Here is a 72,089-nt window from a genome sequence, read left to right as displayed (position 1 = left end):
TGGCGTTGTAGCTAAATTCATTGGTGCAATTGATGTTTTTAAAAGTGGTGAATTAGTTTGCAACACTAAATTTTGAGGTAATGAGTTCGATTTCATTGGAACAACTTCCATTTTTGGTTTTTGATACCCCATTAAACCTGATGGTGGTAAACTATTTGTTTTTGTAGTAGCTGTATTTATAGGAGAATTAGTTTTTGTTGGCTGTAAACTGTAAGAACTTGCTGAGGAGTTTGTTGGAGAAGAAGTTGAAGAACTATTATTATTTTTTAAAAGCTGTGCAAGTGTACTATTCAACATTGGCTCACTATTTGCATTTTGCAATGCCTCTGCTGAATCCATAATCTGCATATATGTATTTGCTAGATTCTGTTGCATTGAATTACTACGATTACGAGATCTTACAACTCCCCCTGGGGTTGCTGTACAAGTTTTAGGCACTAAAAAATTTTCTTCTCTCGTTTCTAATTGTTTTATAGAAGCATTTAGAGGTAGACTATTTGAACGGAAAGGCTCCTTCGGTGAATTGACTTGTTGCTGAACTTTTTTATTTATCATGAGCCCAGACTGTATATATCGATTAGAATTAAGTTTAGTTATTTCATTTTCATTTTGTACTTGCATTGGTGTAATCACTTGATTTGTAAATTGTAATGCTGGACAATTATTTTGCATTTGTTCTTGTGCTAAGGGAACAATATCTATTGAGTTGTTTTGCTGAAAATTTAGTATTGACAGCAAGTCAGACTGATTCACTTGCAACTTTGTTGAACATGGAGACGCATTATCAACTGCAATAACTTGAGGCACCGAGATATTTTTATTTATAGCAGATATGCTTTCACTATTTATTAATGGCACATTAATATCGGAATCTAATGAATAATTGTTTTGTTGAGGCACTAAAAAAAAAAATAATAAAATAAATTATGTTCGTTATCCACAAAATCCTTACCATTTGAAATTTGATATTGTGATGGCATAGGCTGATCAGCACTCATATGAAACACAGTTTGCGGTTGTTGCTGACGCTGCTGTTGCTGTGCTGTTGCTATGTCCTGCATATTAGTTAATTCAGCTACAATTTGTTGATATATGCTAGTTTGATGAGAAGTTGGTTGAGCTTTATCATAATTATGGGGTTCCCGTTTCCTAAACAGTCTTCCAACATTTGGTTTATTAATCCTACCATGTTTAACTTTATTTGATGGAAAATTACCATACTGATTTTGATTCTGAGCATTTATAAGAGGAAATGTTTTCATTAATAAATCTTCTTTTTGACTTGAAATATTATTTGGAATTTGAACTTGGTCTGAAAATTGAGTTGTTGGGTTTGTTACATTCGACTGAATATTAGGTATGTCGAAAAGATCCTGTTCCATTTTAGGATCTACTATTGAATCTGTTAGTAAAGGTGCAGCTGGATTTAAAGAATTTAATTGTTCTAAATCGTCTTCTACGTTACCAATAATTGCAGAAAAATCTTGGTAATCGTTATCAACACTTTTTAATAAATCTTCAGCACCTTCTTCAGGCACTGGAGGTAAAGCTCGTGCGTTTTGTAAAAGTTCTTGATAATGCAAATCTATGTCATCTAAATTAGGTTGAAGTGCTCCTAAATTTGGTTGTAAAAGATCAGCATTACTTGCATTTTTTGCAATTTCTCTGCGATCAGGAAAAGGAAAGGGTTCATTAATTGTAGAAAATAATATGTCACTCATATAAAAATCTTCAGTGAAAAAATAACGATCATCCGTCATGGAAAATTCCATCAAATCAAAATCACTTAAAGTATCGCTACAAGGCAAAACACCTTTAGCATTTGATATGAAATTTCGCCTCCATTTTCTATATTCAGCTTTGATAACATCTAAATGACGCTTCCAATATTTACCTATGATAAAAATTAATTAAAGATAAATAATTTTTAATGCAAATAACAAATCTTGTTATTTATTTTAAAATCAAACACTTGTTATATTTTCAATACTTTTTTATCAGATTAATTTGAAAAAAAAAGCAAACATATCTGATATTTAAAATAATTCGTATTTCAAAATTTTAAAGCATATTTACCTTCTAAGACAACACTTTGTGGATTGTTATGTATATCAACATCCAATGGTGAGGCAAATTGGCAAACTGGAGTCCTTCTTTTAAGTATGAATTGCATATGCCAACAACGCCAAATAACATTATTTAAGCGAATTTTATCTTTCCAACGTAATCGAACTCCTTTAAAATGATTCCATTTCGGTGAAGTTAATTTTTGCGAATAAGTCAAATTCATACATTTAAATAATTTGGTTAGAGATGTTTCAATTTCTAATGTTGAATTTGTTGTTTGTGCTCCACCAGCATAATTCAAGGCCTTTCTAGGAACATATAATTGTATATCACGGCATGTGTTTACTTGAACCTCTTGTGAACCTACAGTATTTGGATCATCCGGATCTGGCATTTTAACATCTGCAGGTTCGTCATCAACAACCTCTTCAGCTTCCTCAAAATGTGATACCATAAACTGACCAGAATGAATTGATTCTCTAGTAGTTTTTCGAATTGAAGATGGCCGTTCTGTAATCTGAAACGTCCTGCCTACGTTGTAAATATTATCGAATTCACTAGCCATTTTAAAAATCCCTTATTTTTTTTAATTTTCGTTTAAGGAGTCTTTTTTTTTTAATTTTTTTAATCCTAACCGTAGTATTATGCTAGACCCGTATTATTGAATTAAATTATTTTTTTTAGCTCTTCTTGATACCACGACCTCGACGGATGACATTTTCCTTTCTTTGATAATATTTTTGAAATGTTTTATTATTTTCATTTTTCATCAGCTGTTCTCAGAAGCCACTATAAAAGAAATTTCTAAACACTTCCCATACGTTATTTGAAATTAATACGTCAACTACACAACGAAACGCAATAAAATTTCTAATAATACAAAAATTCTATTATAGTTAATTTTATTTTCTTAATTAATTAAAAAATTTGTTAAAAATTTCTGTCTTAAATTGTTATTAAGAATGAATGAATATTTAACAAGAAATATCACATTTAAATTTCCATATGTTAAGACAAGTTCAGAAAATATGCAATAAAAAATTGTAAGTGTCTCTTAAAGTGAAATGTCAACTTTGATAACAATTTTCAATATTTCAAAATTCCGCGAAAAAAAGAAACTTCAGTGTTCAACAGCTGATTTATCTTATTTTATAAACATCAACTACTGGGACTTGCATATATTTGTACTTGGAAATTAATTTTGTTTTAAATTACACAAGTTTTCTTCAGAATGTGGCCACTTATTTTAACTTTTCTTAGAAGTAATGCCGTGTATATTACATTACCGGTAGCTGGGGTTATAGGTTTCATTGGATATAACTTGGAAAATCTTTTATCTAGCAAATATACACCTTATAGCAGTAAGTTGACTGAAATTGAATACTTTCAGCGAATATTCATATTATATAAAGCAAATATTTCTTTTATAATCAATAAGTAATAAAAATATTAATAAATGTATTCTATTTTAGAGTCCATACAAGAAAACCGGAATGAAAGACTAATGGAAGAAATAACCTCAGATCCACTTAAACATGAACGTTTAAAACTAAAGGAAAATGTATTAGGAAGAAATTTGTCACCTTCATTGCAAGAGAAATAAAAATGAAAAAAACGAAGAAAATGAAGCCTTTTTTGTGTAAATTCCAAGTGCTTTTAGTGTAAAATATTTGCACTTAAGTAGTTATTTAAATTTGAATATTTAAAATTTTTGTTAATAAAATAATATGTTAAAGTAGAAAAACGAACAAAACAAATTAATCTTGTAAAATATTGTGACTGAAATTGAAAAAAAAAAGTTGTTAATGAAATGAGTAAATTTTCAATTTATTAAAATTTTATAAAAATATAAATAGAAACTGCGAATGTGGGAAAAATATTAGAAAAGCGAATATAAAAAACTATGAAGGAAATCAGATAAGGTGTTAGACGGTTGCGTTTCATAGCCCCAGTGGCCTAATGGATAAGGCATCGGCCTCCTAAGCCGGGGATTGTGGGTTCGAGTCCCATCTGGGGTAAAGTAAAAATAATTTTTTTTTACAAACTCAAAAAAAAAAAATTATTTAGGAAGACTTTTCAAGAATGTGTTTTTTTTTCGTAATTAATTTAAAAAAAGCAAAATACTTATTTATTATAAGAAATACTAATTTATTAGAAATATACATATTTATTATAAGATGAATTCGTAATTATTGTTAAATTAGATTTAACTAACAAAAAAAATTCTTTATGCATCCCTTGCGGGGATCGAACCCGCGACCTTTGGATTAGAAGTCCAACGCGCTATCCTCTGCGCCAAAGGGACATATACAAACACATGGGTAAAGACGCATTTTCAATATGGGCTCTTTCTTGATCGTAAATATCGTAAAATATTTTTTAAAAAATTTACCTTGCATTCTATTAAAATCGAAATAAAGTTGTGTATTAGACATTAGAATATCTAAAAAATATATATGATTAACTCAATAACATTACAAATAAATATTTACTTTACATAAAACGTAGAAAGAAAGAAATTTGTCTCACCTTAACAGAAGATTAGAATTAACAATTATGTGTTAGAACTTAATTATGTAAAGCAATTAGTAAGAACATACGCATTGGCAATATTGCTCGTACCCTAAAAGTTTTTATTTATTTCGTTTTTTCTAAATACCTTCTAAATGTTATGTGTTCATATTATGATAAAAAATTTATGACTAATTTAAAACTTATTAAATTTATGATTGAATAATAACTTATTTCTAAACTGTAGCTTATTAAAAACCGTATTACTGCAATATGGAACCAAAAAAATATGGAGGTGTATGCAGAAACCAAAACAACATAAGAATTCTTTGAAGAATTTAATCATGTAACACAATTTGCGAATTTTTGAGAATTATGAAAATAAAATGAACAAAATTACTGAACCTATGTAAGTAAAAGTTGAATAACTTGTGGTTTTCACCATAAAACTCTTCATAAAATGTTATTTTATTAGACACAAACTTAAGTGTGCTGTAGTTAATGCTCTTTATTCAGCATTTAATTAATATTACTAAATAAAAGGTATTGATGACCGTTTCATCTACCATGAACTAAATTTACCATGTTTTACTAATTCCATTTTGTCATTAACGAAGATGTGTATTTCAAGTTCTAAAATTTAAAGTTCAAATTATACAACTAAGTTCACAAATAAAAGCGAATTAGAAAAATGTTGTCTGAATGTCTATATTGTACTTATTCGTAGTAGAATTTATAGCCTCGGTAGCGCAGTAGGTAGCGCGTAAGTCTCATAATCTTAAGGTCGTGAGTTCGATCCTCACCCGGGGCAAATTTTTTTTTTTTAATATTTTTTATAAAAATCAGTTTATTTCAATTATTCCTTGTTGATAATACGAAATTGATTTAGAAGGAATAAATAATTAATAACTATTTGAAATTCACAATTTTGAATATAATTTTGAAAATTTTAAATTTACTACCTTTGAATGAATTTTAATGAATCTGTTGATGGGCATTTTTTAGCAAATATGTACATAGTTTCCGTGTTTAATTAAGTAGGAACATTTTAAATGCAAGAAATCCTAGAGTTTGTTTGAATTACTGTAAACTGTCCATACTATATTTCCAAAGCACAGTGATGTGTTTAAAACGGCTCAATTGAAATTTTTCTAAAGGTAATAAAATTTGGTATGTTCTTAATATATAAACATTATTTATATTCTAATAATTTCTAGATTATATTTTGGGTTATTAGGTAATTGATTTATATTATATCTATTTTAGATTCTTACTGCTCTTCAAATTAGCATTTGAAGAATTTTATAAAAAAAAAAAAATAAGAAAAATTTTTAAAAAAAATTTGCCCCGGGTGAGGATCGAACTCACGACCTTAAGATTATGAGACTTACGCGCTACCTACTGCGCTACCGAGGCTATATATTCAAAACTCCATTTGTTTGTTTTGTTTATCCTTTTAATAATTTCTGTTGTACAAACTACAAAATCATTATAATGTCATTAAATCACTATTCCTTAATAGTACATACAATTTTAAACCTACAGTTTACCGATAATCTATAATTATATAGTCTATTAAATAATTTTTTTCACGTACAATGTATCATACATAATTATAATCCATGCATAATTTATAAAATATGAAACCAGGCTAAAATTTTTCAAAAATTTTTAATAAATAAAATAATAAGTTCATTTACCTTCCCTGTTTTTCATTAAAGTTATTTAAAATGTACAAGTAAGTATAATATTCAAGAATTTCAAAGGAATTGAAGCGGAAGTTAGTAATTACTTAAAATAAAATATTTCAAATTACATTCTAAGAATAAAAGCTTAAACAAAAATGTGGGTAATTTAATTATGAACTTTTACACATGTATATATATATGTATATACAAACATTTACATTTATTTAACATAATATGCAACATACCTCAACATTATTGTTTTAAATTCACATACCCACCACATATTATCAGGTATGTCCGAATAAAATAATATTTTTATTTATTTTTAAAAAATCAGCAATATTTTATCATATTATTAAAATTTATATGAAATGTCTAATGAACCTTCTTAATATTTTTTTTTTTGATTTCAGCATAAAATATTGAAGGTGTATTATTATTCCTTATACATAATTATTTTAAATGAATCATGCAGGGCTAATAAGAACGTATGTAAGACAAAAAATATTTAACTAAAAAAAATGAATTGTTTTGAATATTCGTCAGACAGATTTTTTTCAATCCAATTTTTATTTCCCCCGCAAAGTACTTCTAGATCTGAAATGAAGTTTTAAGAATTATATTAAAATTAAATCTATTTTATTTCTGTTCTTAAGCAAACAATAAAATTTATTAACAAACAGTTTGGCTTTGATTTTCTATATTTCGTAAATTTCTAACAATTTTGGAATTACAGTAGAAATCGGTTATTGGGTACACTCAAGGGACCAAAAAAAATGAACGTTATAAACGATTTTTACTATATTTAGAAATTAGGGCAAACTACGTACAGGTATACCACTTTTTTCGGATGCAATAACGAAAAATATTTGGCAGCTTTCGGTATATATTGGAATAGTCTATATAGAAATGTAAGATTTAAGTGATGCTAATTAATTATGTATCTAGTCCAATAAACTAGAAGTAGTTTTTACTTTAATAATTTTATGTTTCTTAACAATTAAAATGATTACTCAGCTTTTACAAGCCAATAATTATATTCAAAAAAATATCGCCAAAATATCGCCATTATTTAGAGTCCTTTGTATACAATTAAAGTAAATAAAGGGGTATAGCAAACTTCGTACATAGGTACATAATAAAAACGAAAATAAAAAAGCTTTTTCTTTTGCACTTTGGCCACAATTTTGTAAAAATGGAAAAACGTGTTGGCGGATGTTATTGTATTTTTTTTTTTTTTGTTTTGACATTTTTAAATGGGGTGTGTGACGGCAACGTTCTTTCTATTTTTATTATTTTTATTTGTTTATTATTATTTTTTTCTTATTCTATATGTGCTTATGGATATATTTATAAGTATAGTAAAATTTCGCCAAATTGTTCTTAATTTGTAATCATTAAGATGCAATGACGACAGCTAGGCTATAGCTGTTTATAAAATGTTTTTTTTTTTTATATTGTTATTCTTCAATTAAATTCAATGAAAAAATAATTTATACATAAATATACAAATTTCTAAATAAGTATGTATGTATGCAGGTATATAATTTTATAGTTTTACATAAAAATAAGAATAAAAATTTAAATAATTTGAAAATAATTTTACAAATTCATTGGCTTAATAATTTATGTACATAATTATACCTATATGCTCTCACTCTAGTGACTAAATATTGTACTATCAAATTTATTTTAAATTATATATACATGTATATATGTATAACAAATTATTTATAAACTGATGATGGTTATAAGTATGTAGGTATGGTAATTAATATATGTATGTATAAAATGAACACACCTCCTATAAATTTGGGGGCTTGTTTTTATAAATATTTTTATTGGCTACTTTTTCTTTTGTCTATCATTTTTCTAATATTTTAAAATTTTATTTATGGTTTCATTGCCATCACATACAAAGAAGATTTATTTTTATTTTTTTGCATTAAAATTTTTTTTTTTAGTATCTATAGGTAATTATAAATTAATGTAAATATAGTAAATGTATATACAATTAGTACTCTTTCAATTTTTGCATATATACGAGTATGTATATGTACGTAAATTTCTGCATGAAATGTTAATTATTTCCTGGTTAACATTTGAAAAACAAAAACTCAATATTTTTTTCATGTTAAATAAATTAGGTGCTAATTAAAATATATTGTGAATAATTTCATAAAATAATATTTAAATAAACATAAGTAAAAAAAAAATATAATTCACAATACGTAAGTTCCAAATAGAGTTCTAATTTCTAACAATAACTTTAACATCTAACTTTTAAAAAGTACCGCGATTGACGTGATTGACAAGTACAGTCTGTGATGACGTGGCAAATAAAGTAATTATAGCAAAGTCACATAATTCATTTTGCAAACCAAAAAAAAATTTTGCAATGTCGCATGAGCCAAATTGTTCATATAATCTTTTTGATTTGAATCCACTGACAATGTGACAAATAAGTGATTATATATATGTATGTATATGGCATAAAATAAAAATTATGATCGCATCTGTAATTTATGAGAAATGTTTTGTTTCTCCCAAAAAGAAAATCATTAAATTTGTTTTTCATATCTGCAATTTTATTTGTCGTGTCACGCACCACCCAACAACTCTCGCTTGTCCTTAAAAAATTAATATAAATTTTTACAAATTCATACATATACATATATAAAATTAAAACGATTAAAAAATTGTATACACTGAAAATTACAAAGATTCAAAATTGAAACTACTGTTGAAAAAGTGACTGATTTTAGGTCGGAAATTTTTTTGGTAGTCAAGAGAAATATTTAAAAATTGTTCTAGATATTGTTTTTCTGCCTTGAAGTTGATTTCCATTTCATATTGAAATCTTTCGAAAATTACATTTTTATTTCGAAAAAATATGGCAAGATTCGAAACTCATGATAAATGTAAATGAATGCGCATATTTGCACTCCCTTTGGGACAGAATATATCAGTATTGTTCGGTTATTCATTTCTTATCTGGGTAATAAAAATTACATGTGGGCAAAAAGTGCAATGCGTATAAATTGAGTTTTGCTCTTAAATGAATGTTGCAAATTTTGTTCTTTCTAATTTCAATATTGCCATTAACGAGCAATGCACTTTTAAAGGTTAATAATTTTCTAAAACAAGCCGGTCATAAAGTACAGTTTTATAATAGCAATTATCAATTATGGGTTTTTGCCATTTCACTTATACTTGCAAAATTCGCGTTTTTTTTTTTTTTTTGGGAAAATATGCTGAAATTGTCTAACTTATAAATTTTTTATTTCACGTCACCGTTATTTTTCCTTTTGTTTTTTAATTGAAATATATTCTTTTTTAATTCAAATAAGTTTTGAATCTTGTATTCTTCTTCTTCTTACTACAATTATATTACATATATGTTATTGAAAACCGCACTAATTGAAGTAAATTAAACATGACGTTTATTAAAAATTTAAAAAAAAAACATGTTTTTCAAAGAAAATAAAAGAGGAAAAATAAAAATCAAAGATTTTTTTTATTTAAGAATTTATTCAATTTTTTTTTTTTTATTTCAAGAGGGAAGTTTTTCTAAGGTAAATGAAAATATTTTCAATTATTTTATTGTTTATTTATTTATTTATTTATTTATTTATTTATTGCCAGGACGTATTAGATTGTACATTTTTACTACAAATATTTTTTAAGAGTTCATACATTTTTAGTATTTACAGCTTTATATAATTTTTGTTTCTTAAGACTAAGATTTTTTTTATTAATTTCAATGTAAAGGAAAACGGCAAGAAAAAACCTTTTGAAAATTTTAAGATAAAATACTTAAAAATAAAGACTTATACGCTACATTTTTCCTATATATAAAACCTAGATTATTTTCAAACTAAATTTTTTAAAGTACTTATATCTATTAATTAACCCTATTTTTGTCTAACATTACTATTCTACTAATTCTCTTATTAAAGGATTGCTAGAATTGTAACACGACTCCTGGAAGGTATACATCATTTTATCAATTTGCTCGAAAACAGAATGTGTTTTGGCCATTTCGTGTAATCTTCGAGTCGAAAAATAAAAAGGTTTGTTTAGAATTAATTTCAAAATTTTATTTTGCTTCCTTTGAAGCAACATTAAATTCGTTTTCGCAGCTGAACTCCATACTGGAAGACCATACAAAAGGATTCCCTGAAAAACCCCTTTAAATATTAATATTTTATTTTCTATATTCAGCAAAGATTTCCTATTAATAACTGGATAAAGTATTTTTATAAACAGATCCAATTTGTTGACAGTCCTTGCGACATGTGATTTAAAAAGTAATTTTTTATCGAGATGAATCCCCAGATAAGTGATATGATCCCTTTCCCATTCTATCTGGTTTCCATCCAAGGTAAGAACACGGTTCGGGAGAAAACGTTGTTTTCTTCTCCTAGTGAAGAAAATAGCCTTTGTCTTCGAGCCATTTATCTTTATTTTCCACCTGAAAAGGAAATTCCTTATTTCTAGAAATCCATTTTCAAGATGATTTATTATTTCAGTGGGATCTTTGGAGGCTGTCAATAAAGCCGTATCATCCGCATAGAGTCCTAGTCTACAGTTTTGTGGTTTCGGCATGTCAGCTACAAATATGTTGTAAAGTAATGGAGATAACACAGAACCCTGGGGCACTCCGGCGGTGATAATTGTTGTCTCAGACTTTGTAGCTCCAATTCTGACTGAAAAGGATCTATTAGATAAAAAACTCAATATTATTTTGACGATGTATGATGGAAATCCCATTTCGAAGAGCTTATGTATTAAACCATCGTGCCATACAGAATCAAATGCCTTTTCGATGTCAAGTGTGATCATTCCAATTGAATTTTTCATTTCAAGCTCAGATTTTACAATGTTCTTAATCCTGCAAACTTGATGAGACGTTGAATGGTTTTTTCTAAATCCGAATTGCTCATCAGGCAGAAAATTCGTTCGAATTACAATTTGCTCAAGACGTTGCTTAATGATTTTTTCAAAAATTTTTCCTATAGTATTCAAAAGACTAATTGGGCGATATCCTTCTACTTGGGTTTGATTCTTACCTTTCTTTGGGACGCAGATTACTATGGCATCTTTCCATATTTTAGGGAAATATCCTAATTCCAGACAGCTATTGAAAATCCCTGCCAAAAATTTATAACTTGTCCTTGGCAAGTTCCTCAATACAATGTTTGGTATACCGTCATTACCCGGTGCTTTTTTGATTTTCAATTTTGTAACTATATCTATAATTTCATTTATAGAAATCAAAGAATAGTCCGTAATTGCCAGTGATCGTAATCCGTCAACTGAACGTTGAACTGCATCCACTGTTAGAACATCGCTGTAATTATCAGTCAGAGAACTTTGACTTGCAAAGAAATCTGCTAATGCATTAGCCTTTTCTAAATCGGTAGTTAAGGTAGAATTGTTATAGGAAATAGCTGGCATTCTAGTCTTTCTTTTTTTGAGTATTTTACACAAATTGTAAAAAGGTTTCGAAGCTCTGTCTAGTGAGGACAAATATTGATTCCATGCCCGATTTCTGGATTCTTTAATTTCCATCTTAACTATACGATCATAAAATCTGTACAACATTTTATGACTGTAACACCTTGTTCTTTGCCAGCGTCGTCTTTCTGCATTTCTTAGGGATATTATAAGCTTAGTACGCTCTGACAGTCTCATCAAATAATCATGATCCGATATAGTTTGTCGAGGAACAACTTTATCAATAGTGTCCCTCAAACATTCATGAAATTTAACAACTGAATCCTCAATTTGTTCCTTGGTAATTGGTTTTGTCGCAAAATTTGTACCAGATATAGCCCGATTAAAAACCTTTCCAAATTGTTTCCAATTGGTCCTTCTTAATAAAAATCTTTTTGGTTTTTCAATAATTTGTGCTACTCGATTAGCGGTAAATAATACAGGCAAATGGTCTGAATTTAGTTCGTTGACGGTATAAGGAGCTGTAATATAATTAGGGATGTTACAAAGAACAAGATCCAGAGTTGATGGTTTCTGTCTTACCGACGTGGGCACATAAGTTGGAGTCGCAGGAAATAATAAGCTAAAATTGCTATTAAATAATTTCTCATTTAAAATTTTACCCCAAATATTATTCTTTACACAATTCCATGTTACATGCCTGCAATTAAAGTCGCCCGCAATTATATAGTTGCCAGTTAATTTGTTAAAAACTTCCAAATCTTTTTTGAAGCTGTTTAGTTTTTCTTTGTTACTATTACCACCTGAAAAATATGCACCTATAAAGTCAATATGCATTGTACCCGTATCTACCCTAACAGAAATTGTTTCAAATATTTTTGTTCTAACCTGTGGCAAAATTTCATGTTTAATATATTTTTTTATCATTATGGCAACCCCTCCCGCTCTTCCAGAAGTCCTATTACAACAATACATATCATAAACAGAATCAACAACAATTGATTCTCTTAACCAAGTCTCTGTTATAATTATAACATCAGCATCATATTTTCTTAAAAAATTTAAAAATTCAATTTTTTTGTTGACAATGCTTCTAGCATTCCAACAAACTATTTTTAAGTTCTGAATATTATTATTTAACATTACTGAATAAATATTTCAAGGTTAGTTCTGTTAAAACATTAAATTGCTCTATTTTATTCTGACAATCTCTCAATCTAGTTAAAAGTTCTTGAGAGAGAGTCAATAACTCTGAGTAAGTAAAGAGATCATTATTTGTACTATTGTTAGTAAGATTAGTATTATTATTACAACTAGAGTTGTTGTGAAAATTAACATTGTTATTATTATATAAATTATTTGAACTAGGAAAATTATTATAATTATTGTTTGCAATACTTGCGTATGATACTGAATTAACAGTTCTGTTACTCTTGTTGGTGAAGTTTGATTGTTGATTATTTGTTCTCAAAGTTGATGAGAGAATTGGAAAGTGATGCGTGTCGCTAATGTTAATATTGTTATTGAAATTTAATTGATGAGAACGATTTTTGTTTTGCTTTTTATTATTTCTTTCTCGAATGGATTGCATTATATTTTCATACTTAATTCTTTCTGGACATTGGAGAAAATTACTTTTGTGTTGACCTTTGCAATTTGCACATTTCAGTTTTTGTTCGTCGGTCGGTTTGCTCATTTCTGGGCATTCGGAAGTTTTATGTTTACAAGCACATATACCGCAGACAGTACTTAGATGGCAGTAATTAGCACCATGACCAAGTGTTTGACAGTTAAAGCACATGACGTGGCCTTTGTGTTTTTTACTAAAATATTCCCATTTTACAATTCTGTGAAATATAGCTTTGATTTTTGTGCGGATTTCTTTTAAAGTAATGCTGTTTCTTTTTATGTAAATCAAAAAATTTTGTTGGCAATAATATCGCTCAGTTTTCATTTGCATTGCTTTAACATCAAAACATTCAATTTTAAGATTTTGTAGTTCGTTTAGTAAATCATCACTTTGTATTGAGTTATCCAATCCGTATAATACTAATTTAATTGGCTTATTTAAACGATTTTGATGTGTAAAAAATTTCCATTTATTTGTATCATCTTTCACACTAGAGTTATAGTTAACAAGTGCTTTATATAAAAAATCAAATTCTTCCAGAGTGTTTACAAGAATTTTTGTGCTTATACTGCAATTTTTAATTGTGTAGTTTTTAATACCTAGTTGTGCCATGTGGTCACGAATTTCGGTATTTGATTTACCAGTAATGTTCACTGGCGGTGGCTTGTGTTGCTTTGGAGTAAAATCTGCAACAGCTTCATTTTCATCATCTGAAAGCTGACTCAATGGACCAAATCTGTTGTTAGAATCCATTTTGGTGTGTTTAACGTGGAGACGGCTTTCACCGTCATCCGACAGGCAATCAGCGTTTCTTTTATTTGAAATGATGTTGTTTTTAATATTTTAGATTAATGTTTTAAAATTTCAAAGTTAAAATTTCAATTCACTAAGTTTATATGTATATAGAACAGTTATATTACAAGAAAGTAAAAAACAGTTGAAAATTATTAATTAATCAGTATTGGTGTTGATAATCTCAGTACTAGATAGAGAATATTATTTTATTGTAATTTTCATTGAAATTGATTAAAACATTTGTTTATTTATTGACATTAGTTTGTTTTCTGTTTTTTTTTTTTTTTTTAACAAATTATAACATTTAAATTGTTTTGGCAACTCACGCGTATATTACTTAAAAATCGTACTATATTCATACATACATACTAACATATATAATTATTTATTTCTGATTTAAATTGTATAACATATGTGTATATTAAATTGAAATTCAAGATCATATAAGAAATTGACGTGTTTTGCAAATAAAATAATAAAATTTATTAAAAATTTACATTTAAAAATTTAAATTTTAAAATTTAATATGAATTTATGTAAGGTTCATAACTTTGATAAAATTTCAAAATATTTTAAATCCTACACAACTATACCAAAATGCAGGTCTGACATATTGACGTTAGCTTGAGAATAATTAAAACTATTTGATCTGCATTTTGGTAGACACCCTAATATTTACTGGGAAAAATCAGAATTCGATTTCACTGCGAATCAAAGTGAAACTTGTAAAATTCATTAGATTTTCCTACACTATGTACAAACACACGATTTATTTTAGTATACGCTATATACTATAGGGTTGCTCCTCTTGCAAAAGAACCCTGAATTTGAAATTTTATTTATAACAATACATTGTAATTCCAGCTCAAAAACAAATTTAATCATTAATTATATCCATAAATTTCTATTTAATTTGAACAATATCAACAGCAATAAGCAATAATAAATTAAAATAAAATATTTTCCATAATATTTCATCTATTTTTAATTTTTTTTTTTAAATCAGTCATATCGAACCTTGTTGCATACATTTTCATTATTGCCCTATACTTAATTGCTTTAATAACAAATTTAATTTCATTTTCAAGATTTAGGTATTCTATATAATACAAGGGATTAAAATTTCCAATGTGATGACATTATGTACAAGTTTTTTTTTTGTATTTTGCCCCCTGATATGAAAATAATTCTTTACTAGTTTTAATTAGTATTTTCTTACTAATGCATGTGTATATAGAAAGTACAAAATAATTATTTTTTTTTTATCTATCTATTTCTGTATAATAATTTTTTATATCACATATGTATGTAATCGAGAATAATACGAATGTGTAATATAAAATTGCATAATCGAATGATTTCGAATTAAAAGAATTTAATTTATTGTAAGTATATGAATCTACATACTATGTAAAAAGTATGTAAAAAAAAACCATCCCATATATTAAAAACTCTTTATAAAAAAATTTTTATTTCTAATCTTATTTATTCTAAAACTGTGCAGCAAAAAAAAAACTTAAATACCAAAGCGAAAATACAATAATATTTACTTTTAGTTTTAAAAAAATTGTCATATTAATAATTAATATTTATTTATACATATGTATATGTATATATAAAGAAGCAAATTAATAAAATTTCTAGTTTGGTCATACTCAAATGAAGATAATAATTATTGAACATTATTAACTACATATGTAAGTCTGTATACTCAGTTAAATGCGCATTTAATTTGTACATCAAACTCGAATTATTAATAATATTAAAGCATAATTAATTAACATACAAAAAATACACACCAGATAGAGCCACGAACTACCATAGGTTAATGTATTATAAAAAATAATAATAAATTATAGCGCAATTATTTAAGCGCCATCTATCATATACATAGTTTTCTATTCACATAATAATTAACTAGCAAATTATTTTTGACAATTCAATAAAAAATTATTATAATACAATAGTTTAATAAATTTGTTTTTTTAATTAAATATTGAAAATTAATATTAAAAAATGTCTTGCAAGTAATTGAAACAATGACAATATTTAAATCAATATTTTTCTTAGATCGCAAATTTAATGTTTATATGTATGTACATATATTATGTATGATATTTATGACAAAAATAAGTCCCATAGGTACAGAACACTTAATGACAATATTTTTTTTTTACAAAAAACAAAAGAGTAAGCTTACTCATGTGATATTTCCTGAATTATCTTATTTACAATTTTATTTAATATGAAAATTTCTTTATAGACTAACTACCCTTAAACTTTGTTAAATTAGAATATAAACTTTTTTTTAAAAAAAAAAATATTACTATTAAGTTATTTACACAATATTTATTTTTCACTTCCTCGAAGACATGATCAGCGTCACTAGTTGTTCAAATTAATGATGCACTTGATTTCTTTATACAAAATGTTATTTTGCTTAAATGTAATTTCTTTTGTTTACCAAATAATAAAACACGATAAAAATTTATATATGTATGTAGGTACATATTATGTTATACTAATACCTGTATATGTACTTATATTATTTAAATTATTACAAATATATTAGATGCTTGCAAAAATTTAAATAAAAAAATTGTAAAATTTGAAAAAAAAATAAAATTACATGTTTTATAAAATTGCCTTCTTTCTTCAATATGGTCTTCAATTGTTTTTTAAAAATTTGGGCTAATTGACATCAAATACGTCAAATATGTATACAAAATTGGGTATGAATAAGTTTACTGTGTACTGTTTTGATTAAGAATTTTCTGACAAGCAAACCTAAAAATATTATATTTGTCAGAGAAAGTTTAAATATGATTTGCATTTACTGCCATCTATTGAAAATTTTAACCTTATTACCTTACCACTTATTTGCACCTACATGTATAACTTATCATCTGTTAAAACTGCCAAATCAAAAGATGAAAATACCAATTTATATTCTATTTGTCGCCTGTCTTATGGGGATGGAACATAATTGAAAAATATTTTGGTTTTTATTGAATAACTACCTATCACGTCAAGTGATGCGACTAACAGAATAAGGGTGACAATTTATTTATATTTTTATGCCAAAAACTTATAGGGTACCTATGTGTGTGTTAATTATTAATGCATTTACAATTAAAAATCTTATTAAACCTAATCACAATGCACAAATATATTTACATATAAAAAACAAAAAAAAAATTAAAGTGACCATTTTAACCGTGTGAAAAACGTCAAATACTTTATTCAAATATACTCAGTATAATTTACATTTTACATACATGTATCTATACGAATTATATTAAAGGGCAATAATTAGTAGGAATTTTATGTAAAACCAAAACTTTTTGTATATACATATGTATGCATACAATAATAATATCAGAAACTTATAAAAACTATTCACAATCATAATATACGCCATCACATATACGCGTGAAAACTATACGGTAAAAATTATCACTACAATAAGTATATGATAATAAAAAAATAAATAAATACTAATTATTATAAGTGTTATAACTTAACAATAAGTTGTAAATTCAAAAAAACTTCAACACTTTAATATTAAATACTTTTATATGTACCTAGTATTGCATTACATACATGTATATGTTATACATACCACATACCGACATTCATGTAAAATTTGTGTATATCACAAGTAATATGAAGTTAACCTAATGTGCATATATATAATTCATCATAACCTACTTACAATCATTCATATGTATATGATATAATATACATACATTACAGATGTGCATTAACTTATACTATAATATGCACATACAATATACATTTTTGCATTTCCATAATATTGTTATACAAAATGAAAAGCTAATGTAAAATCACGTTCAAGGTTATGAAAATATATTATATTTCAAAGCATAATATTTACACAACATCATACATACATACACATTATGACATACACATTACGTACATAAATATTTATATACACAAACTTTTGTTAAGTATAACTAATTTTATATGTACACGCTATAAAACTTATATAAAAACAACATTAAAAACTAACTTCAAAATCGAGAAAAACTTTATGAGAACAATATATGTACGTGCGTACATACTTACATACATATGAGAAAATTAACTTTTATACTAAAAATGCAATAAAATTTGCATTTCATGACTAAATGAACGTTTAAAAGATCAACACATTAAAATTTTTAATTTTCTTTTATTGTACACAAAAATTCTCTCTTCATTATTCAATTTCAAAGAGAAACTCTCTCTTAATTCTAATATTGTGTATTAATCGTGTTTGTGTACAATTAAAAAATTGAAGAGAAATTTTTATTTTATTTAGATAAGAGAAAAATTGAACATTTTCGTTCATATTATTTTAATTTCATATTAAAAGAGAAAAAAATATTTATTTCTTAACCTTGGCAATTATTATAAGGTGATGATAATAAAATTAAAGATAAAAGTTGGATAAATTTTATGAATTATGAATTTAAATAGAAATGATTGTTAGTTGGTACGTATGAACTAGAGCGTGATAATACTCACAATGTGAGATATTTATGTAATATGAAATATGGGGTTAAAATTCATAAACTAGCCTCAGAGTACTTTAAAAAGCTGAATTTAGCCTGAAAGAAATGGAAAGAAATAAGTAAAATATTATTCAAAATGTAAATTTAGAAAATCAGATTATTTACTCAATATACTACCACCATAAGCATGCAGCTAAAATTTACACAAGAGACAAAAACAATGCGTTCTACAAAAGTCTATATTTTGTCACTGTTAGCTGTGTATACACTACACTATTGCATTTATGATGCACAGAAGCTTGATAGGCAAGGTAAACGAAACGTATGTCAACTATTATTGCAAAAGTCATCGTATAAACAAGTACATGTGTGAATATCAAAATGCTGTTAAATTAGATTACGATATCACTAATTACGATATACACAAGTATGTGTACATAAGTGCCGTACTTTACAGCACTTGTTAATTAATACGAATTTGTCGATTAAATTGCTTATATAAGCATTTTGTTAATTTTAATTAATATTGAGAATAGTGACGTAAAAAATAAAATTTGTAAGCATTTTTAAAAATATATTTTTGCTTTTGTTGACCCAATAAATATTCTATATTTAGATGCATGTGCAACCTACTAAATATATTGAAATAATCAAAATTCACAATAATTCATTAAAAATTATTGCACACAGATATTAAATTAAATAATAAATTTAAAAAAAAAGAAAGAATTTTTCGTTTATATACCGTTATAATTTCGAAATTTTTTTGGAATTAATTCTTAAATAAATTTATGTGAACATTAGTTTTTGTTTAGAAGAATATTTTTTCGTTTAAAAATTTATGCATTTACGTAAATTAATGTCCATACCTTACTTTCAACTACATATTCATACCATTTAACATATTCCATAACTACTACATATTCGTAAATCGAAAATATTATGCTTAACACACGATTTTTTTTATTCTTTAATAGTATATCAACAACATGAGCGCAACAATTATCAATAATATGAGCTCAGAGTCCTTTGTAATATGGTGCACGCCCCAATGTGCGCAATAATCACATCGATAGGCATTTGAGTGTACTCGAAGTAAATAATGAAAAAACAAACCGTGCCATGAAACAAAGAACGCGTTATTGCAACATGTAAATATTGAGGTCACTCGACTCGTAGGGGTTAGACAGAAAGACTAAAACGAACGTGACCTCTCGATTTAGCCGAAAACACAAAGAAATGCCTTTATTTGCGAAACAAAATAAGGCAAAGCTAATGGTTAGTAAATTTGACTAGTTTTTAGAAATTATGATAACCCAGGTACATTTTAGGGTTAATTAAAGTTCCCACTATTGATAGATCTGGCGACAATTCTTGTTCGCTTATCTTTCTCTCTCAATGATTTTTAACAACACAGTCTATGATGCTGTATTATAGCAAAATATTCTAGAATTATAAAATTAAAAGTATAAAATGATAATATGATAAATTCACAATTGTGTATTACTTTTTTACGATTTAACTCTAATTCAATTACTACTTGTTAATTTTCTATGACCAAAATGGAAAGTTTCTATATTAAAAATGAATATTTCCTACAGAAAATATTATTCAAAATAGTAACTATATGTAACATATGTACATGGATATTTTCAATTACTGAGCTAAATATTTATTTATATTGCTATATTGATATTAGCTAAAAGCACTCGGAAACTAGGAAAAACTTACACCTAATTGTGAATCTCGGTTTTTCGTGTCGCTTTTGAAAGTGTAACATCAAATCAGAATTCTTCCTTTTTCTAATGGATATTTCATTTGTCCATTAAAATTACTCATTTTTTCAATTGAATTTTTGAAATTTTTCGCAACTTATCGACTGCACCTAAAATTTTCAAAAACAAATAATGATTAAAATGAATAAGTAATGATTGAGTTTTGAATATACATTTTAGAAACGACGAAATACACATACTTTTATAATTAAAGTAGACTATAAACTCCTTTCACTCATTTTAACTAATAGAATTTAATTACAAAAATTAAACAAATATAAAATTATAAATTAAAACCTAAACGCCTCTAAATTGTCTAAATTTGTATAATATTTTTAATTCACGTTAAATATTAAATTCTAGTTAAACTAGAATTTGTTTTAATATTCCCAATTATTCTATGTACAATCTAAAATTAATATTAAGAATTAAAATATAATAATCATCGTATGACATACTTTATTTATAAATTAATTTGCATAAGCTAATGAAATATAACAGTTAAAAATTAAAACTAGAATTTAATTAAATTCAAAAAAAAAAAAATTATAATTTTTAAATTAAATTAATTAAAACGTGTATATGTGTATTAAAAATAGAAATATGTCAATAAAACTTTAAACTTAAAATACTCTGAGTGAGAGCAAGTGTTCTTTTTATATAAGTATAGGTAAATAAAAAATCGTTCACATTTGGTCCAAACATTTATAAAAATTGGTAAAGAATTCGAGAAATCTTATGAAACATGAAAATCTTGTTCCCAATTTACATTATTGTAAATGAAATTAAATGATTTTAATTGTAGCAGCCACCGGATTGGCAAAAGTGATTTAAAGAAAATTTATTATTCGATAATTCGATAATGAAAGTAGAACTTTGTCTGAAATTAGAAATAAAATTAATTTTTAAATTATCTCATAAATAATTTCATTAATTTTTAAAAATTTTTTTTTTTAAATTATCATTTTTATCTTTACAATAATAATTCAGTAAATAGGTGCAACATGCAAAGCGTGTATGTAGACTTATGTGCATATTTATAAATACATACAAACACACGTACATAATATGTATATCAAAATGAACAAAAAATATGCAAATTTCAATTTCCTTAAATTTACAATACATATTTTTCATTAGAATGTAGACAAATATTATTCTGTACTTAAATAAATTACACACATACCCATGACATACCATAACTTGCATACACACCTATAGATATTGTTAATATATAAATAATATTTCACATAAAACATGCATATCATACCTACACACAACAACACATAATTTTTGCTTTCATACAATATTTTTATAGACTTTAAAATTTATTTATAGAACGTGAAAATGCAACAAATTAATTACGAAAAAAAAAGTGAAATATAACAAAAAAAAACTGGGAATGGTTGACCTTATCTATTCTAAATTAATTAAACAAAAGAGACACTCTAAGATATCAAAATTTTTTATAAAAAGATAAAGTTAAATGATCATAAATTTTGTGAAATGAAAATTTTGAGGTCATTTTAACTAACATCATTAAATATACATAAAATAAAATGCGGTTTTGTGAGTGTGAGATCTGATTTTATCTTAATAAAAGCACACATAATCACTCCACTGTTCAAAATTCTAATTAAAAACACGTTCTAATCAGACAATCTCCGATCGTTTTTTATTCAAAATAGTTCCAAATGCTCTAATAAGGTTCGATCGAACATTTTAATCAAACATGTTCGAACTCTTATAATAAAAACATGTTCGAATCTACAAATCCAACACAACAAATTTAATTGAAATATAAAATACCAGAATTTTTATAAACTTTCTAAATCTTCTTTGTCATAATTTTCATGATGTTAACAATGTTTGAATGAACAGAACGAAATACCATTTTAATAATACTTTTGCAAAATTAAAATATTTATACAAGTATTTCACGTAATTAAACAAAAAAAAAATTTTCAAAATTAAAAATAAAATAAAAGGAAAATAAAAAAAAAAAATTGCTTTTTTGTTTTTTTATTTCTTTTAATTTCAAGAATTTCAACTCGCTTAACATAACACTTACACATTCAAACTGTTATGGTGTTGGTTAATACTGGCGCTGCCACTGTATATAATTATACACGAAATTACTATGAATTATTAAACGTTTTTTTTTAGATTTAAAACTTTTGCATATTACACACGTCTATAATTTACATGAATGATATTATTATATGTAGATAAATTTGTATAGCCCCCCCATACACGTGCATTCAAACATATGTAAGTATGCTTTTTATGTGATATTAAAAAAAAAGGGGGCTCGCCTCATGTAACTATACTAAACAGGCCTCTAAAAATTTTATTTTTATTTTTTTGTTAATTTTTAATTTTTCTTTTATTTTTTTTTCTTTCCTATTCTTTTTTTATCGTTTTTTTCTTTTATAATTTATTTGAAGCATACATTCGCGATTTATTGCTATTTATATCATAATATATTGTATTGTATGATTGTTGCTATAGATGTCGCTATGGTATGGTAAGATATTTTTAACGTATATTGTATGATTTGTGTGTTAAGCAAAAAAAAAAAAAAGCGAAACTGATGTTAAAACAAAAATTAAAAATAAAAATACAAAAACATCACAACTCAACAAACCTGTTTTTGGAGTTTCTACATATAATTATTTTTTTTTTCTTAAAGATTATCAATACAATTTTAAAGTATTAGGTCTAACAAGACATCATTCGAGTTGGTAATGGAAAATTACCGAGATATTTCAAAGCATAAATATACATACACAAGTACATACATACATACATATATTATAGTTTAAAATCATGTAAGAAACAAGTAAATTAATTACATTTGTATGTACAAACGTACTTTTACATTCAATGTACAAAACTTACTACACTCTAAGTATATAATGCAGTAGATTTCTGAAGATGTATGAATGTATAAATATAATTATCAAGTGGCGGAATATGAAAACAAAAAATTGAAGTTTTTTTGTTATTTTATTCTTTTATGATTTATGTCAGTTCAAAGTTCAGAAGATGTGATGCGATCAGAAGAAAAAATGTTTGTTTTACGTTTTTGGAAAATGTTTTACGAATGAAGGGGTTAAGAAGAAGGGGAGACCCTGATTTTGATTTGATTTTATAGGTACGTTAAATACAAATTTAAATGGGTAAGTGTGTTTACACATTATTTTTCAAAAGAAACTAATGAGGATTTGAAAGTAAAATTTTTAAAAAAGGTGATTCCAAAATAGTAAAAAAACAAAAAGAGAAATAACAAAATGTTAAACAAAAAACGGCAATCATTGAATGAAAAAATTGTTTTTAGTTTTTTATTCAATAATATTTAGATTCACGATACCCGCTATAGACGATTGCAATGTATAAAAAATTTCTTTATGCATTAGCATAAAAAATAACTTCAGTATTATGATAGAAAGAGAAAGGAAATGAGAGGGTGATTCAATATGCATGCATAATATTAATATATAAGAGTTTTAATGTAAGAGAAGGAAAAGGATGAAAAATAGCAATATTCGAATAAATTTGGAATGGAAAATTTTCAAAGATGAAAATCAAAGAAAGAAAGAAAAAAAAAACTATTTTCAGTATTTTTCCACTGCTGTTTTTTCTTTGTTTGTTTTTGATTTTCTACTTTACGTTTCGATCAAATTACATGCTTCTTTACTTATGGAACATTTATACTTTTACATGCATAACAGCTAGCTAGGCTCTTAGCGTTTAACTTATTCATATGTAATTTTGCTTATGCTTGCATTTATTATGTTTGGTTTGATTTTTAATTCATATTTGTATGTATGTAATGATAATTTATTTTTTTTTCTTCTCAATTCTGTACATATTGTCTAATAAAGTAAATAATGAATCAATTTATTCATATTGGAGTGTCGTCATTAATAATTATTTTATTGATAACTATAACCAAATGATGCTATCAATTATTTTTATGTTATATAATATAAAAGAGAAGAATATAGAAAATTAAATCACAATCATAGTATATTTGTGGTATAACCTTACAGTAAATGCAGTAGATTAAATTTGAAATAAATATAATATAACATGTACACTGTTAGAAAATTGTTATACAGAGGAAACACTATTGAATTTTATAAAAAAGAAATTCGCAAATTGTAATATTAATCAAAAGACTTGCATGTAAACAAAAATTTTTCTTAAGTTAAGGACGAAATTTTTGACTCAACAACGAGTTTTCGAATCAACAATTCATTTTTAAAATAAGTTGGCAACAATATTTTTGAGCCGATAACGAACTCAATAATAATCAATGAATTTTTTTTGAAAAGACAATTCGGGCATTTTGAATGTCAAATATTAACAAGTTTATATAAAAAATTATGCAAATAATGTTTCCTTTATATAATTTTTATAATTTTATTTAGCCCAATTTTATAAATTACATTTTTTTCTACACAAAAACATATACTCGTAACTGCAAACGTTTACAGGTTAAAAGCATTGAAAACATCGAAATACATGTATACATCGAAATTTATTTAAAAATCGAATGTCAAAATTTGACAAAATATGCTATTGTAATTTTAAATGATTGATTATAGTTCAATGTGTCAAAATAATCGACTAAATTAAAAATGAAATTGTGTAGGTAAATGGAATGTTAATACTATACTACCAAAATATTACTCATTCCCGTTGAAGAATAAATTATTTGCGCCGTAATTCTAAATACACTATGAATAAGAACAGCACAAAAAAATTTATTTCAGAATCTTCGCAATTATTTCGTCAAGAATTTTTTCTGCCAATATTATTTTCCTTTTCCTAAAAGTACAAAGTTTATTATTTATTTTTGTGAAATTTTTGACAATTTTAAAAATACCTGTAGGTATGTAATGTGTGCATTCAATTTGTTTAAAAACATAGCAAAAGTCGAATATTTTATTTAAATTATTTTTAGATTTTGACAAAAACTTATTAATAATAAGTTGTTTTTTTTTTTAATTATAGCAGTTGTAGGCAGAAAGCCAAAATTATTTAAATACAAATTTATTTTATTTTTGCAAATTTAAACAATGAAAATCTTTTAATAACATTTTTAAATTTTTGTAAACAAATTCTTGGGTGATTATAGACCACAATTTTTGCAGTATTTTCATTAAAAAAAATAATAATTTGAATTTACGCAAAAAAAAAATTAATTTATTTTATTTTTATATTAAAAGCATTGACCTATATTACGTAAGGATTGGCGAGAACGCAATGATGAAGACACAAATAAAATTCAAAACGTCATTCTTTTAATATGACACTAATGAAATTTTATTAAAATAAAATTCTAAAAAAACTACTTTCATGCAAAAATTTTTAAAGGATTACTTAACGGTAATAACAAAATTATTTTGAGGTATTTGCTATTTTGAATATACCTGTCACTTTACCGTAATATTCATCGATTTCATAATGCAGTTTACCCAAGCAGTTTTCGTACACATATTTATATGGTCCTACTGTTGCCTAATGATAATAATACCTAATTTTGAATTACGCTGCAATTTTTCTTTGTACTATCAATAATTCTAATACATAATTTCATTAAAAAAAATGACAGTTTTCTTATATCGTAAAAATGTCGTTATAATAATTTTTTAATCAAAAATCTTAAAACCTAAATTATTGAAATATCACAGTATCATTTTATAGGCATAGACAACATTTTGCGTGCCTGCATGCATAAATTTTGTTAACTATGATATCATTATAATTATAAAAAAACAATTATAAAAAAAAATAATCAATTTCGCAATAATAAAATGCAATTAAATCAGTATATCTGGTATACATAGAAAATTTAATGTGAACATTATTATTTAATTTCACTTTCAATTCACGAAATTTTAAAAAAGCACATTGTAAATTTTTTTCACATTTTGATGACGTACAGTGATCGTAAATTGAGATGTAAAAATAAATACAAAATAAAAAACGATAAAATATTAATAATAAAATCTCAAATATAAATAGTATTTTTAAATATAAAGTATATGTATGTATGTGTAGAAATATTACTATTTTCATTTGAAATTCGGATGAAATATGAAATGCAATAAGAAAATAAAGCACTTTTTAATAAATCATGTTGAAAAATAAATTTCTAACAATTGGACAGGCTTGCAAAAATGTTGTTGCAAAAAAAAGGCTTGTTAAGAAAAAGAGCGTTTCAATCCCATAAATTTTTTCAATTAGTTCGATATTGCAATAATCGGACTATTTCGGCAAAAAAAATATTGCTTGACTTTTCGATTTATTAATCCCTTCAAAACATATGTAAATAGCAAATACAACTATAAAATATGTATAAACGCTTAAAAATTTTACAAAAACACTTACAAATAAATTCCCGCTTGGTTTTCCATAATTTTAATGATCGTGATCCCTTAAACGGCTTTTAACAGTCTTAAAACTCTTCTATATTATCTAACAGTTCTTTATCTATTGTATATGTATTATAAAACCACCTAAAAATAAATAAAAAAAACAAAATAATAAAATTGTAATATTCTATAATAAAAGTAATTTTTTTCGAATAAATTTTGTTTTTTTATGATAATTACCAGTACTTAAAATGTACATACGATATTACATAAAAATTAAAGTAAATAAATAATTAAATTATTTATTGAGTTTTTTTCTATATTAATTCTTATAATTCATATACAAATAATATTTCTTTTAAAAACTTTTATAAAATTATTATTTAATTATTTAGTAAAGCATAAATTAAAAATTCATATATGTACACACAAACATCAAAATACATTCAAAATAAAATTATTAATTAATTTAAATTTCTCTTTATTTTAAATTTTTTTTTCTTATGTATTTTTTTTCTCATTTTTTGTCTGTTTTCTCAAAATATATTTTTTGTTTTCTTGTTATTTTGTTTTATTATACTCTTTATTTAATTTTTGTATAAAAATTTGTGTTACTAAATTATAGTACTTATACAGTTATACTTAATATATGTGGTGTGCATAAGTATTTGTTTATATTACTATCTCACTATATTTTAGTGCATTGCAACAACGGTGAAACTTAAAAAAGTGTATTTTTATCTTAATATCTAAGTATAACACTTAATATATCAACTCATTCGCGTATATAGATGTAGGCTAATGTATTGAACATAGATATTGTAAAAATTTAATATTTGTATATGCAGTCGTATATGCATATAATGAGAATATCAAGAAAATTTACGAAATGCTCTTTATTTATTGGTTGTGCATTTTTAGTTTTGTGTTAATTTTTATTCACAGAGAATTTTTTGTTAAAAAAATTTTTTTTTTGTTTTTTTCGTTGTATATTTTTTTTTTTATTTTCAATATATAAAATGTGATCAATTCATATTTTGCTGTCATTTGCAGCTGAATTATTGAGAAATGAGGTGATATATATTTTCTGTGAAAAAAAAATAAATTAAAAAAAAAGTAAATAACGAAATTAAAAGTTATTCAAAAAGAAAAAGAATTTGAGAAAATTTTTTTTTAATTATTTTTTGCTATTTGTACTTATTCGTTTTAGTTAATTAAAATTTAAAAATTATATTTAATTAAAAAATTATAAATAAAAAAAAAAATTAATAATTTTTTTTTTTGATTTTGTAAACTGTTAATTAAAATTTTATGAAAAATTATGGTGAATAACAAAAAATCTATTTAAAATTAAATTTAATAAATAAAATTATTTAAAAATTTTAAAATCTAAAATTACTTGATTTTCATAAATAAAATATTGCGGAACAAAGTGTATAACAGTTTATTCACTCTTTTTTTCTGTATTTTCGAAAAATATAACGGTTTAATAAATAAAAAAATACCGTTTATTCAAACAAGCAAATTTTTTTTTTGTTTCAAATTATAAAATTTTTATAAATTTACTGTGACAGTGGTGAATTGTAAAAAAAATTATTTTAAAATATATTTTTTAAAAAATATTTTATTTTACAATGTACAAATATTGTTGAAAGCAAAAATTCATTAGTGCATTTAAAAAAACAAAAATTAAGTAAAATATTTTTAGAACCAAAAAAAACAATAAAAAGAAAAACATGAAAGTTAGAGAAATTTTGTAATGGAAAATTTTCAGATTTTTAAATAAAATATTTTATATTCATATTATATAAATATGTATATATATAAATAAATTAAATTTTAAATAAAAATTAATTTATTGTGTAAAATGTAAATATGGTGATATAAAAGCGCACAAAAATACTAATATATTAATTTTTATATTTTTTTTGTCCTGATTTCTAAAGGGATTAACAATTTTTATAATTATTTAATACACCTTAAGTGTTATATAAAATTTTAATGAATGTTGTTGAGTGCATATATTTTGTGTATATTGCAAACTTATAATTATAATTACAATAAAAATTTTGAAAAGAATTTGCATATTATATTCTTTAATATTTAGAATTTGTGAAAAATGAAATCTTGACATTGAGCTTTTGATTTATATAAAATATGTATATATATATATGTATATATAAGCTTCAATTGTATTATAATTAATCATAAACAATATTAAAAACTATTTAATTAAAATAATTAAATATGTAAATACCTAAAGTTATATACTAACCATTAAATTTAATAATGTATAATCTACTAATTTTATAGTAATTGTATTTACATACATATTTAATTACTTATAAAATTATTAACTTGAACTGTTTTTTTAAAAAATAATAATGAATTAAAAATTTATAAAATTTTATTTATATATATGTATATATGTTGAAAATACAAATAAATATATAATATGTATATGATCGGATATTTGTATTTAACCCTAGAGAATACACATTAATTAAAAACAGACCTTAAGACATAAAAATGTGTTAATGAATTTTATTTAATGAAAATTATTTACTCCATCAAAGAAAATTCATTGACGTTATACCAGAGTTCGAATATTACTTTCAGAAAATTCAATGTTGACCTTTTGAGGGTAAAGAACAAAAAATTTATTAGAATTCTATTGTTCACATTAAATTTTTATCATTAAGTTAAGTTTTTTATCCGATTAATTAAATTTATTAATTATAAAGGCGATGTGTAACCGTGTATATATATATTAGTAACTACAAACGAAATTCACGTTAATCAAATACAAATAATGATTTAATTGACATATCAATTTAGTTTTTCTTTTGGTTTTGTAAAAAAAATTAGCAATAAATTATAAGAGATTTATATTTTCAATGTAACATGTATGTTAAATCGGATACAATGTGGTCAAAAATTTCGTTATATGTAATACATCTTTTGTATAGAATAAAAATACATAACGATATACATAAGTGTACACGATAACGCAAGATATCGTGAAAATTAAACATTTTATTCCTTAATTTAATAAAAATTTCATAAGCAACACGATTCATGCATTAGAAACCTTACTATAATTGCTTTATAATTTTCAAAACTAATTTCAATTTTTAAAATTCCGAAAATAAATTATGATTTGTACGGTATAATACATTCATTTAAAACTATCAAAATCTCATGAAAATTTCATTATATAGGTCAGAATTTTTTAAGACTTGTATAATACTCTATGATGAGAATTTATACTAATCAATTAATTTTAATATTATTGAAAAATCATATATGTTTTAATAAAATGTAGTAGTAAATTTTCCTGTATAACAAGTAATGAAATATTTTTACTATTCTTATTTTACTATACTACCCTTTCAAAATTCATCATACTTTTACATATACTCTTTTTTAATTATATACAAAAAAAAACCAAAGAATAACAAAAAAAAAACAGGAATATCTTCATTCAATAAAATAGTAAAAAATTTTATTTTTAAAAATAGTTTTCAATAAAATTTAATTTATTTTCTAAATAGTTTTGTTTGTTTTATTAATTAATTTGTATATATAGCGAGTATCGATCGATTGATCAATTGATTGATCATTTATTTCGTTCTATTGTATTTTCTAAATTTTATATATATACATATTTTTATTATATATGTATCTATATTGAAGATACAAATAAGTTTTAATAAAGTTTTATATATATATATATATATATATAGATTTGCAAACATATGGCCTTCACAAAAATGTTTTAAATTTAAGGTCCAAAGTAACAAAAAGTACGTAAGCTCGTGTGGCTAAAAATGTTATTTACATAAACATACATATACACATATTTACACATACAAATCTAATTAATTGTATATCGTAAATTTTCATACAATATATTTTTCTTATTCTTCTTATACATATGTATAACTATATAAGTACTAACATATAAATATTAAGTTTTAATAAATATTTGATATAAAATATTTATATATTTTCAAATATTTATCAATCGGTTTATAAACTCCTATCGTGTTATAACTGTTTAACAATATTAAATATTATTAATTCTAGTTAAGAAAATTAAAAAAAAAATTTTACAATTAATTCTAAAAGTAGAATATTGAAAATTTCAAGTATTTAAAATATAATACCATAAAAATTTATTTTTATTGATAATACAAATTTTAGCTTATACTAATACGTTTGCGGTGTTGTTGGTAGCTAGCGAGATGAACCTAAAAGTAAAAAATATAAACTGAATAAGTAAATTAAATTAAAAACTTAAAATTAATAAAAATTACAAATTTGAATAATAAGTAAATATTAATATTAAAAATTTCACAGGTCTGATAAACTCATAAATATTAAATTTTATAATATGAAAGTTAGACTAAGAATTAATTATATACGTGTGTTAAATTATATTAATATTTTTACTATTAAAGAGCAATTTGAATTGTTTATTATTTTAAACAAATTATTTTTAAAAGTAAAATAATGATACTTTCCGAAATTAATCGGTTCATATTTTTTATTTCCAAGCGCATTTCCATATGAATAATAAAATTATAAAAGCATTAAATTAAATTTACAACTAAAACTAAAAACGAAATTAAAAATTTTAAATACTAAATTTACATAAAAATTACTATATCGCAATTGAATAAAATATTTACGATATTACGATAGTAATAATATTAATTTGTTACAGAAATTGAATAATACTAAATTTTCTTATTGAGACAATTCCTTTTCAATATTTTCAATAATTATCAAGTACTTATACATATATATACGAGTATTACAATTTTTAATCTTAATTATACAACTTTTAAATTAAATTATTCAAAAAAAAAATAATTTAAAAAAAAAATTATTATAAGATTAATATTTAAAATTGACAAGTTCATTAGCAACAAAACTTTTAAATTTTAAAACAAATATTTTATTTAAATTTAGACACACCCTCTTTTATTATATAATTTTCATTTTATAAATATAAAAATAAAAACTAAAATCAATATTTACAATTAAGAGTCTGAATAAAATTATTTTATAAACTTAGTAATAATTTAAAAGCTCAACTATATATTTACATAATAAATAACTTAATTAATATTATAAATTATTCTAAAAATTTATTAACAAAATCATTTAATAATTTAATTAATTTTAAATTATAAATAAAAATTGTAGCGTTCTTTTTACGTCTAGATAGGATGACTCCGACTTAATAACGTAAAATGAACCTCAAACCTTTGATAAAATGCTCTTAACAATGATCAGATCCTCTATCAGATCCTCTTATAACGTAAAAAGAACTCAACAACTTTATTATTATAACAATTAAGTATTACAAAAATTACCAAAATGAATGTTAATCGAATATAAAAATATAACAAAATAAATTTATGAATGAATTTTATTTTTTAATTTTTGCATAACTTAATTTTAAATTTTATTTTAATTTTATACTCGTAATTTGATTTGTTTTTTCCATTTTGAATTACGTAAAACGAAAAAACTTTTTGTATTTTTTTTCTTAATTTAAAAAAAAAAAAAATTTTTTATTACTCTTTGCGCTCATTGTCAAGTTGAAGGATGAAATTTGAAAAACTTTTATTTTCGCGCTACTTAGCATACATTTTACACAATAATTAACATTGAAAAATTTCTAAAATTAATTTTTCTTTTTCTAAAAAATTTTTGACTTCTCTATTTAGTACACTTTTATATTTTAAATCGTTAACATCATTATTTTAATAGCAATTTTAATATATGAAATTTTAAATTTTAATTTAAAAATTTAAATAGTAAAAAAAATTTTTAATAAATTATATTTATTTAATAAAATATTCTTATCTACACTACTGTTCCACAAAATAACTAGTATAACACATATGTGCATAATTTCTAATTGACATTTAAATTGAAATTTTGAATATTTTGAATGAATTTTTATAAAACAATTTAATTAGAATTTAAAAACTTTTGTTCTTATTTCTTTATTATTTTTTTTTTCTTTTAAAGGTTATATTTATTTTAAAATCATTTGCAAGTTGTTGAAAAATAAATATAAAAATTAATTGAAATTAAAATAAATCAACATTGACGTTACAATTTGTATTCAAGAATTAAGAAAACTTTGTTAAAAAAATTTAAAAATAACTACAAAAAATATTGAAAATTGCAAAAAAAAAAAACAAGACTGAATCTAAATAAATATTGAAAAAAGAAATTTTAATAATTAAATTTTCAAAATGAGTGGTAATTCGGTGGGGAAAATTAAGGATAAAATATTGGGTGTTGTAAGTATAACACTTTTTTAATATTATAAATCATATAATATGCTTTAAATTAAATATAATAATTTTTATAAGTTTTGTTGGAAATGAAAGTTAATAATATTATTGAAATATATTTACATAGTAACAAAATATTTAAAAATTCCTGAATCTTTAGAATTGTAGAGACAAAATTTAGAAAAATTGAAATTTCATAAAGTCCAAAATGCAAAAAAAAAACAAATTAATCATATGAAAAATATTTAAAATATAATTTGTTTAAATTGTGATTCCAAATATTAAGAAATTCAAAAACTCTGAGTTGAATGGACTTAAAAATTGGAATAATTAGTCACAATTCATAATATTGCCGTCTAATCTTAAAAGTCTATTGATTGATTGATTGCGTAAAATATTTATAATTTAAAAAATTAACATCATGGAAATTGATAATAAATTATATTTCAATTGCAATCAGTAGTTAAGAGGAGTTAACCTTAGAAATACAGTAAAATAGAAAATATATTAATTATTTCAATTAAATTTCCAAAAAAAATTGAAGCACGTTTTTTAGTTTTACCCCGAACTTTGTTATTTAATTAGAATAACATGGTAACATTAAAAATAAATTTGTTCTACATAAATAGTTATACTTATAAATCTCGTTTTAATAAAAGCGTGCCAAAAAAATTTTTCCCGCTCTATTAAAAACATTTTAAGAAAATCTAAAAAAAAAACTATTTTTCTTTTTTTGTTTAATTTAATTAAAATTGGCAATATTATTTGTACCGACTTCATACTTGTATTGTTGACTATTTTGTTGTATTTAACCTTAGTCGCAAGTGACCTAAAAAAAATATTTGATTCATTATTCATTACTTATTTATTTGCCCTTTTTTTTTTAAGAATGTCGAACGTCATCGCAATGTTGGCAAATAATTACCTTAAAATTCCTCTTTTTCTATTTAAATAATTACTATATGTAATTTAAAAGATTCCCTTCAGACAATTAAAATTTACTAGTCGAGACAAAATTTATTTTAAAATGATAATAATTATACATAGAAATAAAATATAAGAAAAATTAGTCATAATCAGAAAATTTTGTAGATATTCAGAATAATTATATAGAAAATTGTAAAAATTGAAATATATCTATATACTTAAAAATTAGATATTATAAGTAAGATTTCTGAAACTATTTAAATTTATTTTTTTTTTTATATAATTCACAATTTCTTATTTCTCAAATACAATTTTAATTTGCTATTGATTTAATTTGCATAAAACATAAATTTAAACATTGAAAGCCGGTTTGTCTTAAATTTTTGCATAATTTTTAAAATGAGTAATACTCTGATTTACTAATTTAAATTTATTATTAATTCTGAAAAACTCAATGTTATGCTACACTAACTGAATTATTTTGATTAAATGTATTTCATATATGAAATTAAAATTTTACTTTATACTTAAATGTATACAGAAAAATTAAATTTATTATTACTTATTGCAAATCAAAATCAGGTGAATAAAATTAAAATTCAATTACAAGCTATTAATTTTTAAAAAGTAAACAAAATACTATAAGCAAAATTTTCAAGGCAAAAGTATATATAAAACAAGAAAATATGACGTTAGTACATTAAATTTCAAATTAGATTTTTATTTAAATCAATTATTAAATTGAAAAATATGAAAATTTCTTTTAATTGAATATAATGCATAAAATTTTGTTTCCGTTAATGCATAAAATTAGAAGAACTTGATCTAAAATAAAATTTTAAAAATTCAATATAATTAAAAGTATAATATTTTTTAAAATTCTGCAAATGATTAAATTCTAAAATGTAAAAATTTAATAAATGCAATTAATAATTTTTATTTAATTTTATAGTTTATGTAATGAAAGAGACTATTACTCGTAAAATTGAAGTACTCTCAACTGCTATGGTGCAATATTATCGACAATTTAAACTAATATTAACTATATAGATTTAATTTTTTTTAATATTAAACTGTAATTTCAAATATAAATTTGAAATAAGTTGGAATTAAAAAAATAAAGAGCAACTGAATTAACTATAAATTAAGTAAATGTATACATGATTTGCTGCTATAATTTTTAATAAAATTAATACGTGAGAAAAATACCGTAAAAGTAGAAAAAAATTATAGCACATGTTTACCGTTCTATTATTTTTTAATCTAAAGTTTATGTACATACTTTTGTTTTTTTTTTTATACATAATTTTACTATTTTATCAATGGTTATAAAACATTATGAAAATTTTAGTAATTTTAAATACATATGGTTGTATTACAAGTATATAAGTATATAAAAAGAAAAAAACGATATCACTGAAAAAGTACTTAAATATTTTACTAGTATTCCCGCAACACATAATTAAACTGATAAACTATTTGCAGTCATAAAGATTTAAATTTTTTTTATTATTTAATATAATATATATGTACATATATGTATTTTTTATTATAATATATTTAATGTAACTAAACTTATACACTTGACATTCAGAATTGCATATAATATTAAATTTACTTCGTCATATTACAATATTTAAACACGTTAATTATAAATTAAGTGCACATATTCTGGTTAATATTATTTTTAATATTAAATTTAATATAGAAATTTGACCAAGTAATATAGAATTACATAATACATTCTATAAAGTTTATTTAAAAAAAATGAACAAGAAAATTAAATGATTTTTAATTTCCTATTTAATTAATTTCTTGTTAATTTTTTTCTTAATTAATACATTTATTCAAAGTATAATAAACATAATAATTAAAATTCTTGTAAAATTTCTAACAGTGATTTTCAATATTTTCCTATTGTTATTATAACACAAAAAATTAATTGGCATTAAGCATATGCAATAGTAACTAAATTATAAACAAAATTAGAATACTATAGAAATCCTATATGTACTATGTTTGAAAAATAAAGAATATTCACGTGCATTTGCTACAAGCTGTGATTCCATTATCATTGAAGTCGTTGACACTTAGTATTCAAGATAAATCAATTAAATTAATTGTGAATTGTCGTAAGTGAAATATCCAAAAATTCCACATTGAAAAAATTGCTAAAAGTCCCTCTTACTATAGATAAAATTGCATGTGTTATACAAAAAAAAACACACAATTTGCGACTCATTCCAAAATTTTATTAAGAAAATATTTATTTAGAATCACTGATTTAACAAAAATATTCGTGTCAATGAACGTGAAAATAATTAATATTCGTTAAATACAAATTGTGTACACATTTATAGAAAGCATTTTATAAAAAGAAATGTCATTTTTAATTAAAATATTAATTTGCTTTGTTTCAAAACTATGTATACGTACATACATATTATAATTTAAAAATTCTTTTATAAATTCATTACGCTTAATAATAAATTTGAAAAAAAAAATTTTTTTTATTTAATTTCAAAGATTTAAGTCCTATTATTTAATTTAATTTTATTTTAAATTATGCAAATTCAGTGTACTAAAGAGTTTTAACACATTAGCGAATATTGCTGTTCTCTTAATAAAAAGTTTCTCTTTGATCGTATAATTAATTTAAGAGAACGATTTTTTAGAGTCTCTCTTTCTAATTCATAAAATAATTTTTTTTTTAGTTATGCAGAAAGTAGAAGTTTCATAATATTTTCACTTATGCGTTCATATATGAAAATTCATACGAAATTTAAATTTTGAATACTCTCTTAAAAACAAAATTTTTTTGTGCTAAAATTTTCTCTTAAAAATTAATTAATTTGTTTATTCAAAAAAAGAATAATTTATTATTAATGATCCACTAAGATAATAGCTTTATTAATATTTTTATTGACTAAAAATGTTGTTTATTTTGAAAGTCAGTTTTCTCATATTTACATAGAAAAACAAGTTAATTAAAAACATCGTAAATAAATTTATTTAATTTGGAATTTTAACAAAAAATATTTTCTGAAAAACTTATTGCAAAAATTTCAAAAACGTTTTTCAGAAACGTTTACATTGCCTTTATTTTTGCAATTATATTAATACTTGTAGAATTATAAGTAATACAAAAACTTTGTAGTCATCTATAAATTTCAAAAAATAAATTTAAGAATTTTATAATTAAAATTTAATAATATAAAAAAAACTAATTTACAAAACTGATTATTTTCTTATTTTTTTTTTTCTATGTAAAATATAGAAAGAAAATAAAAAAACAATAATTTTTTTTAATTTCCTAAAACTTTTCTCAATGATGATTTTACCGGCTTTTTGTTGTCGGCAAATCAAAATTAAAATTTAGTAAATTTACATGTTTAAAAAGCTTGCAATGCAATATCCACTATAATATAACTCAACTTAAATATAAAAATAAATGCAAATTAAAATTCTTCATTCTTTTCTAATAATTTTATAAGAGCTACGACACATTGAATGTGCATCTTGAGTAGAAAAATAAACTAGTATCATACTAACTTATCATTATAAATTAGTTTCCGGCTTTTTTCAAATTGAAACGTGTATTCTTTTAGATTATCTAAACAATTATATCAGATAAATAACTATTTCTTTTAAATAAATTCAAAAAATTACAAAATAATTTAGATATATAATTTAAAATATCAAAATAATATTACAAATTATTTAAATTTAATACTATTTTACAATATTAAAATGCGTGCTAATACGTGCTTTAATATAAATTAGAACATTTCTTATAATTTGAAAAATAAAAATTGAATAACTCAAACAATTCATAATATTACACTTATTATAATATTTATATTAAAAATTAAAATTTTAAATGACATTGATAAAAAAACAAAAAGCATAATTAAAAAGTAAATGCTTTTAAAATTAACAAATTAAGATAGCAATGACTTTCAATTTTTAAACTTACTTATAATACAGCGTTAGTTTGTCAAAATTGCAGATATTTGTGCCTGTTTAGCCGATATTATATTTTGAATATTTTAATTAATTCTACATTGTTAGCAACTAATATTATTCAAAATGTAATATTCAAAGGTCTAGACTTCATTTCATACCCTATAAAGTTATAATTTCTATAAAATTATCATTTGATTTTTTGATCTTTGTAATTCGGCAAATACCTATGTGTTATTAAACTAAATTTCTTTGGTATTGAAGACTATTTTAAAAATGGCTTAAATTCTAAGAAAATGTTATGGTAGAATTTATCTGACTCATAAAATTGAATATTACCAAATTTTTCTTATTTTAAGTACATATACTTAACAATTGACATATTGAACTTTTAATTAATTTTTTTAATCGTAATCTATTACCAATTACATAACAATGTAAACTAGTAATTGAATTTTTTTCTAGATTTTCGATTTCAAATTGATAAATACATACTTATATAACTATTATTAAATAATTAATTACTTAATACTTAATTTAATTTTATCTGATCAAGTTTTATTTCGTGAATTGTAATATTAAATATTCATTTACATTTTGTTATAATGTACATATAATGAAAATATCAATTAAGCTTACAAATAAGCATTCATCATGAATTATTCAGTGATGATATTTTGAAAGTTTATTAAAATTCTAAATTTGAATTTCATTAAGTTCACATCTTAGCTTTAATTATCTAATTTTAAATCGCAATTATTTTTCAACTGCATATGTACATACATATGCTTGATTTTATTAGTAGAATTAGTAGTTATAGTTTCTATGTAGGTTCTTTAATTTTTTTAAAATCATGCAAAATGGCAATATTAAGCTTAAATCGTATAAGTACATACATAAGTAACTTTTGTTAAGTAAACGAAACTGAGCTAAAAAGATAACCAAACCAAAGAGTATTTAAATCCAAGCCATATTTACCATAAAATTTAAGAATATCCATTTGTAAAATTCCATTGCCTTTTAATAAGCGTCTGGGCTTATCCTCCTAATGCTGTTTTTAAGATATTTTATTCAATCTTTTTATTTAAAACATAAATTATTTGTTTCTCAGCTTATTATACCACAATTTCTTTTCAATTTTTCAAAAATTATAACATTACTTTTAAAAAATCATCAATTTTACTGCCGCCAACTGAAATTTTCGTTTTGACATTCCACAAAATTTTATGTATTAAAATCTGGTACCGGCGTTGCCAGCTCAAAATTATATGTTCATTCTAAAAATTGAATAAAAATCAATACTACATGTTTTTTGACAGCAACATTACAATTTATTTTTCTCTTTTTTGGCTCTGCAATCTGCAAATATTAGAATCACTGCCTAAATTAGATATGTAGGTACGTTATTTTTTACATTCATCATTTAAATTCCAAAATTAAAAACTAACAACAATAGAAGAGCAACAACATCTCTTCTAGAAAACAACATCTAATAATTATTCATCGGCAGTTTTATAAGCGATAATTTTTAGTTCGTTGCACTAACAATCTTGAAATATTTATCGCTTAAATTTTATTTTGTTGGTTTGATCACGTGTTTTAGTTTCTTTTATTTACGTTTTTACGTTTTTTGCTAATTTATGTACCTATGTACATATTTAAACATTTTTTCAAAAATATTTTTGAAGGCCTTTGTCTGAGAAGTATTTAACTTGTCAAACTCGCATAGAAAAAGGTAAACAAAAACTAATAAATTATACTTGTTTAGGAAAAATACCGATATCCACTTTGATTTCCTTAAACAACAAAAAAAGAAAAAAAAATTTAACAGTAAATATTTTAAATGAAATAAAAAATAGTATTTTTAAAAATTTACTATTTATTTATTAATTAGTGCTTACACTTTTTTTTAAACTTTTTTAAAGGACGACGAATCAACCAGAGGGAGTTATCAACGTGTTAGTGGAAATGAAGTAGATGATTCTACCGGTGGGAATTTAACAAGTACTTCAGTAGATTTACTATCATTGGATGATAATTTGTTAACACAAAATCCACAACAACGTCAACAATCACAACAACAAACGCAGCAACAACAGCAACAGCCACCGTTAGATATATTACGTAATCCATTTGATGATAATGATTTACGTTTTACACCGGAACGTGAAGGTGATGATGGCTTTAATGAACCACCATTTGTTCCATTGCCTCCACCTTCAACTGGGAAGCCAACACAGCAACAACAACAACCGTCATCGAAAAGACCAAGACCAGAACCTTCAACAAAATTTCGACAAAATGAAAGTTTTGAAAGTGATAATTTCACCAGTAACCAAAAAAGTTCATCAAAACAATCATTAAAAGGTTCAAGAGTATCATTTCAAAAACAACAACAAGATAGTAGTGATGACGAAGATAGCTTTGAAGATAAACGTGATTTATTCCAACAACAGAGAACAACAAGTGTTGACCATAAAGGGATATTAAAGGTTTGTTTTGATAATGCTTAGCTGAAAAGCAATTAATTTTAATTTAAATTGTAATTTTATTTTTTATCATTAACAGGATATTCATAATTTAGCTTATGATAATCGTAGACAATTTCAATCCAAAAAACATGTTTCATTGGATGTTAAAGGTACAGCAAATATATTGGAAGATTTACTTAATGATTCATCAGAAGAAGAAAATTTTAAGAATAAACGTCGTGATTTTCAAAATAGAAAACATCAAAGTTTAGATCCAAGAGTTAGTTTTAAATTGGAAAAAGCATTACTTGGTACATCAAGTACATCTAGTGAAGAAGAAGAAGAAATTATTGGACCAGATGGTGAAAAGAAAACTTTAATACATAAACATCATCATCATAAGCCAAGGGATATAACAAAACCTATTGTTATCGATTTAAGAGATTTAGATTTAAGTGAAGAAGAAGAAGAAGATTATGTTGAGACAAGAAAAAGTTTTCAAAATCAACGATCAATTAGTATGGAGTCAAGAAAGAGGTAAAATATATTAAAATTAATTACAAAGACAAAATACTAATTAAGTGTTAAAATTTTTAGTCATAGATTTTTTGAAATGGATGAATTAGGCAGTAAGAAAAGTCAAAATATAAGACAAGCTGTACCATATGTCAGACAGATCACTGAAGATGGTAAACCTAAACTTGAAGTTTATAGAGCAACAACAAATCCAATTTATATTTGGACTCAGGTTAGTTTAAAAATTTTTTCTTAAGAACTAGAAATCTCAGTATTGTATTTGGAGAAAGTTTAGCAAACATATAATAGAAATACAGATAAAGACAATACCATATTCAGAAGTTATTTAAGTACATACTTACACACTTTTTAATGTTACTATGGTTCTAGCGATGAGATTCAAAGGATTTCAAATTCCTAGTTTGATTCTTAATTTTTAAACGAAATTTTAGAAAATACGGTAATCATTTGTTATCTATTTTTTTTCTAATACTTGAAATACAATTAGGTGTTCCTTTCGTACTTATTGATAAATTTACAATGCTTTTATAATAAATTAATACTTGCGTAAGGATAATAAAATATTTATCCTTTAAACTTCATAAATAAATTTTCAAAATACGTAGGTAATGAAAATTTTACAAGTTCATATATGTAAGTATTTTATAACGAATGAATATGAAATTGACGTAAATCGATTTTGTTTCTTTTTTTGTAACACGAAAATTAAGGTGTGCATTTTTATTATTAAAAGTTTGAGGTTTTTCTAAGAATATCTAGCCATAGTTTTTCTTGTAAGAATAATAATTTTCTTATAATCCTTCAAACATAAATGAATAATTTAATTAAATTGCATAAAATTCATATTTATTATTTATATTATATTCACTTAGATTTATTAGAAATGATATAAACGAATTTTTATCGACATATTAATCTTTATTACAACTAAAAATTAGTATTAATGGAATTGACGTGACGTAAATATTACTATATAATAAAACTTGTAAAAATTATTATAATTGTAGAAATTTTAATTAATCTCAAGCTCAAAAATTTTTTGTGACCCTCCCAAGAAAAGTACGTTTACTCAAAAAAAAAATCAATTTAAAGAAAATTGTATAAGAGAACGGTTTTCAGTTTAAACCAAAAGAAATATGAAATTCGCATTGGTTTAATTAAGGTGATACAATGGGCTATTTTCAAGTCCACTTTGAGGTTTTTTATGTAGTCGTTAAATAAATTTTTAAAGATTTTAATAGTATCGAAACTGAGAAATTGAATTTTTTGATTTATTCCAATTTTTTAAATTTTAGTCACTTAAAAGTAGTAAACTTGAAGCATACCAAAAAATTTTTTATTTTATGCTGACTATGCTGTTTAAATTAAATCACAAGTTCTAATATAAAGTTTAGTTGGATTTTGTTTTACACATAATATCCTGACAACATTCAAGTCTACTTTAAAATATCCTTCTGAATTGGATAACCTCCATATTTGTATTTATAAACAATATAGAAAAAAGTACCATATTTATTAAACAATAAATTTAATCAATAAATCTAATATGATAAATAAATAAAACTTGTAAAATAACAAGTTATAAGAATATTTGTTTTTAAAATCGTTTAAACATTTACTCTGTACATATAAATTCAATGACTTTATTTCCTGAACAAACTGTTTACAAAAAAATATTAATTACAAAAATAAATAAAATTCTTTAAAAATTACAAATGAAATCTCATAATTACTTTTTAATTTCATTTTTAATAAATTAATTTTTTATTTTTTCTTATTTTGTTTACATAAATCATTTTAGTAAAAAAAAAAGAATAAATTTTTGTATATAATTGAATATTTATTTGAAATATTCATATAAAATATAATTTTATGTATATAAATTAAAATTGATAAATTTTTCGAATCAATTAAAAGATATTAGTTAAAAATTTAAAAAGTATTATGAGTATTTTTTTTAAGAAAATTTAAGTGAAAGACAAAAATAATTTAAGTTAGAATGGCAGTAAAACTATGATATATTGAAATCTTTAAAATATTTTACATTTATTCGAAATTTAAGGAGTCAAGTTAAGCATAAATTTTATATTAAATTTATTTTAAGTATGGCAATCCTTTTCTTCAGTTGTATACAATATATAGTACAGTTAATCATACATTTAATATTTAAAACTAATTGCAATTAAATTATATTTACTAAAATTAAAATAGTGCTGGAAGTATAGTAGTTAAAAAATTAATTACTAATATTATTGCATAATGTAAGAATATAAAAAGAACGCTTTCAATCTATGTATGTATCTAGTATTATGACAACAATATATTTGAAGCAAAATTTTGTTTAGACGTAAAATATCAATAATTGTCAATTTTGTATTATAATGGTCCCAACACGTCTTTTTGTACAATTTTTGTAATTTTTTTTTAAAATAAAATTTGAGTTTTAGTAATTTTTTTTATTTAAAATAAAAAAGTTTGTGTTCCAGTAAATAAAATGTTTTCGCTATATTTGCTACACATATAATATTATTTCTATTTATAACATCATCATTGTTAGCAAAAAATATTATTTTGTTTAGTATAACTTTAAAAAACAATAATTGATCCTATTTCGGATTGTTTTTAGTTTTTTATCATCATAAATTTTCTAAAATTGATTCAACTGTACTGTAATATTATTTATATATGCGTACAATACTATAAAGCGATTCTATTATAAATTTTGCAATTCAATAAAAAAAAAAATTATTGTTTAATTATACAATAAAACGCGTGTATTTCCATAAATTAAAAAAAAACAACCATTAAAAAACCGCTATTAGATCTAATTTTGAAAGGTGCTTTTGTGTTTTATTCTTTAATCACATTTATAATAGCTAGATTTGACTGAGGAAGTTTTATAATACAATAGAATATAATACAATTTTTATACAGTCTAAATTGAATGACGAAAATCTCTAGAATGTCTACGAGAATAATTTTCTTTCTCTATACTTTCTATATTTTATGTATATTCAGTTTAATATTTATTTAGATTTTATGTATTTTAATTTTTTTAAATTAAAATTCTTCTAATCCCTTCTCTTATAATTTTTTTTTTTTAATTATTATAAAACTTGTTGTTGAATATACATATGTATTTTAAAAATATTGAATATAAATGTAATAAAAATATTATAAATTAGTTTTTATAAGAGAAAAATTATATAAATTATTTATGTTCACAAACATTTACAAAAACCAATTACATTTATTGCATTTATTCTATTTAGTACACCAATACAATTATTTTCTAAAAGTTTAAACCTTTTAGGATTCTTATAACAATAGATAAGTAATCTCTTAATATTACATACATACTATATCATAAATACAGATAGATAGTTAGAACTATGTTAGCAATTTAAAGATTTATTGAAAGCAAATGAAAGTTATTATAAAAGTTATATGAGAGGTGGAAAGATTAAAATAAAAAAACAAAAAGAAAAGAAAAAACAAATAGGTACTCGTATATTTAATTTATATATAGAATTAGTAGACTTCAATACCTCAGTTATAATTGCCCTCAGTTAGCTAAGTAATATTAAGTAAATACAAAAATAGAAAACAGAAAATTAAATTAGAAGAGAAAATTCATTTTTATATTTTTTTTTTTTAGTTTACTTTTGTTATTTGAGACGATCATTCAATATTTTCGCATTAAGTATAACAATATTGAATCCTTTAAGTATAGTACAAATAATAATTGTTAATCCTTTTATTTTTATTTTTAAATTTCATGCAATTTTTTTTGTTTTAGTTTTAGTTAAAGTTTTAATTTTTTTGTTCAATTAAAAGTTTTTTTCTTTAATTGTGTATAAAATGTAATTAAAATCATTAAAATATAAATTATTTATTAAATAAAAGTGTGATAAATAAGACTAAGTATAATTATAATTAATTAAAAATTTTAAAATATAAAAAAAAAATAAATAACATTATCAAGTTCTTTGTGTACTAAAAAATTATAAAAGAAATTACAAAAGCTGAATATTTTTCTTTTAATTTTTAAAATCAAATTTTCATTTTAAAAAATTATTTTAATTTTAATTAAATTTATTTTTATTTATTTCTTTTTATTTGTCCCAGTATAATCATTTAAATTAGTTTTTTTAATTTATTTCAAAACTGGAAAATTAAATAGTTTAAACATCTCTTAAAATCGGAAATATTTTTATAATTTTTTACTAAAATTTTCTTAATTTTACTCACATATATTTAATTTGTATGTATTTTTTATATTAAATTCAAGGATTTCATATATGAAATTCAAATAAAATTCGTATAATTGTTATACAACATATATAATGTAGTTGCAATAATGAATTATTTAAACTAATTTTATTATAAATATAAAAAAAAATTAAATAAATTCTGCTGTTACTCGTACGAATAGAATTCTTAATATACAAAATTCTATACCAACAATTATAAACATTTTTTATAATTAAATTTATTATATTCGAATTATTCAATTAAACACACATTTATATGTATATAAAAAAAATGCAATTATTTTTGAATTTACAAATTAAATAATGGTTTAAATTACTTACATATTTGATTTGTATAAATCTTTATATAAATATATTTTATTAAATTTTCTTAACATATTGATCTGCACAGTAATGAAATGCAATATAATAATTTCAAATATAAATAATAATTTTTGAAATTGAATAAATTTTTTTGTCATAATATTTTTTTAAAAAACCAAATTAAAAATCAACTAAATTTAATAATTCAAAATTAATTAAGGAAATCAAAGAAATAAAAATATTGATTCGTACATGTCACTTAATAAATGACGTACAGAACAGAATCTGAAGACATCAAAATCAAAAAAAAAAAATTGTTCAGCTAATATGACGACGGCAATACTATTCATGTAACGGTATAACCGATGAAGCGGTGAGAAATTATTGTTTAAACATTTTTAGCAATGAGTTCTTTCGAAAGACGGAGAAGAATTTATCACTATTTACATATATATAAATCTCTATTTCCCATAATATACAGTTCTTGTGAGGCAACGAGGTATTTAAAATTTATAAAAAAAAACTCTCATTTTCAAATACGAGTATATTAACTCTAAAACATTGTAAGATGAAAATTTGTTTATAAATAATAATATTGGAAAAATTGACATGCAATGTAATTTATTGTATGCTAATAAGCTACATAATAATTTTATTGCATATAATATACGGTATAGATATTTGTGAGAGCAAACCCCCAAAAAAACCAAAACAATAGCTCAATAAAAATTAATTAACCTGAAAATTAAATATTCAAAATAAGTAATTGCATTTACAATATATTGATTGCTTTTTAAAACGGATACTAAATACTTCTTTCAAAAATTTGTTTAACAAATCCAGTGCAAAAATGTACTTTTATTAACTTGCATGACAGTATGACATCTAAGTTGTCACGTATTTCTGTTTTTAATTAGATAATTACATTGAATTAATTTTAATCTTCATTGTCATAATAATATTATAAAATTAAATTCATAAAGTGTACATAATAGATGAATTATTTCAATTATAAATAATGCAGCTGAAAATAAGTAAATAATATTAGAGTCAAAATCAAAATGATGCTGCAGTATCTATACAAAATTCACTTACACTAGAAAAAACAAATAACAAAAACTTTATTTAATTATTTGCAATTTAAATTTAATTGAATTAATTATTTTTTAACGATGTATATTACAAGCAATTTACGTCAAATTTACATTAAATTTCTATTAAATTATCAGTTCGATGTTGCTTTAAAATAAAATAAATTTAAATTAATTATATTGAAAAAGAAGTTCCGATATAATTATAGTCATACATATATTAATTACAAATTTTAAAAAATTATGTATAAATTTCACGATTTTTACTTCCTAAACCTTAAACCAACAAAAATATTTTAATTATAGACAATGAGATTTTCATTATTACAAACTCAATATTTCCTCAAAGTAATTGGTAGAGATTTCGGTTGTAGTTCATACAAAAGTAATTATAAAAGTAATTATAAAATTAAACGAACGTTATTGTAATTCCTGACCGTCATAAAACAAAATTGTTACTTTTTTTGTCTTCATATTTCTGACACTTGATCACTAATGTAAATTCTATATATAGACTTAAGTTTTAATCGAAAAATGACTACTTTACAATATTCGACTTCAAATTTAAATTTGTAGCTGACCTATATGTGATATTAAGCTGAGAACATAAAACGTAACAGGGCTGAACAAGGTATCGAAGTTGAAATCGTAGATTTTAACAAATTCCATTCAAGACCGGTTTAAAAGATAACCTGTTGATCACAGAGTGGTGGTACCAAAATGACATATTTATTCTAATAGGGATGCGATACTGCTGTCGCGTACCGACTGCGTCAATCAGCCAACCAAGTCTAAATAAAATAATACTATGAACATATGACGAAAATTTACGAATTATGAAGGAATCACGAATTAGAATTAAAATGTAAAATCTAATTGTAATTATAATTAAAAATTGCAATTATTTTGCATAAATTCTAATTCAATAATGTGCCTTAATAGGTCTTAAATATATGTAAACTTAAAGTGTTAATATATCCCCATTAATGATTGATCTCTATAATAATTATCAGCTAATTTTATTGTAATTAAAAAGTCTATAAACGAATTAATTTTAAGATTTAATTACTTGAAAATAAAAACTAGTTTTAATCTACTTTATATGCTAAATGTATTTTAATCATATAATGATGTTTTGAATTATTTGAATTGTAGAACAAGTTTCGAATGAGTCATACATTGTGACTAACTATAATAGTTTTAAGTCAAATTTTCTCAGTAAGAAATTTCACACCAAATTTGCATTATAATTGTCAAATTTACTTTAATACATCCTTTTGTTTTTGTTTAACAAATTGATCTTAGTAACTGGATTGCAAAAAAAGGTCCATTAAATGCCCCTAACCAAGGGCATATATCTCTTCAACTTTTCATTTCACGAATAAGGTAGTAAATTAGATATCAATATTACATTTTTCAAAACTACATACAGTAAGCGAAAAGTTATATTAATATTTAAAGCATATATTTATAATATAAACATAACCTCATTAATGCAATGTCTTACATAATGTACATTTACGAATTGCATGACTCCATATGTCATATAACAAAAATTGTATGTACATATATGAAAATTCAAATATAAATATAAAATGGGGCAAAGACTAAAAGCTAATTGAAAAATTTCTCTTAATAGATTTTTGTAAATACTTAATATACTCGTATACAATATATATTATGTATAATCAATGAATAATTACTGTTATATAATCGTATAAATTAACATTTTCTTCTTTTTAATAATTTCTGTACTTCCGTTTAACTATGAAACTAGACTTGTAAATTATAGAAAAGATTTTAATTCAGAAGCTATTAAAACACAATTAACGCGTATATCCGCCTGAGTCCCTTAACATGTAAGCAAAAATAAGAAAATAACGCATTCTTTTTACTATTTATATACAAAAAAAAATGTCCTTCAAATAATAATATAGTTTTACAGTCACAGTCTGCCACATTCGTAAATAATTGCACATACTATATGTATGTATATTTTCTACTTTCCCATTATAATAGCAGCTTACGAGTAAATAAACTATTGAATTTATTATAAATTTATTTACTTCCCTATTTATCCAAGTTCATTATCACTTCTTCTTATATTATTTCTATTATATTTTAGAATTTTAATAATATGTCATCATAAGCTCTATAAATTCTAAAAAATGCACAATAAATATAATATATGTATTATATAAGAAAGTGTTATAATATAAAATTCAGCATAACTACGTAAATAAATGACAGGGTAATGATAGTGTATATAAAGCTTGTTCATTCAAAAACGCACAATATTTCCTCCCTGTTTTCGCTTCTCTTCCTCTCCGTTATTCTATTTCTCTTTATTTTGCTATTAAGTAAAGCGCACAATATTCGCAAATGCATACAAAGTATATTTAATATAGTTTAATATATATATAAGTAATGAGTCCTACTTGTATATTTTACAAGAATAAACTATTAGAGATGGACAATTACATAAAAAACGAAATTGTTGGTGCAATTTATTTGTGATTGTGCAATTAACAATTTCCTTAAAACGGGAGTAAAGTTTAGAAATTTAACGTCAAAAATGTAGATTTTAATTTCAGAAATATTTTTCTATGTATTTTTAAAAAAGACAAAAATCTGGGCCGATATCAAAATTGAAGATCTAACGCCAGATTAACTTATCTTGGGCCTAATCGTCCATCGGAAATTGAGTGAATTTTACTCGGAAAGTGAGAGGAAAGTGAGTAACTATTATATGTTTGACAAAGTAATTTTCGAATGAGAAAAATTATTTAGTATTGCGTATCTTGTTTTTTTTCTAAAATGTACACAAAATTCAATCAAATACAAGAATCCATTAGTAAAACGGAAAATTCTGATTTGAAAGTGAATAAAAATGAGAAGAAAAAGCGAGATATACGATAAAGCTGTTAGAAATTAAAAAAATATTACAAAAAAGGTCATGTTTAGTATGTCAATTCTCTTTAAAATACATAAATATGGGAAAAAAGTTAATTTAATTTAAATTAGCAAATATTTATCTGGTATCGAATATCAATATGTATCGAATATCGATAAATATATTTACCATCCTTATATAAACTACATAAATATTCTTTTATATAAGCGCACTACATTATTATCCTTTTATTTTTAGTACAAAAAAAAAAACTTTGAAAGTTTTCCTTTTTTCATTTTTCTACATTATATACTTAAGGAGGAAATAAAATATTGAAATTATATTAATAGAGAGAAATCTTCGTATAAATCATCTGATAATAAATTTTTTTTTTATGTGTTTTTAGTATTCTTTTGACATTTTATTAAAAAAAAAGTGGTATATTGTGTGGCTTTATGCCGGCCGAATAGGATCGCTTTCTCTTCATTAATATTAGAATAATTAGAAATTCTTAACAACTTCTTTATAAATTTTATTTAAATATGAATTTAAGTAGATCAAATTGGAAAATTAAATTAAGATTTAATTGCAGTTAAAAAAAAAATAAATTGATTTAGTGATGGCAAACATGCATTATTGAATGCAATAATGAGCAATTTTTATATATAGAATTTTTAAAATTAAATTGGAAATTTTCCATTTAAAAGAAATATTTCTGTAATGAGTGCTGAAATGATTGAAATTTACATTGTTTGTATGTTTATGTAGAAAAAGCAAAGACGATACATTGTATAACTATTTTGTATTATTGGTTTAAAACCGATTAAAATATTTGAAATTATTTGAAATTATGATTGCATTATGTAAATTATGTGTGGTTCAATAAGAAATTATTCTACATTAATAATTTTTTCTTTGCTATATAGAAAATATATTTTTACAAATTGAAAAAGTAAAAGGATATTCAAATAATCAGCAAAATATAATAATTTAAAAATGAGAATTTAAAAAAAAAAAACACAATAATTTAGAAGATTTAATTTTAAAATTCAAAATTAAAATGTTTAAAATAATTTTGAAGAAAATTTTCCTATTAGACAATAGATTTTATCGTGATGTAAGTTTTATTTTTTTTTTATTTTTTCAATATTAAATTTTTTATTTTAATATATTTTTTATAATTTTAATTTTATTACTTGCACAGTTTTACAAATATTTCGTTATTTTAACTCTATTATCGGAAAATTCGATTTTTTATCGAAAATTATTTGCATAAACAAATTTTTGGCAAAACTGACAAAATCTGTCAGTATGTTCTTAAGACGAAATATTATAATAAATAGTAGAAAGTCACGGCGTCCAATCCGGAAATTCCAAAAATTCAATAAACTACATTTGATTGATGATCACAATTGATAAGTTTCGTTAAATTTCATAAAATTATGGGTTAAATTTAACTTTAAATCAAAATTTCTGCACCCCCTTTATTTTGTAGATGTAAATTCAATTTAACCAATTCAGCAATTTAAATTATATTGCTGAATAAATAAAGTTCGCACTTTATAGATTTTGATTTTTATTTTGTATTTTTGGTTTTAATTTTAATAATATGTGAAATTTTTATGTTTTTATTTCCAATTGATAATAATTATTTTATTTGTAAAGTAAAAAATTTAGGAAAAAGTCAACAACAAAAAAGAAAGAAACTATAAACGAAAAATGAAAATTTTAATGCGAGCCGATACACATGTATCGTTTAGTATACCTGAAACGGAACCAAAAGCGAAATTCACTATTGAACAGGTTTTACAACTATTTTTGTATAAATAATATGCAATTATTGTGAATTTTACAAAATACTTAAATTAAAATTCAATACAAAAAATTTCATTTTGAAAATTTTTAAAGAAATGCGAACAAATTATTTTTTAATTTATAAAATATTTTATTTAATAAAGTCTTGTTGTGTTGCCGTTTATTAATTTTATTCAAAAATAAAATAATTTACTGCGTGGAATGATGAAAATTAAATTTGATCTCTGCTGAAATATGATTTGATTTTAATGTGGTCGAAATTTTATGTTGATTGATTATTGAATTGACGACTCAAATCAGCATTATTGAATTTATTTTACACCACAGTATATGCAATAACCTACGAGATATAATATCAAAAATTAATAATAAAAATTAAAACTGAGATTTTTTTTTATCTTCCATGTTATTGTGAATCATTTAACTAAAATTTTTTTTATTACAAAAATAGGTATTAGCTGCCCTATCAGTATCTTTGGGTTCTATGGTTGTTGGCTTTTCTTCTGCTTACACTTCTCCAGCTTTAGTTTCCATGACAGATCGCAATATTACAGCATTTGATGTAACACCACAAGAGGTATAAAATAATATAAATTTATATTATTTAATTTGTACAAATTTTAATTTCAATTCTTCTCTAAATTATTTGTAGGCTTCATGGATTGGTGGATTAATGCCATTGGCAGGTTTAGCTGGTGGTATTGCTGGTGGTCCTCTTATTGAATATTTGGGTAGAAAAAATACAATTTTAGCAACAGCTATACCATTTATTATATCATGGTTATTAATTGCTTGTGCTGTTAATGTTATTATGATATTTGTTGGACGTGCTTTAGCTGGATTTTGTGTTGGTGTTGCATCATTATCATTACCAGTTTATTTAGGTGAAACTGTACAACCAGAAGTACGTGGTACATTAGGTCTTTTACCAACTGCTTTTGGTAATATTGGTATTCTTGTATGTTTTGTTGCTGGTACATATATGAATTGGTCATATTTAGCATTTTTGGGTGGTGCTTTACCAATACCATTTTTAATATTAATGTTTTTAATACCTGAAACGCCACGTTGGTATGTTGGTCAGGGTAGAGAAGATCGTGCAAGAAAAGCATTACGTTGGTTACGTGGTAAAGAAGCTGATGTTGAACCAGAACTTAAAGGAATTGTTCGTTCACATACTGAAGCTGAAAAACATGCAACATCAAATCCAATGGCCGAATTATTAAGACGTAATAATATAAAACCATTATCAATATCATTGGGTCTTATGTTCTTTCAACAATTGAGTGGTATTAATGCTGTGATTTTTTATACAGTACAAATATTTAAAGATGCTGGATCAACAATTGATGGAAATATTTGTACAATAATTGTTGGTTGTGTTAATTTTATTGCAACATTTATAGCAACTATTTTAATTGATAGATTGGGTAGAAAGGTAAGAGTAATATAAAAAAAAAAAATTTTTTATTCATTTAATATTCATATTTGGTTTTCAATTTTTTTGTTTTCTTTTAGATTTTACTTTATATTTCTGATGTTGCTATGATAATTACTTTATTTACACTCGGTGGTTATTTTTATTGTAAAGATCAAGAAATGGATTTATCTAGTGTAGGATGGTTACCATTAGCAAGTTTTGTTATTTTTGTACTTGGATTTTCATTAGGTTTTGGTCCTATTCCATGGTTAATGATGGGTGAAATATTACCAGGAAAAATTCGTGGTACTGCAGCTAGTGTTGCTACAGCATTTAATTGGGCTTGTACATTTTTAGTAACAAAAACTTTTCAAGATTTAATTGGTTAGTAAAATATTTCATTCTAATCATATTGTACATAATATTAATGTGTTTGTTTTTGTAGATGGAATGGGAACGTATGGTGCATTTTGGCTTTTCGGTTCAATTTGTGTTGTTGGTTTATTCTTTGTTATAATATGGGTGCCAGAAACACAGGGTAAAACTTTAGAGGATATTGAAAGGAAAATGATGGGACGTGTAAGACGAATGTCTTCAGTTGCTAATTTGAAACCGTTATCATTTAATATGTAGAAATTTACAAAATATTATAAATTTAGAAATATTTAAATTTTAAAATTGGCACAAAATTAAAATAGTTAAATACAAACAAAAATATTCATTTTGAAATATCGTATATTGTACAAAATAAATTTTTTCTGAGATTTTATTATTAAATATTCATAAGTATGTAAAACTTAATTGAAACCAAAAAAAAAACAAAACAATTTTTTTTTTTCAAAATTTACTCAAAATATTTAATATTATGTATGTAAAAATACCAAACCTTATAACACTGTTAAGAATCTCTAGATTTGAAAAATTTTATTATTAAATAAAAATTTTTGATTATTAAAGTATAAAATGTAAATTATATTTAATACAGAAACACAATATTCTTTAATATTTTAATTTTAACAAAATTTAAAAAAAAAATCTTAATTATTATTTTAATGAAAAAATTAAAACAGAAAGAAAATAATAATAATTAAAAACTTGTTCCTTAGTTTTATATTTATAAAAAAAAAATATTATAAATTTATTTTCATTAATATTTTAGTTTTAAGTTAGTCTAAATATAAAAAGTATGAGAAAAAAAAAAGTTATTTGACTTTTTTTTTTAGTAACTTTAGTAGCCATTTTACATCAGAAAATTATAAAAATAGTCAGAAAATAAGTAAAACAAAAAAAAATATTTAAAAAAATTTCAGTTTTTGTTTTTAATTTAAATAATCAGAAAAGAGTTATAATTATTTTTTGTTGTTTCATTTGATTCAAAAATTGTTTAAATTTCATCTATTTCATTTATTATGAAATTATTATATTTTCATATATTTTTTTTTTTTGTTTTTAATTTCAAACAAATAATTTTTCATTATAAACAAATATCAATTAAAATTGGAATTATATTGTAGTTTAAGTTTTAAAAATAAAATAAAATCAAAACCAAAATTATGTATACTATATATATTAAGTTGTTATGTTAAAAATAAAACAAAAATTTCTATAGTTATAAGAGATAAAATTAATAAATGTTTTACAAAAAAAAAATAAAAAATAAAATTGTTTTTTATTTTATTTATCCTAATGTGCATTATATAAAGTTTATTAAAAATCATACTTTTAAAATTCATTGGATTTCACTTTATAATTTTGATTTTTCTTTAATTTAAGGTAGACAAAATATTTAATTTAATAATTTTAAGTTATAATATTTTGCAGAATGGACGGACTCTATCGAATTACAGATTGTCAATTAATACAATATTATTGAAAATTTTTATTATTTTAAAAAACAACTAGAGTATTCTGGTTTTCATTTTATAAAATTTCAATAACTTCATGTGTTTAAATTAGATTAAATGTAGCTCTAAATTAAATAACTAGATTAATTATTATTTGCTCTAGTTATTTAATTTATTAATTATTAATTTATTGATTAGATACCAGATATAATTAATTTATTCATAATCTTAGTTTTCAAAATAATTTAAAAAAAAAATCCATCTTGTCTCCAATTTATCTGATTGCTATATTTTGTTTACAGGTTTATGATTCTTCATTCAATACAAAAATTTTTGAAAATAATACACGATAGTATGCAATTGTTTGTAATAATGTTATTGAGTTAATGTAAAGAAGGTGTTATATAAGAAAAAAGACGAATCAATCTTGTATTTTTTAAATACAAAATAAAAATTTTTAACTAAAGCTTTGTAAAACATTTCTTAATTTATGTAAGTATATGCAATTTGAAAATTAAAAAAATTTTTTGCATAATTATTTTATTTTTTTGTTTTCTTAAGAAAATTATTTTGAATAAAATTATTGAAAAACCACCATTTATAAAATACATAAAATATTTATTTCTTGATATGATAATAATTTTAATATAAGAACTTATACAATTTATATTTTTATATAACATAATTATCCACTTGTATATATTAACATTTAAATTTTCTAAAATTATGAAAATGAAATAATACAAAAAAAAACAACAATCAAATTTGTAATATGTATAATTAATTACATTAATTTAAAATTAAATGTAGATAATTAGAATTGAAACAGAAATTTAAAATTGGTGATTATAAAAAGGAAATACAAATTTTAATTTTAAATAAAATAAAATGTTTTTACAAAATACTTTAAATATTTTTTTTTCTTTGTTTTGAGTTTTTAAATTTTCCATATTATTTATAAAATATGTTGATCTTCTTATAGCATTTTAAGATATGAAATTTTACAAAAACCTGAAATTTATTAAAATTCTACGTTTTCTATAAAAATCTATAATTTCTATGAATTTATAATAATTTTTCAAAAAATTTACACATATTATATATTCATTTAAGTCTTTGATTATTTGAGTTTTTTTTTACAAAAATTATTTAAGAAAAATTTCTATGGTTTACTTTTCTTCAATTTACAAATATTTATTAAACATATTTCTTTTCTACTATATTTAAAATTTTTATTTATTTCTTTCTTTTCACTGCTAACATTTTTATACATTGTTTATAATAACGATATATTTAAGGAATAATAAAGATTAATAAGTGTATAAAATAATTTTTAAAAAACAAATAATAACTTTCTAATAAGCTTGGGTGATAAATTTCTACATAATATTTGGTTGTCTACCAAAAATACAATTCTAAAGTTAAATTTACTTATTCAGTAAATAAAACAATAAAAATCTGAATAAGTTAAGCCGACATTAGATCTGAAATTTTGATAGAACACCTTTGTTTTAAAATTATATACAATATTATATAAAAAAAAAATTAATATTATATAATAAAAACAAATATGTAAATCTATACTTTGAATATAATTAAAACAAAAAATTTTATTATTAATAATTTTATAATAAACCATCATCAACAATTTCTTTTTCTCCATAATTAGTGTCTTTTAGATAATAAATACTATTATCGTCATTTAAAATATCTGTTATAATATTTTTAAAGCTCATAAATGATGCCAGACGATATTTTAATGTAACAGATTTTATTTTCATTACTAAATTTTGCAAATTTTCTTCCATTTTCATATAACCAATATTTGTTTTACAGTAATTTTGATATCTAAAATAGAAAAACAAAAAACTTAATTAAATTTTATTTTACTTATAAAAAATGTACTTGCAATTTACCCAGTTACAATATTTTCTATTATCGCATCTGTTAATTCAAAATGATAACAAAATTCTTTTAAATAATTTTCATTATTTAATATAATATATTGCCATAATAAAATTTCATGCCATTGTATTGGATATTCTGGATATGAATTTGATAATATCATAGCTTGAAAACATTTATTTAAATTTTTATTAACAAGTTCACAAAATTCTTTTTTCGATTTAACATTAATTACGGATATACATAAAATTTCGGTTCCAACATCGGACTGATTTAATGATAAATTAAAATTTATAATACCCAATTGCATAGCTATTAATTGAGCCATTTGAGCTGTTTTACTTGAAGTACGAAGTTTTTCATCAAATAAATAATTTTCAGCTGCTTGAGCAAAGGAATCTCTAATTTCTTCTAAATCTTTTATTATTTCAGGACTAAATTTTAAAAATTTTATAAAACTATCTTGAGCTCTATTAAATTCATTTGTCTGATATTTTGTTAATACTGTTGATAATTTTTGATTAGCATCGTTCATTAATATTTCAGCAATTTCTGAAAACATAGCAAATCTTATAGCAACTAATTTTATATATTCTTGAGAATTAGGACAAAATTCTCTTAAATATGATATTAGAGCATATTTAAATTCTTGAGACTTTTCATCATCATATTGTGCACCAAGCAATGATTCAAATTGTTCATTTTTAATCAATGTATCAAAGCAATAGGACATTTCACGATATTGTCCTATTCCTATTAACATTCTACAAATAAGTTTCCATGATTTTGCTATTTCAAGTTGAGAATTTAATTTTTGAGCCCTTTCTAGAACGTTAATCATTCCTTCCATATGACATTCATGAACGAAACATTTATATGCGAATATTAAAAGTTCAATATAAATTGTATTTTTCTTTTTATAAGACAAAACTTGTTCAGTTGTATTACTGGTTGAAGGTTCATTTGGAATACCATAAGATTGCAATATATTATAAAATGATTCAAATATTGCTGAATGTTCATATTCTTCATTATTTTGAAATTTACGATAAACACTAAGAACATCGCAATATTTTAAAAGACATTTGCCAAGTAAAGATGGTTTCGGACATATTTCTAAAATTAAATGAAACTCTTTATCAATATCATATCCCCAAAGTGTGGCAGGTTTAAGTTGCCTTATATTTTGCTGATCCGTAGTTAATAAATAATATACTGGACGAACAATAGCAATTGTGATTTCATGCGAAAGATATTCCGCAATCTAACAAAAAAAAGCGAAATTTCAAAAAGAATTTAATACAATTGTTAAAAGAATTACCTCATTTGCAGTCATTTGTGAAGATGCAAATATATCGTTTACTACTAAAAGTTTTTTTGGGCAATTTTCATTAGTAGCGCTCAATAATAATGTAGATGTATCTTTTGTTCTCAACATATCAGTATATTCTTTATCAAGATACATTGCCGCTCGAAAAACAAATACAATTCGTTTTCCAATGCGATCACCGTATTTTAAATTTCCTGTCATATCCTGCAACATGGTTAAAATCTGTTCTTTTTCTTTTAAAGATACTTCTTCGGCTTTAAGATTAATTGAACTGTTTGATATCCCTCTTCTAAATATATCTGGCTCTCGAACTTTTCTCCCCTCTAAAGTTTTTCTTGAAAATACAGCATTATTTTTCTCTACATTTGAATATAAAGATCTTTCTTCATCGGTTAAATTAGAAACTGATATTAAGCCTTCGGCTAAAGCCATACAAAGGGTCAAATAACGCAAGTCGGCAGTTGGACTTTCAAACATTTCTTGTAAACGAAATGCTTCAACTATATCACCGTTTTCTAATAAATTATCGAGCAGTTTTGACAATTTTGCTTTCATCTCTATCGACAATGAACTTTTTAAATTTACTGTCAAATTATAAGCTCCAGCTAATTCTTTAAGCTCTAGTAAAGTTTTAAACAAAACACATCGTTCTTTTAATAGAATTTCCTCGTAATATTCTAAAAAGAAATATATAATTAAGCATAAAATAGAATATCGGAAAAAATATGAATTACCCGAATGATAAATATCAATATCTTCTATGTTCTTATTACTTCTTAAAAATACCATAACCATATCAAATTCAATTTGATCACGGTCAAATGACTCATTTCCAAATAATTTATTCTTTTTTATCACATTGAGAGCATTTTTATAAAACAAATATCTTCTAAAATCACAATCAGGAAATTGTACTGCAGCATATAAACAAAAATTTACTAAGAATTCTGGCGGTAATGAGTGCTCCTCTGTATCTTTTTCGTATAGACTAAAATTAAAATCTGTTTCTCTTAAATCCAATTCAGTGATCCATTTTGTAAATATAATATTGCTTATTGGTTTATCTAGCACATTTTCTATTAAGTATGCAAGTTTAATAGCTTTATCATATTCTTTTATTTCTAATAAATCATCCAGTACAGTCTTGTATTTGCTGTAAGAATTTTGTATAGTCGATTTCATACAAGATTTTGGTAACAGTGATTCAAAGTTTAAATATATCTTTGTATCCATGATCAATTCAGAAATTTTGGCCAATAGTTCAAACTCTAATATTTTATTTAACTCTATATTATTAAGTTCAGCAATTAGTTTGAGAAATTTTAACTGATAATACCGAGAACGAAAATTGTTTTCAACATGTAATAGTAAAATTTTTGTTGCAAAAATATGTAGTTCTTCTGTATCCAGCTGAATAAATGGAAGACTAATTTCATCATTACTCAATGAATCAAAAAAACTGCTTAATTGAAAAATTGATTCATCAGTAAAGTTTAAATCATTTGTTAATTCCAGAAATTTTAGTAAGAAAATAAAGTTACTATCCTAAAAAAGAAATTTGGTAGTTATTTTTCACTTTGGTAGTTACATAAAAAATAAAAAATTACATAAAAAATAAAAAAACTTCTATATAATGTTTGGATATAATGCTCTTTTACAGCTAATTCTACCATAGTCGTGGTAATTTGTTTGGTTTGTTCTGAAGAAAATGTGGACAATTTCTTAAAAGAGTCGATAGAAACACTCAGCCAAGTTAACCAGCACCAATCAATATTATCTTTAAATGCTTCTGCGGAAAGAACAGATAAAATAGGAAGTTCATGTTGTACGCATCTTTTTAATAAATTGAAACTTGTCGAATATAAATTTGAACTGTTTATAATTTCTAGAAAATTTTCCAAAGATGAAATCCTTTCTTCTGGAATGCTAGTTGTACTTAAAATTATTAAGGCAAATATGTCAATCCGACCTTCAAGACATTTATTTGCAAGTTCGTTTCTTAATTTAAAATATGAAACTGAACTATTTCCAGAATCCGAGTGAGATGATATTGTCTCATTAGCTGCATTCTTAAAAATTAAAGTTTTTATTATTGTAAACGTTTTATTTATTTGCACGTAATTCATGATAAATTTATGACATAGCAAGAGTGTTAATGTACCTTGTGCTTATCCGTTTTATTGTATCTATTTCTCTTGAAACTTGGTCTTCTTTTCGATGTTGTCGCTATATTACCGCTGGAACTTTTAAAAATTTGATCAGCACCCTCAAATGTTACAGCTTGCAAAAAATTTTCACCAATTTCAGGTGTGTTAAAAAATTTGCAAACATTTTTAACGATGTCTAAAGATATATCAAAATACTGAATAAACAAAAGTAATTTCAGCCAATCATCTTTTTTAGCTAAAAAATTCAAAAATCGTTGGGGCCAATATTTTTTCCCAGTAAATTTCGCAACTTTAATCAAAGCAGAATACTCTTTGATTGAGAATTCGGAATTGTAAATATTTTCAAGATTATTAGGATCTCCCAAAAGTTTATCTTCTGCCATTGAAATAATGCTCTTATAATCTAAAGAGCTTAATTTATTGTTATTGCAAATTCTTAAAGCCATAAGAAGACAACGTAAATTTTGGGAATCAAATCCAAGTTGTTCTATAAATACAACACAATGTCTTGCTAAATCCAAATTATTATAATCTGATAAAGCTAGTTCTGAAACCGTTTCGACTGCGTAATAAAATTGTGATTTATCTGAAATAAAAATTTTTTAAAGCATTCATAAAAGCATGTTAAAGTAAAAACTTTACTTATCTGCCCATATTTATTGAACTGCTCCATTAAAAATTTATAAATAGCATAAGAACTGAGATTTTGCCTAATAAAATGTGTATAATTTAAATTAAATTTCATTCCATATTTTGCTATCATTTTGGAATTTGAAAATGAGGCGGGTTCATCACCGAATTCAGTTTCACCCATCTCTTTTAAATCGATTCCAGTTTTTATTTTAAACATTTCAATTGCATTTATTCCAGGTATTTTTCCGTTTAATCGTTTAACAAGGTTATCAATTAAAGGAATCGATTTGATTGCACAAGCTTCAGGACTTTGGTCATCATTTAATGATTTTATATCTTTTCCTGCCACTAAATATTCAGCAAGAGCTACTAATGGATTTTTTTCTAAATAATTTTTATCTTCTTTTTCATAGTATTTTCTAGCAGCTTGGCATACTTTTAGAAAATTTTCAGAAGTAGGATTAAATGATTTTAAAGTAATTATTAAATCAAATAATTCAATTTTATCTGGATAAGAAGTTTTCAATTTTTCTATATCCTCAATTTGAATAAATTTTTGTAGTAACATTACTAAGCAATTATTTTCTACAGCATATTCAGCTATAGGAAAACTTTTAACAACTCCAATATTTTCATCTAAAGTGTGAGTATATTTTGTTCTAATAATTCTATCGGAAATTTTTTTAATATCATTTTTTTCATCATCAAATATAAAACCATAGAAAAGGAATAAATCCCGTAAATTTTCACTTGAGCTTTTTAAATATTTTGAAGCATATGAAAACATTTTATTATCAATTTTCCATTCTAAATATTTTTTATGTAATTCAAATTCCAAGCGCGTAACATCCCCTTTTTGTATTTTACACCAAAGAATTATTTCCGATTCTATATTATCATCAACTAAATATTCCCAAATATCTTCTTTAGATAAAATTTCAAGTAAATTATTATTTTTGTTAAAAAAATATAAACGAATTATTAAGCTCTTCTGAAATTTTTCATCCATTTTGAGAAAATTTTCTAAGTTAAACATTTTAATCTTCCGTTTGATAATATTACTTAATTTTGGTTCGTTTTTGATTTCCTTTAAAACATCTAAATAAAATTTATATTTTCTTTTTTCATCTTCGAAATCACTATTTTCTTGACTTAAATAATCAAATATTGCATTCTTAATTTTATCATCGGCTGACTCAAAAGCAAATTGATAATAAATACTTTTGTAATCTCTTGATACATTTTTTAGCACTTGTTGCGCTTTAGATATGGACTTGTCCGAGAGTAGACGATATACATATGTGTCAATTACTTCATGAAAAAACTCAGAAGCCTCTTCTTGCGAAATATTTTTACTTTTAGATAAAAATTCTACACATAAATCTATATGTTGACCCCTTGAAACAACCTAAAACAGTAATTATTTAATATAGCACGAACAATTTCGTATGCCTTATTAATGAAAATTTATGAGAAACCACTTACCACTTTTATTAAAGCAATTTCATTTACTTTCGACCATGAATTAAAAAGGAGCTCCTTTTGAACTGGATCCATTTTTATGACTGAATTTAAAAATTATTTAATTGCATCACAGTTCATCAGTCTTGTAAAACGTACATATGTGTTAAAATATTATATTCTTTAAATTTACACTTATTTACATTATTGATTTGGTTTAATGTAGATTGTTTCCAATTATTTTGATAAAAAAATTCTATATTTTAATAACAAAGAAAACAAAATTATTTACAATACTAATTTAAACTTAATGAATCTACATTCAAGATAAATTGATTTTAGTAGCCACAACGGCGTTATGACAGTATTTTTTGTTTTGTAGGAGAGCGGAATTATTGTGTTATGACAGTATTTTTTGTTTTGTAGGAAAGCGGAATTATTGCACATATGCAATTAAATTACTTATTTAGGTATATTTGTGAATATTTATATTCATATTTTAAATTTCAAATAACGTAATAGCCGATATAAACCATTCTTAGTGTACTGATAAACTTAATCATTTAAAATAAATAAAATTTAAAAAGGATAAAACTTTTTATATGAAATTCGGAAATGAATAGAATTCAACTTAGAAGGTTTTCTTTAACAACAAAAGAAAACAATAATAATAACATATGTTTCTGACATAACGAAAATATTGTTTTATTTTGTTTTTGCTTTTGGAAATTGTCTTGAAGAAATAGTCTTTTGACAAACATGTGCTTGTTTTGAAATTCTTTTCATTCACAGTAGTTCGAAATTTTTCTTGCTAATATCACAAGGCGTCGAGTAGCTTAAATACATTTGACAGCCTGCTGCAGTAGAATATATCAAACCTAAGATCTGATGAAAATAATCTTGGACAACTTTATCTTAATATAAATCATTTATCACCAGATTTAATGATTGATTTTTTAAAAGCGAAATGGCGACAATTAATTTTTTGCGAATGTTTTGAGCAGCGATCAGTTGATTTTTATTTTGGGCATGATTTTCGTTAGTTAAATTTTGACGTAAAGTCTGATATAATTTTGGTCGGACATGTAAAAATTTAATTTTTACCCTACCGTACAGTACCAAACACTCTTCATAACGTGCTGTTTAAAAATAATATATTATCAGATATAATGTTAATAAGATGTTAGGTTGAAATTTTATTATATGTGAATATAACACCAAAATATTATGTATTTGATTTTTTGGAAATAAGAGGCTTCGCACATTGTTAAATGACTTTTCATAATAGCTATGATTGCGCGTCGGTTAAATTATTGTAATTCCGTTTGTTATTCGGATGTCAAGTCAATAATCGTATTCAATAGCTGTCATACATTGGGTGGTGAAAAGTCGTGTGAGATTATCACATTATTTTCTTTTTTTAACTATTAAACAATTTTAAGTTTAATATCTTTAAAATTTCACATCCGATTTCACAAAGTAATATTAATCTAAATAATATTAAACAAAAAATATTAATCTAAAAAACTGAATAAATTGTATAATTGAAAATGGCTCAAAGTAAGTTAAATGACCTGGCCGGAAAATTTGGAAAGGGAGGTCCACCAGGTCTAGCTACCGGATTAAAGTTTCTTGCTGCTGCAGGAGCTGCAGCATATGGTATTTCACAATCTTTATATACAGGTAAATTACACTTTTCCAACACTAAAGTAAATGTTATATCAAAAAAATAAAAAAATAAATTCTAACCTCACTAAAGAATTTCATGAAGAATTTAAATATTTCAATATGTAGTTACATACATACATACATTTATGTATAGGTATATGTATATCTATCAAAATTTTATGTTAAAAAAGTTAAGTTAATGTAGTTCATTTGAAATTGAAATGGTACTCATCACATTTGTATACATACGATTACATGATATCTTGAAATATGTTTATATTAGACAATAAATTTCACATATATTGCATAATCGACATTCTTATTATATAAATTGCAGTTGAAGGTGGTCATCGTGCTATAATATTTAATCGAATTGGTGGTGTTCAAGATGATATCTATTCAGAAGGGTTACATTTCCGTATTCCATGGTTTCAATATCCAATAATATATGATATTCGTTCCCGACCAAGAAAAATGTCTTCACCATCCGGTTCTAAAGATTTGCAAATGGTAAATATATCTTTGCGTGTACTCTCACGTCCAGATTCCATAAAACTCCCACAAATGTATCGTCAATTGGGCTTAGATTATGATGAAAAAGTTTTACCATCAATTTGCAATGAGGTATTAAAAAGTGTCGTAGCGAAATTCAATGCATCGCAGTTAATTACACAACGTCAACAGGTAAATATAAAAAATACAATGTAATTTTAATATTTATATAAATGTATACAATAAAAATTTTGATCAATATTATTTTCATTTTAAGGTTTCCTTATTGATTCGCCGTGAACTTGTTGAACGTGCACGCGACTTTAATATAATTTTGGATGATGTTTCTCTCGTAGAATTAAGTTTTGGCAAAGAGTATACTGCTGCAGTTGAAGCTAAACAAGTTGCTCAACAAGAAGCTCAACGTGCGGTATTCTTTGTAGAACGTGCTAAACAAGAAAAACAACATAAAATTGTTCAAGCTGAGGGTGAAGCTGAAGCAGCAAAAATGATATCCTTTTCAAAATAATAAATATAATTTTTTATTATGTATTGAATATTTAAATTTCTTACTATCTTTATATTATTGCAAGACGATTCAATTTTTATTTACATGTTACTATTTTTATAATATTTGAAACAATTTTCCTTGACAGATATATTTACTTAGGTATTGCTGTGAGCCAAAATCCTGCTTATCTTAAATTGAGGAAAATTCGTGCAGCTCAAAGTATAGCTAGAACGGTACATTAATGTTAATTTTTTTCTAATTCGAAATTATTTTATTTTTTTTATTCTTTGTAGATCGCAAATTCCCAAAATAAGGTGTTCCTATCAACCAATAGCTTGATGTTGAATATTCAAGATGAAAATTACGATGATATGACTGAAAAAGTAGTTAAAAGTAAGAAAAAATAGTTACAGAATTTTATTGCGAGAATATTACTGTTAAAGTTAGAAAGATAAAAAATCAGTTGATTTAGCATTTCAAAACATTTTTATATAAAAAAAAAATTAAACTCAACTGTATGCACATAAGTATAAAATAGTTATTAAATTCCTTAGTCCTTAATTAGTTTTATCGCTGATTTTATTATTTTATTGCTGTCAAAAATGTATTGAATATGGAAATGATTTTACTTACATATTTTCCTAAATATTGGCATAGTCTTTGTATAAAATTTTTTAAAGAAATTAAATTATAGAAATAGAAGAACAGAAATAAGAACAGCAAATATTTTGACAAAAACAAATAAAACAATCTCCAATGATTAATCGTATTATCACATTGATGATACCTAAAAAAATTTTGAATATTTTTTGGCAGCATAAAATAATCAAGCAAATTAAAATTAATTGCATTTAAAGACATCTTATATAATTTTATTCAAACTCTAAAATGAAATGTCTTATTTGTTTTTTATAATGAGTTTAAATTAAATGAAAGATGAATAACCATTTTATATGCAAGAAAGAAAAGTAAAAATTTAATCAAAAAATATTGTCCTAAAAAAATCGTAAATTTTATAATTTTTATTAAAATGTTAATTATATTATGCAGTATGTTTTTATACATGGAAATAAAGGGAAATAAAAATTTTTTTGAAAGCAGTTGAAATAAAAAATTCTTTTTATTTTATCATTAAAACTTTTTATTTTTTAGTTTAGGGTTTCCTATTTTTCTTTTTAATTTGAGAGAATTAAAAATATTAAAATAAGTCATTTCATTTAAAGTGATTCTTTCCAATTTTACATAGAAAATGAATATTTCATTTATAATTATAGGTGATGGCGGTTTTTTCACCAATAATACTCATTCTGTTAGGCTTTCACGGCCGAAAAGAACAATAAAAGAATCATCAGAAAATCACATAAGTTCAATTGCAACAGAAATGGCTAAAAAGCTTGTATAGAAATCAAAAACTTTTTATTTATTTTAATAACCATATACAATGAATGAATTTTGAAAGTTTTTTAAAAAAAAATTTTACATATTGGACAGAAACAACATTGTTTTCCGAATAGAAGCTTAAAAAATGTTAAGAAGAAGAAGAAGAACAAGCACAAAAATAGTTATTTATAGTTTTATACAATATACAAACACTGTATCGCATTTTTTTTTTACTAAAATTTTTTTTTTTTTTTGATAATTAAAGTTTATTTTACAAACCATTTTTATATGATTTTATTTTAAAATTTAATTTTTTTTTCTAATAGGATTTTGTAAGTCCAATAATATTTCTATAGAATTTTAAAAGTTCTATTGTGTGTAATAATCGCAAATAATTAATTTTTAAAATATATTAAGATTCTATAGACACCTAAGGAAATTTAACTGAAATTTGGTCTTTTGAACGTTTTACTCAATGTATATCGATTTCCAAGCATATCGGACATATTTCTCTTAAAAAAACGATCCAAATTTAAAAAACAAAAAGTTGAAGAGAATTTGCTATAAAAATATTGTTAAAAGTCTCATCTTAAAATCAAGATTAAAAATTGCTTGTAAGATGAAAGTATTTAAAATGGTAAATATGCTGAAAATTGAGATCCGCTTAATGTACACATTGAGATGACATTTTTTGTAGGAATTTCATAAGAATTTTGTTCTTTTCATCCAGTCTTCGATACTTTACCATAAATCTCAATTGGTATTCCTCTTAATTTTCTCTTATATTCTCTGCTTTAACCTTTTATTATATAATGTTTTATATCTGTTTTGTTTTTTTACCACTTTTCAGATTGATATTCAGCTAAAGGAAACAATGGATGAGATGCTTGCTATAAACAACCAAGAATTATATTTTAATTTAAAACTTTTCTTAAAAAATATTTGGAAGTTGAAAGAGAAAAATTATACGAAATATGCCTATATTATGTTTGTTGAAAACCATGTATAAATTGTAGAAACGTTTGCTTGGACCATAATTATGGCATTTATCATAAGATTAAAAAATTATTTGAATATTTATATTAAAAGTTAAATTTTGTATAAAGAATACTTAAATGTTAATTAATTATTTTATTCTCATGGAATCTTATGGAATTAAAAATACCACATTGAATTTGTTCTTAGACAGTTTACACATACATATATTTCAATTTTCATATTGTGAGATAAAATTAATAATGCTAATAAAATTTTGAGATTTTGTTTTATTAACTTGTTTTTCAAATATTTATATATAGTTTTTCTCAATTTTTTGTTTCATTTTTTAAAGAAAGAGAAAATTGAGAATAAAATCGTAATATTTTCAGCAAATTTACCTAACGTTATGTTATGGTTTATGTTTATGTGTTAATTTTATATTTTACAAAAAGGAAAATCCGGTTTTTGAGAGCCAACATATTCTAAAATGCATAATGGCTATTATACATATAAGTATATACATAGTATCTATATACTAAATTTTTTAGTATCTAAAAAAATTTTAGGTTTTTTCTGAATGTTGATTTTTTTTTGTTTTTTCTTTGCAATTTTTATGCAACATTTACTAAGTGTAATATGATTTTAAATCATATATATATATATGTATGTATATACATATACATAAGTATCTTCCAACATTCTTATTGCATATAAACATTAATTTGATATGTATATACATATATAGTATTATGTATTAATTCTGTAAAGGTCAAAAACTAATTATATGATTTCATAGCAAAATTGAAAATGAAATTCTATAATTTTTTATTTTAAATATATTTTGAGACTATTGTATTATATGCAATTCAGTTCTAACTTAGGTCTTAATATAAAGTATGTTCGATAAATTTAAACTGGAAAATCTGTAAAAATAGAATGTTCGAAAATTACAATTGTGCTAAATTAGAAGTCCTCTTCTAATTTATATGCTCCTGCATAATATGATAAAAAAATTTTTGGATATTGAAGAATTGCTCGAGTATGCTACCAATTTGCAACAGTAAAATATTCAGAGTTTTTATATTTCTAAGCATTTGAGAAGAGACTTTTAAGATTTATTTTACAACTATGAATGTGTGTTTGAATTATTGAAAATCCCTCAAAATTTACAGTACATAAAAAATGGAAATTACACTAAAAGTGTATTATATATATTATCGCTCTCCACAATTAATTCTGAACTCAATAAAATCTTTAAATTAAATATATTTAAGCTTATGGTGTATTAGTAAATAATTGATATATTATGGGAAGTGTCGTCAATGTCACGTCATTTAATTTCTGATATTTTTATTTTGTTTAATAAAGAATCATTAATTTAAATTCAAAAAATTAAAAAAAACATAGTTGTATGACAATTATTTAGCATCAAACTCCAGTACTACAATATTATCTTCTCGATTTAATGGTTAGATCGCTAAAATTTTGTTTTTATTTTATGTTTTTTTTTTACCAGTTTTATAGTAAAACAAGAAATAATAAAAAAATATAATATGAACTTTGCTATAAAAAAAGTATCTCTTGAGAATTCTAAAATTTATATACTCGTATTCTCAGTTTTAAAGAAAAAGCAAATAAAAATTAAATGATTGTGCCGTGAAGAATGCTACTTTACGCTCTTACCAATATCTTATAGATGCTTATTTTCTCTTTTCTCATTAAAAAATATTAAATTAAATAAATTATGTTTTATGTTATGCTCATTGCCGTCTTCATTCAAGAGAATATTGATAATTAAATTTTTAGGCTCAATAAAAGAGAAGGTACGTTATCTCAAAACTCAAAATTTAAAATATAAAATTAAAACTAAAATTTTAAAGTATTTTAAAAATAAGAACGGAATAACTACTGAATCCCATAAATGTTAATTGACAAAATAAAATAAATTAAATATTAATCAGAATGGTCCAAGTTATTTTCAAATTAAAATAATTAAATATTAAAGTACTTATAATACCGTTATTATACCGTTAATTTAAGAGCGTGCTTATGTAGTTGAAACTTTTTATTATTCAAGTGATCATACGCTGTTGTAGTTTAAGAACCACAAAACCTATTTTAAATTATTTAATTTTGAAATTATAAATTAAATTTACAACTGTACATATACACATATTGGAATTATGGTTTGAGTACGTTGGGTTTGCGCTATGTGATTTTTTATGAAAATTTTATTGTGAATAAAATTTTTTGTTTGCAATTTTGTCTACTTTTTCATTTTCGAGAATTCGTTACTTACCCAAATTTTTTCTTCTCCCATTCACTTTGTACTAAAATATTATTTAGTCTTCGCTTCGCATTGAATCGTAAGAGAACTTTTAAGATTAGATTAAAGAAGAAAATAATATGTAGCTACATGCAATGGAATATGAAAAAATACTACACTTGACCATTTTAAATAAGGCCGTTGTACTATTCCGTAATACAACAGAATTTGAACGTCATGTAAATAGCTATAGGTGTGTCAAAACTCCAGTGCGTAACTACATATTTTATAGGAGCTGTTTAAACAAATAAACTTTATTGAAAAAGTATATAAATTACTGAAACAAGAAAATAATAATTATTTATTTTTAACAACAATTTAATTCTTGATGAACAACAAACCTACGAATATGTATTGGAGAGTAACATATCTAAGTTGTCGCAAATACTTCTGTACCATTCGTGGTATTTTGCGCTATATTAAAATTTTATGTAAAATTTAAAATATCGCGCTATTTGATGGTCAAGTGTATTCGAGCTGCAAATCAAAAATGAGTAAATATGAAAATTGAGAATATATTTAAATTTTATTAATGGCATATGGTCGGTCATCGGCGAATGAATTTTTTTTTTTTTTCATAATTAATTTGAGAATTATTTTAGAAGAGTTTAAAAGAGAGAAATATTTTAAAATATCATTTTACTTTATTGTATTTATTTTTATAATTTCTTGAATCTTTAAAATCTTTGCTCACAATCTGAATAAGTTTATGTATGTAGATACTTTAATGTAGCAGAAAGAACAATAAAACTATAGAAATGAATGAGAAATTTTACAATTTTACACTCTGGTCTGGTTTTATGTACCTTCTTAATGTGGTGTGTTTATTATGCTTGTACTCGTATAATTGTATTTCGTTTTTAAAACAAAAATTATATGAGATACCATAAAAATTACAATAATATTTTTTTTTATTATAGGAAAAGAGGAATTCTTGTACATATTTATAAAGAGAAGGCAAAAAAAAAATCAATTTCCACCATTGTTTGTATCTATCTGAGTATCTGACTTAAAAAGAGGCAAGAGAAAAAGAAGAAAAGAAAAGAAAAATGTAGTTTACTTTTTTTTTTCTTACTTCTTTGTTCAAATTTACTCCTCCGACCAGGTATTTTCTTGTTTCTCGTTTAAGGTGCTCAACAGTTGCCAAAACGCGATTCACTGAGCAATATGTCGATCGATTGAAACACAAAAAGAAAAACAAAAAAAAAAAATTTTTTTTTGTTACACGTATATTAAATTTACGGGTTCTCTTAAGATTTTTATTTTATTTTATAAATTTTTTTTAAATTTTTAGTTTTAAAATTTAAATAGAAAAAAAAAAATAATTTAATATTGATTTATTTTTTTTTTTTGTATTATTATTTTATATAATTTTCCATTTGAAAATTAAAACGAAAAGAAAAATATTTGAATTTTGGATAACACTGCAATTTGGTTAAAAAAAAAATAATAATAAAAATAATAAAAAGTGCCTTAAATATCTTGCTGTTTTTTTTTAAAGAAAAAATTTTTCGTGGGTTGCGAAATTTTCATGTAATATTTGCACAATTACTAATAATAATATTTTTTTATTATTACATACAATCAATTATTTTGGAGCGGAATATTGGTGTACCTACCTACCTAAATACCTACTTAAATATCAAAATTTGATTTCTACATATACATATGTACATACATAATGTACATATAGCACATAAATTTTATAATAATTACGTATACAAGATATTATTACAAAAAAAAAATTATGTATAATAGAAAAAATAAAATTTGGTGAATATTAAAATAGAAGTAAAATTTGAAGTAAATTTGAAGTAAAATTTGAAATAAAATTTAAAAAATAAAAAAAAAAGAGAACATAATAAATGAAATTAATAAATTTATTTAAATATTATAATTTACAATTCAAGTGTGGTCAATATATTAATATAATTATTATTATTACATTATAAAAAAAAAAATTTGTGGTAAATTTGTGGTAAATTTGAATAAATTAGTACACACATACAAACTAAGATATAAAAAATTAAAGTACTATGTACAAAAAATATTAAATTGTGGTTTTAATACAAGAATATAATTAATAATTTTATAAAAATATAAAATAATTACAATTATATTAATTACATTGAAATCCTTTAATAATTTAGGTAATAAAAATAAGGTGATTTTATATACGTTAATTAAAAAATTTAATAATTTGTTGTGATTCAAAACAAAAATTAATTTTTTTTTTAAGTTCACATGCAAAATTCTTAAATTTTATAAAACAAGACATAGTTGTATAATAAGGAACCAAAATGGATAGATTTTGAAGAGCTACTTATTAATATACATATTAACAAGAATTTGTCTCTAAAACTTTGAGATCTAATAATTATTATAAAATATTTATAAATTAATTGAAAAATTATAATTCTTGTTTTAAGTTTGAAGGCTTTACAATTAATTCACTTATTCACGAAATTTTGGTAGTAGATTGTAAGAAATAATAATGCTCGTGGATGGTTTATTTTGAATTTATTAATAATTTAATTAATGGAACAT

At 23.1% G+C, this 72,089-nt stretch overlaps 5 protein-coding genes and 4 non-coding genes across 13 annotated transcripts in view; 5 read left to right on the top strand and 4 right to left on the bottom strand.

The window, feature by feature from the left end:
• The window catches only part of LOC129607192 (carbohydrate-responsive element-binding protein), a 17,827-nt gene extending 1,290 nt beyond the window's left edge, over nucleotides 1-16,537 (bottom strand). The window contains exons 1-4 of one of the 2 annotated variants that reach the window (XM_055517984.1): nucleotides 16,494-16,537; nucleotides 2,077-2,856; nucleotides 953-1,894; nucleotides 1-899 (exon numbers count right to left, since the gene is read on the bottom strand). The exon at nucleotides 1-899 is cut by the window's left edge and continues 1,290 nt beyond it. In XM_055517984.1, coding sequence (XP_055373959.1) covers nucleotides 1-899; nucleotides 953-1,894; nucleotides 2,077-2,632 — 2,397 coding nt within the window. In that variant the 5' untranslated portion in view covers nucleotides 2,633-2,856; nucleotides 16,494-16,537. Of the gene's footprint in view, nucleotides 900-952; nucleotides 1,895-2,076; nucleotides 2,879-16,351; nucleotides 16,462-16,493 lie in introns of those variants that run through there. The other variant, XM_055517983.1, reaches the window with a different exon arrangement.
• Nucleotides 3,179-3,687, top strand: LOC129607194 (small integral membrane protein 12). The gene is made up of 2 exons (XM_055517986.1): nucleotides 3,179-3,428; nucleotides 3,540-3,687. The coding sequence occupies exons 1-2, from the start codon at nucleotides 3,299-3,301 to the stop codon at nucleotides 3,668-3,670; spliced, it is 261 nt and encodes an 86-aa protein (XP_055373961.1). The 5' UTR covers nucleotides 3,179-3,298; the 3' UTR covers nucleotides 3,671-3,687.
• Trnar-ccu (transfer RNA arginine (anticodon CCU)) lies at nucleotides 4,013-4,085 on the top strand. The gene has a single exon. It is a non-coding gene; the product is annotated as a tRNA-Arg (tRNA).
• Trnar-ucu (transfer RNA arginine (anticodon UCU)) lies at nucleotides 4,300-4,372 on the bottom strand. Its single transcript has one exon. It is a non-coding gene; the product is annotated as a tRNA-Arg (tRNA).
• Trnam-cau (transfer RNA methionine (anticodon CAU)) lies at nucleotides 5,317-5,389 on the top strand. The gene has a single exon. It is a non-coding gene; the product is annotated as a tRNA-Met (tRNA).
• Nucleotides 5,922-5,994, bottom strand: Trnam-cau (transfer RNA methionine (anticodon CAU)). Its single transcript has one exon. It is a non-coding gene; the product is annotated as a tRNA-Met (tRNA).
• Nucleotides 16,538-27,889: 11,352 nt separating the features above from the next.
• Nucleotides 27,890-53,826, top strand: LOC129607580 (facilitated trehalose transporter Tret1). Of its 3 annotated transcripts, XM_055518659.1 has the most exons (9): nucleotides 27,890-27,905; nucleotides 32,881-33,158; nucleotides 39,968-40,534; nucleotides 40,611-41,050; nucleotides 41,111-41,261; nucleotides 51,878-52,003; nucleotides 52,079-52,864; nucleotides 52,945-53,230; nucleotides 53,292-53,823. In XM_055518659.1, exons 2-9 carry the CDS (start codon nucleotides 33,111-33,113, stop codon nucleotides 53,477-53,479), a joined length of 2,592 nt encoding a protein of 863 aa, XP_055374634.1. In that variant the 5' UTR covers nucleotides 27,890-27,905; nucleotides 32,881-33,110; the 3' UTR covers nucleotides 53,480-53,823. The 3 variants fall into 3 exon arrangements, with proteins under 3 accessions (XP_055374634.1, XP_055374635.1, XP_055374636.1); XM_055518660.1 differs by lacking the exons at nucleotides 27,890-27,905; nucleotides 32,881-33,158; nucleotides 39,968-40,534; nucleotides 40,611-41,050; nucleotides 41,111-41,261 and adding an exon at nucleotides 50,594-50,728 and having other exon boundaries at nucleotides 53,292-53,825; XM_055518661.1 differs by lacking the exons at nucleotides 27,890-27,905; nucleotides 32,881-33,158; nucleotides 39,968-40,534; nucleotides 40,611-41,050; nucleotides 41,111-41,261 and adding an exon at nucleotides 51,316-51,414 and having other exon boundaries at nucleotides 53,292-53,826.
• A 2,331-nt stretch (nucleotides 53,827-56,157) lies between these two features.
• On the bottom strand, nucleotides 56,158-62,396 carry LOC129607502 (uncharacterized). The gene is made up of 9 exons (XM_055518531.1): nucleotides 62,212-62,396; nucleotides 60,736-62,134; nucleotides 60,087-60,679; nucleotides 59,533-59,994; nucleotides 58,660-59,470; nucleotides 57,917-58,602; nucleotides 56,607-57,859; nucleotides 56,327-56,538; nucleotides 56,158-56,174 (listed from the first exon to the last, which is right to left on the bottom strand). Exons 1-9 carry the CDS (start codon nucleotides 62,281-62,283, stop codon nucleotides 56,158-56,160), a joined length of 5,505 nt encoding a protein of 1,834 aa, XP_055374506.1. The 5' UTR covers nucleotides 62,284-62,396.
• A 1,159-nt stretch (nucleotides 62,397-63,555) lies between these two features.
• On the top strand, nucleotides 63,556-67,384 carry LOC129607295 (prohibitin-2). Of its 2 annotated transcripts, none has more exons than XM_055518198.1 (6): nucleotides 63,556-63,870; nucleotides 64,193-64,539; nucleotides 64,625-64,858; nucleotides 65,014-65,091; nucleotides 65,152-65,251; nucleotides 67,089-67,384. In XM_055518198.1, the coding sequence occupies exons 1-6, from the start codon at nucleotides 63,738-63,740 to the stop codon at nucleotides 67,091-67,093; spliced, it is 897 nt and encodes a 298-aa protein (XP_055374173.1). In that variant the 5' UTR covers nucleotides 63,556-63,737; the 3' UTR covers nucleotides 67,094-67,384. The 2 variants fall into 2 exon arrangements, with proteins under 2 accessions (XP_055374173.1, XP_055374172.1); XM_055518197.1 differs by lacking the exon at nucleotides 67,089-67,384 and adding an exon at nucleotides 66,133-66,494.
• Nucleotides 67,385-72,089: the final 4,705 nt, after the last annotated feature.

Source organism: Condylostylus longicornis, unplaced genomic scaffold, assembly GCF_029603195.1.
Source record: "Condylostylus longicornis isolate FDR11 unplaced genomic scaffold, ASM2960319v2 ptg000027l, whole genome shotgun sequence".
Taxonomy (NCBI): domain Eukaryota; kingdom Metazoa; phylum Arthropoda; class Insecta; order Diptera; family Dolichopodidae; genus Condylostylus; species Condylostylus longicornis.
Note: the sequence above shows the minus strand (reverse complement) of the source record. Positions and strands in the feature narration are given on the sequence as shown.

What these genes read in the sequence shown, in the direction of transcription:
- LOC129607194 (XM_055517986.1), top strand. Translation starts at nt 3,299, where the DNA reads ATGTGGCCACTTATTTTAACTTTTCTTAGAAGTAATGCCGTGTATATT. An exon ending in CAAATATACACCTTATAGCA is followed by an intron (nt 3,429 to 3,539) that starts GTAAGTTGACTG and finishes ATTCTATTTTAG; the next exon opens with AGTCCATACAAGAAAACCGG.
- LOC129607580 (XM_055518659.1), top strand. Translation starts at nt 33,111, where the DNA reads ATGAGTGGTAATTCGGTGGGGAAAATTAAGGATAAAATATTGGGTGTT. An exon ending in ACCATAAAGGGATATTAAAG is followed by an intron (nt 40,535 to 40,610) that starts GTTTGTTTTGAT and finishes TATCATTAACAG; the next exon opens with GATATTCATAATTTAGCTTA. An exon ending in AACTTTTCAAGATTTAATTG is followed by an intron (nt 53,231 to 53,291) that starts GTTAGTAAAATA and finishes TTGTTTTTGTAG; the next exon opens with ATGGAATGGGAACGTATGGT.
- LOC129607502 (XM_055518531.1), bottom strand. Translation starts at nt 62,283, where the DNA reads ATGGATCCAGTTCAAAAGGAGCTCCTTTTTAATTCATGGTCGAAAGTA. An exon ending in GAAGTTTTTTTATTTTTTAT is followed by an intron (nt 59,471 to 59,532) that starts GTAATTTTTTAT and finishes TTTCTTTTTTAG; the next exon opens with GATAGTAACTTTATTTTCTT. An exon ending in TATTGATATTTATCATTCGG is followed by an intron (nt 58,603 to 58,659) that starts GTAATTCATATT and finishes ATTTCTTTTTAG; the next exon opens with AATATTACGAGGAAATTCTA.
- LOC129607295 (XM_055518197.1), top strand. Translation starts at nt 63,738, where the DNA reads ATGGCTCAAAGTAAGTTAAATGACCTGGCCGGAAAATTTGGAAAGGGA. An exon ending in AAGCTGAAGCAGCAAAAATG is followed by an intron (nt 64,859 to 65,013) that starts ATATCCTTTTCA and finishes AGATATATTTAC; the next exon opens with TTAGGTATTGCTGTGAGCCA. An exon ending in CTCAAAGTATAGCTAGAACG is followed by an intron (nt 65,092 to 65,151) that starts GTACATTAATGT and finishes TATTCTTTGTAG; the next exon opens with ATCGCAAATTCCCAAAATAA.